At 41.1% G+C, this 72,089-nt stretch overlaps 6 protein-coding genes and 1 pseudogene across 6 annotated transcripts; 5 read left to right on the top strand and 2 right to left on the bottom strand.

Moving 5' to 3' along the window:
* Nucleotides 1-4,134: 4,134 nt before the first annotated feature.
* On the top strand, nt 4,135-8,000 carry LOC143390008 (olfactory receptor 4X2-like). The gene is made up of 2 exons (XM_076842675.2): nt 4,135-5,035; nt 7,972-8,000. The coding sequence occupies exons 1-2, from the start codon at nt 4,135-4,137 to the stop codon at nt 7,998-8,000; spliced, it is 930 nt and encodes a 309-aa protein (XP_076698790.2).
* On the bottom strand, nt 7,001-7,928 carry LOC143390003 (olfactory receptor 4B1-like; annotated as a pseudogene).
* A 12,054-nt stretch (nt 8,001-20,054) lies between the features above and the next one.
* On the top strand, nt 20,055-20,990 carry LOC143389992 (olfactory receptor 4X2-like). The gene has a single exon (XM_076842660.1). It carries the CDS (start codon nt 20,055-20,057, stop codon nt 20,988-20,990), a length of 936 nt encoding a protein of 311 aa, XP_076698775.1.
* A 7,801-nt stretch (nt 20,991-28,791) lies between these two features.
* LOC143389981 (olfactory receptor 4X2-like) lies at nt 28,792-29,727 on the top strand. Its single transcript, XM_076842659.1, has one exon. It carries the CDS (start codon nt 28,792-28,794, stop codon nt 29,725-29,727), a length of 936 nt encoding a protein of 311 aa, XP_076698774.1.
* Nucleotides 29,728-41,342: 11,615 nt separating this feature from the next.
* Nucleotides 41,343-42,197, top strand: LOC143389969 (olfactory receptor 4X2-like). Its single transcript, XM_076842657.2, has one exon. It carries the CDS (start codon nt 41,343-41,345, stop codon nt 42,195-42,197), a length of 855 nt encoding a protein of 284 aa, XP_076698772.2.
* Nucleotides 42,198-46,756: 4,559 nt separating this feature from the next.
* LOC143389959 (olfactory receptor 4X2-like) lies at nt 46,757-52,923 on the top strand. Its single transcript, XM_076842653.2, has 2 exons — nt 46,757-47,658; nt 52,896-52,923. The coding sequence occupies exons 1-2, from the start codon at nt 46,757-46,759 to the stop codon at nt 52,921-52,923; spliced, it is 930 nt and encodes a 309-aa protein (XP_076698768.2).
* A 6,907-nt stretch (nt 52,924-59,830) lies between these two features.
* LOC143392905 (olfactory receptor 4B1-like) lies at nt 59,831-71,077 on the bottom strand. The gene is made up of 3 exons (XM_076847239.2): nt 71,053-71,077; nt 64,385-64,645; nt 59,831-60,857 (listed from the first exon to the last, which is right to left on the bottom strand). Exon 3 carries the CDS (start codon nt 60,831-60,833, stop codon nt 59,892-59,894), a length of 942 nt encoding a protein of 313 aa, XP_076703354.2. The 5' UTR covers nt 60,834-60,857; nt 64,385-64,645; nt 71,053-71,077; the 3' UTR covers nt 59,831-59,891.
* Between the last annotated feature and the right edge of the window lie 1,012 nt (nt 71,078-72,089).

Here is a 72,089-nt window from a genome sequence, read left to right as displayed (position 1 = left end):
GACTCCTCCCAGGTAATCTCTAACCCTGGCTGGCCAACTGGCACCTGCTCATCTAATTTCTATCATCATGGAATTCTTTAGCTTCTTCCTAGTCTCCTATGAATGCAAGCATGAAGCACATACACTCTTCTATCTGGCTCCATTCTCTCAATGTAATGTTTTGGAGAGTCATCTGTGTTGTGGCCTCCAAGAGGTTGTTCTTTGTATTTAATAAGTAGTTTTCCAATTCATAAATGGAAAACACACCACAATAAAAAAAGAGATTCTCTTATAGGAAGACATGGCATTGATTTCAGTAACTGACTGTAGTAAATAAGCTCTGCTACAATGGGTTCTTAACATTTCCATTTGTTAAGAGAAAAGCATGAATTGATAGCCATTCATTTATGGAACCTGATAACTTTTCACAAAGAAGGTTGTGAATAAATATATTCCTACTTCTGAAAGGAAAAGGATTGGGATCTAATTGAAATGAAAAAAAAAATAAGGTCACACTCAATGGGTTAATAATCTTTACCAGAATAGGAAATAAAATCAACCTCTGAAGTCAAAAACTATAATTTTAAGTAAGCAGGCACAGTCCAACAACACAAATAAGTTTAACAATGTAGTTTCCCTCTAACACTCAAAGATTCATATTAAAATAAATCTAACTCGGGTTTATTAAAAAGCCTAAACTTCCAATATGACAATACTTTCACAGATTTGACAGAAATTCAATTTCATGAGGATATATTGTGGAATACATAGAGGTTTTGCATGAATATTTCAGGCTTTGATGTAAGTACCTGCTAACCTCCTTTCCTAGGTTTCTTTCTCTGTGGAGGACAATGGTTAACTCAGTTATCACAGGTGGAAAAGAAATCTTGTCAAACATTGTCCTGAATCATAAAATGTCTCTTCATAGTTTTCTCCTTGGTCATTAGTTTACACTTGAGACACTTTGATTTCAGGCTGAGTTGACATTAGTGAATGCGGCTTGAAGAAATCCTGTTCTTATTACAAAGTTCTCTCATGGCATCTCTAAGACATCCCACCACACTAAATTTACAACACAAACAGGTGAGGTTACAGCACTGTAAGGAATCCCCATGTTCTCCACACCTCGTTTCAATGCTTATTAATTCAGAGCAAATCTCCTTCAGCTATAGCAGGGCATCTCCAGGACAGTCCTATGGACACTGGGCTGGGTACTCTTCTATATGGACAGTCCTGGCCTGTAGGATGTGTCACAGCTTCCCTGGGCTCTCCCTGCTTCCTGTCAGCAGCCCCTCCCTCACCAGCCAGCTTGGACAACAGCCAATGGCTCCACACATTACCCAGTGTCCTCTGGGGTAATAACACCCCTGGCTGGGAATCACCCATCTATTCCTCTTCCACACCACAGGCTTTGAGATGTGCTATGTCAGTTTCCCTAAGCCTTGGACCCACACTGTTGAGTATTGTTATTTTATATCAAGCTCCTGATGAGCAGGAGAGGGATCATTGCCTTGTGAACAGTGTGATGCGGGGGGAGTGCTCTGTGAATTCTGGGTGAATTTAATTTGTTCACATTTCCCAATTATTTTTTTCCTACTTGGCTTGTGCAGGTCCTGCTTCCCCTGAGACCTTCTGCCTGATTAGGAAGGGGAAAGGGTACAGATCCCTGGAGACCTCCTCTCACCTGATCATGCCTCCCCCCACCCAGGTGTCCCATAAGCAGCTGACTTAAGGCTGAGCTGCCAGGGTTCTTAGTTCTGTGTGGAGCACCTGGGAGGTGAGTCTACCTGGCTCTTGTTTTTAAATTCAGGTACCTATGGGACCCTGTGCCTCAGTCTCCCACTTTCCTAAGTCTAAAGCTACAAGTGGAGCAGATCCCCCGTCTTAAGATTCCTGAAAAGCAGGAGTTCTGGTCCTAGATTGGCCTAAGGCTTCTCCACTGGCTAACTGGCAGCTTCCCAGAGCCCGAGCTGTGCCCAAGGAGGAATTTGCATCCCTGGCTTCAGAACGGAAAAGGTCACTGTGGTGAGCTCAGCAAAGGCACAGAAACATGGGTGTCACTTTTGTTTTGTGAACATGGGCTTCTTTGGTATGTGATGATTGCTTTCCCCCTTAAAGCATAGGAATGGGGCCATGAGGCACGTGGGGTTTCACAAAGTTTTCTTGTGTGGGTGTTGGGGGCAATTCTATACCAGGCTCTGGGATTGAGGAATGAAGAAGATATTCTCTTGGTTCTTGAGGACCTTTGTTCTTTCAAATTTACTGGAAACCTATGATATCGCAAATACTGTGCTTAGAAGGCCAGGGAAGACATACACCCACAGTCACTCAACTGAGTGCTATTAGTTGGTGGCCACAGAAGTAAGCATGTGGTAGAGATGGCGTGGTGAGAAGATGCAGTCTCTCCCTTAGGAGACCCATGCAGCAGGAGGTAGGTGGCCACATAAAACAATATAATCCAGTGTGAAGCCCTGTGATTCCAAAATATCCAAGGGAAAGGGGGCCACTGGCTGTGAGAGACTCTGGCCTGACAATACGGATTTCCTAACTGAGAAATATCCTAGGCAGCACAGAGGACAGGAACAGAACTTACCCTGGGACAGACCTGGGAGTGGGAGTCATGGCGTCTATCTCTGAGGTATCTATGATCAGCATGTTAGTTGGGCCCTGAGTGAGGAAGAGGTTAAATTACTCTCTAGGTAGACACAGTGGTGCTAGCCTGAATATGAACCAGAAGAATCCCAAGTTGGAGGTCTCGCTAGGAAATATAGGGAGATCCTGTCTAAAAATAAAAAATAAAAGCCTGAGTGTGTAGGTCAGTGTTAGAATGCTTAGCTAGCATCTGCCGGGCCCTGAGTTCAATCCCTAGTACAGGAAAGAGAGAAATAATTTGCAATATCACATAGATACTATCTGAAAAACACATGCATATGACCCCAGGAGACCAGACTGTTAGCAGACATAAGCTGTCTTCCATGAATGGCTTGGTAGAATATCCCAGGGATCTAAGAACTTACTATGAACCTTGACTTCTCTTTGTATGTATAACTACAAGTTCTCTCTATGAGTTTCCTCTGGGTCCTGATGGTGCTTAACCACCTCAGGCTGTCTCCATCACTGGAGAAAGGAAGCTTTGTGGTAGGAGGGTTAGTCGTCTGGCTCCGGTATCAGGTGCTCTAGAGTCTCATGATGTGAGACCACGGCTCATGCACATTGACCTCAGCTAGCTCAGACACAGTCCAGAATGGAGCAGGACTACCTGCATATCAACCAGTGGAGAATCTTGGTGATGACAAGGTGTTGAGAGACTAGGAGGTAGAGAGGGATGGGTCAGAGGTTGAGTGGGCCCTGGGGAAATGAAAAGTGCCCATGAGGAGAATCATGCAAGAATTGAATAGATCCTTAGAAAGCAATAAGGTCACACAGAGACCATGTTTAGAGGACAAGAAATAGGAGGAGAAGTAGAAATAAAGACTCAGACAAAACTTTGTGGTCTTCTTGGGGGTGCTGAGTGCAGGTGCACCACAGGACATCTCTTCTGAAGACTCAGAAGGGCATGTGGACAGGGTGAAAACACTGTTTTGGAAAACAGATTTAGACAACAAGCAAACGTAAGTGAAATACAGGAAAGCTGCAGTGAAAGAGAGTTCAGAATATTCAAAGGCAAGAGACATATTGCATAGACAGAGAAACACTGTCCTATCTGCCCCACATTGTCCAATGAGGGGACTTGTTGAGTTTTTAATAGGTTGCCCCTCCTCTGCTCTGTTTCCACGAGTCCAACCTCTGCATACAAAATTATTTCCCTTTCCAGTTTGCAAACATTCTTGATGACTTTTTCTACATTTGACATTTTCTGTAGAACAAACCTCAAAATCTGTAACAGTCCTTCTTACACTGGTTCTAGACTCTCTAAACTGCTTTATTTGTTGTTATAGTCACCTTGATCCAGCAACCCACTATACATCTGCAGTTGCTGTCTCCATTCTTGGAAATGTTCTTCCCTTCTTCTGTAAAGAAGACTTATCTTCCAATATCTAGTTCCAAGCATCTCAGGCAAGTGTCTCTATGTAGCTGATACAGTATGAAAAAATCTTTTGTTTTCTATCATTTCAGGTCACACCACCCAAATAGCTGCCTCTTGGTGGTGATCTCATGGCCAATACACACAATGTGACTGAATTCATTTTCCTGGGACTATCTCCCAACCCGGAGGTGCAGAGGATTTGCTTTGTAATATTTCTGCTTTTGTACGTGGCTATTGTCCTGGGGAATTCCCTCATTGTGCTCACTGTCGTGACCAGCAGAAGTCTGGGATCCCCCATGTACTTCTTCCTCAGCTACCTGTCCTTTGTGGAGATCTGCTACTCCTCTACTACAGTCCCCAAACTCATCTCAGATCTGCTGGCTGAGAGGAAAACCATACCTCTGTGGGGCTGCTTGGTACAATTTTTCTTCATGCACTTCTTTGCAAGCACTGAGATTTTCCTGCTCACAGTGATGGCCTATGACCGCTATGTGGCCATCTGCAAGCCCCTCAACTACACCACCATCATGAACCAGCAGGTGTGCATGGTCCTGGTGGGAATGACATGGGTGGGAGCTTTTGTGCATTCCCTTTCCCAGATCCTTCTCATCTTCCAACTGCCCTTCTGTGGCCCCAATGTGATTGACCACTATTTCTGTGATGTGCTCCCCTTGCTCCAACTGGCCTGCTCAGACACTCTCCTCATTGGTCTGCTGATTGTTGCTAATGGGGGGACCCTGTCTGTGATCAGCTTTGTGCTCCTCTTGGTGTCCTATGTGGTCATCCTGCTTCATCTGAGGACTCGGAGCTCTGAGGGGAGGCGCAAAGCCCTCTCCACCTGTGGGTCCCACATCACCGTGGTCATGCTGTTCTTTGTACCCTGTGTCTTCATCTATCTGAGGCCTTCGACCACTCTGCCTGCAGACAAGATAGTAGCCGTGTTCTACACAGTGGTGACCCCACTCCTCAACCCTGTCATCTACTCCCTGAGAAATGCTGAGGTGAAGAAGGCCATGAGGAGGCTGTGGACCAGGACAATGAAACTAGATGGGACTTAGAGGCTGAGCCTTGGTACTGGTCCTGGTTTTGGAACGATGCTGGGTTCAAACACAGGGGCACAATGGATAGAAGGAGGTTAATTCTAGAGTTACTGTATCTGGAGTTTTTATTTAAAAATGTCCTTTTAATCACTTATAAAATATTTCATCTTATGGATATACTGAATATACCTGGCCATTTTCAGATGTGCTTCTAATTTTTAGTACAATAAGTTAGTCTTTTAAATATTCTTGAATAGAAATCTTTAACTAACTTTTGATTTTTGGACTCATTTCCTATGATGAGTTTACTCTCTTAAAAGAGAGTTTACTCAGACTATTCAAAAATATTGAAAACAAGGGAACTTTTTAAAATTCTTTCTACTAGGCCAGCATCACCCTTATATCAAATCCAGACAAGGAGTCAATAGAAAAGTAAAACTAGAAACCAATATTCCTAACAAACACATTCAAAAAATTTTCCAAAAAGGCTTGAGATATAGCTCAGAGGTAAAGTTAGTTCTTGCCTAGCCTACATGAGGCCTTAGTTTTGGCCCTTACTACTAAAAAAAAAGTGGGGGGGGAGAGAGAGAGACAGAGAGAGAGAGAGAGAGAGAGAGAGAGAGAGAGAGAGAGAGAGACTTCAACACAGTTTTTCTTTTATTGTTTTGTGGTTTTTATAGTTATATATAACATTAGGATTCATTTGACATGATTATGGAAGCATGGAATATAATTTGCTCTAATTCAGTCCCCAGAACACCCACTCCTTTCCCTCTCCCCTCCCTCTATTTCCTTTCCTCTACACTACTGATCTTTTTGCTACTTACACTTTTGTCTTGTGGATGTACATTATGGTGAGATTCACTGTGACAATTCATATATATGCACATGGGAAAGTTAGATCGGATTTATTCCACTGTTCTTCCTTATCCCCAGTAAGTTTTTGATTGACTCATTTGTGAGCCATACAAGAAAAAAAATTTAAAGGTGATGAGGTAAATAACCTAAATTTAAGGGTTGAAGATATAGCTCAGTGGCAGAGAACTTGCTTAACATATGGAAGGCCCTGGGTTCAATCTCCAGTATTGCAAAAAAAAAAAAAAAAAAAAAATTCGACAAAGTAATAGCAAACTGAATTCAACAACACATCAAAATATTATATAGGGAAATAAGAAAGAAAGAAAATGAGTAAGGAAGGTTAAGGTATTTCAATCTACAAAACATTTATCAAAATGTTCTCTGTAGTGGTTGGGGCTGTGGCTCAGCAGTAGCACACTTGCCTGGCATGAATGAGGCACTATTCATTCAATTCTCAGCACCACATATAAATGAAGGATACTCAACAACTTAAAAAATATTTTTAAAAAATCTCTTCTGTAAAAGGATAGAAGTAAACAGAATTTAGGATAGCATAGTGAAAAAAAACTATCAGTGAAGTAATATTTTATAATTATTGGTGGAGAAAATTTTGAATGTTCCCAACACAAAGACATGATAATTGTATTAGGTGATAGATATCTGATCTGATCTGATCATTACACATTTCCCACATGTATTGAAACATCACATTGTACCCCTGTAAACATATAAATTACTACAGAGGGAGGAAGAAAGTGAGGAAATGATTTTAACTGACAAAACATTTATAAAATTCTCCACTTTGCATTTGCACTTGGTGACAAAGGAAATATAGCCATAAGGACATGAGCCTTCCAATTACCCAAACCAAATATATTGTTGCATTTCATGAAGCCTATCATGTTCCATAAGATTCAGGGAGAATACCTCACCTCTATCCCTCAAACATCACAGCAGGGTATTCAGGTTACACAGGAGAATTATGGCAGCAGTAACATTAAGTCCTATATTTGTGGCTGCCATTCTGAAATACTCCACTAAAAATTCATTTCATAAAAGTCCATTTCAAACACACAATAATCAGACGTACATCTTTCTATTGTATTCCCATCCCTGGGTTCTCCTTTTGGCCCCACAGCTTCCTTATGGCAGTTTACACCTCTGCGTTTCTGAGTGTGTAGATGATGGGGTTCAGCATGGGGGTGATGACCGTGTAGAACACAGCCACCAGTTTGTCCAGAGTGAAGGTGGACGAGGGCCGCATGTAGATGAAGATGGCAGGTCCAAAAAACAAGATGACCACTGTGATGTAAGAGGCACAGGTGGACAGGGCTTTGCGCCTCCCCTCTGCAGAGCGGTTCCTCGGGGTGAACAGGATGACGATGTAGGAGGACACCAAGATGGTGAGGGAGAAGATGGAGATTAATCCACTGTTGGCCAACACAATAACCCCCTCCACCATGGTGTCCTTGCAGGCTAGCTTGAATAAGGGACGGAGGAGTAATGGTCCATCACATTGGGACCACAGAAGGGCAGTGGGATGGTGATGAGAACCTGAATCATGGAGTGGATGAAGCCCCCCAGCCAGGAACCAGCCACCAGCATGTGACACAGTTGACGACTCATAATGTTCATGTAATGAAGAGGCTTGCAGATGGCCACGTAGCGGTCATAAGCCATCACCACAAGCAGGAGGATCTCAGTGACCCCAAAGAAGTGGAAGAAGAAGATCTGGGCCAGACAGCCCTTCAGGGAGATGGTTTTGACCTTGGCAAGTAAGTCAGTGATGAATTTAGGGACCACAGTAGAGGAGTAGCAGATCTCCACCAGGGACAGGTAGCCAAGGAAGAAGTACATGGGGGAGCGCAGACTCTTACTGACACTGACCGTCACAACAATGAGGCCATTGCCCACCACGGTGGCCAGGTACACGGGAGAAACAACACAAAGCACATTCTCTGCACCTCTGGATCCTGGAAAAGGCCAGTAATGATTAACTCAGTCACGTTGTTTGAATTTGTCATGAATTGGATTTGGAGAAGATTGATCTCAAAGAAGAGCCCTGTGACAAAGAAAATATAGGCGTAAGGACATAAGCCTCTGAATTCAATCAAGCCCTATGGTTTTGCCCAATTCAACAGCTTCATGAAATTGTAATATATTTGAAAATTTTGTCACCTGAGCACTAAGTAGACAATAAGATATGGTTCACTATCAAACAGCAGTTCAAATATAATATATGAGCATTCACTACTTTGAATGTGTCCAAGTTTGACCCCCTGATACACTTTCTTGTGAACAGCAGGTGAGGATTTTTTTTTAGTACAATTTCTCTGAACTAAAGGTTGTGTTAAGTAACTGTCATGTACCTAGAAAACTCAGGACATAGGAAAAGAGAAGGAAATGAGGCTCCACCCTCGGGAAACTTGCAACTTCATGTGATTAAAAGGCATATTGATACAACGAAGCGGAGAAAATCCTTAAGATTTTCTCTGCTCTTAAAACTGCTTTGATTACAGATATAATGAGAATGTGATATATATATATATATGATATATATAAAGAAAAAAAATATATATATATGGTATTAATTATGGCATTTGCTAGTAGGATTGAATTGGAGAACATCATGCTAAATGAAATAATCCAGATTCAGAAAGTCAAAGGTTGAAAGTTTTCTCTGATAGGCAGAAGCTAGTCCAAAATAAAGGAGGAAAGAGAAAGAAAGAGAAAATCCATCCAAATAGAAGAAAGACCAGTGGAACAGATGCAGGGAATCCAGTGGCGAGAGAAGGGAGGGTCAGGATAAGAGAAAAAAATGTGAGCCTAACTTTCCTATGTACATGTGAGTATACCACTGTGAATCTCACATCATGCAAATCCACAGATATTAACTAACAAATTTTTTAAAAGTAAATAGCAGAAAGATGAGTAGCAGATGGAAGGGAACAGGGGGAGGTAGGAGGGGAGGTAAGGATAAATATTGGGAACTGAATGACAGCAAATTGTATTCAATGCATTTATAGTTATATGAAAATGAATCCTAACATTACAAAACTCTAAAAATAACTAGTAACATTATTAAAAATTTTTGAAACATTTTAAAAAACTACTTTGAGGTATCTTACTGCCCTGAATTTTTGTTCTTACATGTGCTTCCATCCTAAAAACATATTACATATGCACCCACTCAGTTTCTCCCATAGTGAAAATCTGAAGAAGAGCCCTTCTGAGAGGGCTGTGGCTGTGGCTCAGTGGTAGAGCACTTGCCTAGCACTCATGAGGCACAGGGTTTGATCCTCAGAAACACATTATTTAAAAATAAATAAAATAAAGGTATTGTGTCCATCTAAACCTAAGAAAAAGAAAAACCACTGAGCAAAGCCTTAATATGCTTTCTGGCTAGAACTAGAGAAGACACAAGGATTCCTCAGAATAAAAGGAGGGGACCCAGGAAGAACAACGACATGGGAGACGGGGCAAGATGGCGCTTGTGGACCGAACCAGAGGGACGGGAATAACAAGGCACAGAATAGCCCCAGAAGGCTGCAATGCAGTCTGGTGGCCTGAAGGAAACTAGGACATCTGTGTGCCTGATGGTCACCATTTTCATTGTCACCCCATCACCCACAGACGACCACTAGGGCCCAGGGTCTACTGTGCACTGTACTGTAAGCACTTCCCCACCACCTCCGCACTTCATTCCTCCTTATCCCTTTGAGGTAGCTAATTGACCAGTGGGGATAGTGAGACTCACACAGGTGTACATCTTGCCCAAAGAAACATACCTGGTGAGTGAGTGAGCCCAGGCCAGACCCAGGCTATCTAGAAGAAAAGGAAGGAACCACCACACCTCAGATACAGGACACAGGGGTGAGCCACTCCAGTGTCTTAGAAAATGGCACCAAGACCCATGGCCAATGCAAAGCTTTCCCAAATCCACTTATTAGTCCCTCCCTGGGACTAGTACAAGCATTGTAAAACCTCCAAGTTATTAGTAATGTTTCAGTTCCACCTTCTCTGGTCATCAGAGACCAGGAAGCTCTGTGGGTTCTTCAACACAGTGTGAGATTCAGGGATCTGCCTTCCTTCCTCCAGCCCATGGTCAGCACTGGGACAGGGGACCCAGCTGCAGCTGGCAGACTAAGCCATGGAATCTGTTGCTCCTCCCAGCAGAGGTGACCAGATAGAACCCCTCCTGCACTGGGTCTCATAGCAGCACCTTGTTCTCTCAGGCCCTCCCACCAGCAGCCCCAAGGTCACCTCCACCTCATGCCCACCTCCCCCTCTATATTTACACAGTGCCACATCCAATGATCTCACCAGTCCCTGTGTCTGTCTTCCTGCAGCCATCTCCCAGCAGGACAGGAGCCCGTGTGACGATGACTGCAGACCATCACATGCTCCATCTGTCCCCAGTTGTCCATGGTGTTCACCTCCAATCTGCTCCTTATACTGAAGTTAGAAAATCTCCCTGAGTCTCCCTCTGCTCACATCGCTCAGCAATGCTCACTGTCTCCCTGTTGCCTGGCACTCAGCTCCAATTTCCTCCACCTGGCTTTTGAAATCCTCTCCAGTAGTTTACCAGCACACTCCACTTCTCTCTCGAAGGGCCAAAACTCTTACAAACACACATGTCATTTCCGAGTCTTCATGGAGACCAGGTTGCCATAATGGACCACCTGATGAGAATTTCAGCTAATGCATTAGAGGGGTTTAATACAATACATCATATGGTTCCCTGGGATCATGTGAGAGTCCAGAGCAGATGACTTCAAGAGGTAAGTGACCTGTATTTCGTGGAACGGAAAGTTCCATGTTCCTAGGTCTCTGAAGCACTGAGGAATGTGAATACCTTTCACATTCCTCAGAACTGGTCTAAGGAGGCCCAGGGTGTGAGTGGTGCAGTTGACAATGTATTCAACTCTGCCAACCACCTGCCTCTTATCTGAGTCTGAACTCAAACTGTTTTGATTCATAAGAGAGATACAGGTAAACATGAAAAACCAATCTCCTAATCACTCAGAGATAAGAGTATAATCACGTAGTGTCTGTTTTTCCAGGCTTTCTCACCAACACAGGATTACTGTTAAGCTTCCTCCTTGAAAACTACCCTTTCCTTTTCTGTTGCCTGTCTTCTCTATTGATTCCCCCCTCTGCTACCTGTAACCACCATATCTCCACTTACCTGGTGAGAAATGCCTCCCCTTCCCCAACAATACTGCCTCACCTAGAAGCAAGAAACTAAAGGTGGCTAGCATATAAAGCTCAAATCATCAGGGAGTGTCAACTCTGCACCAAGCAATTGGCCAGTCTTAGGAGCAGAGCACAATAATACGCCACAGGCTATGGCAACAGAAAATGTAAGGGAGAGCTGGGTCTGCCAGAGTGATGCTGGAGTGAACTAAGAGACTCTCCACCCCAGCACAGGTTTCCACCTGGTGATAGCCAAATGGTACTTAGAGAAATTCCAAAATTATAAATGACTTTAAAAGCCATCAAAATTTATCCTGTGTGTATTTAAAGCCATTAAAAAAAAAAAAAAGATTAACTGAATTCATTCCTCAGCCGCCCCCTCCATGATTTATCAAATCCAACCACCTCATTGTACAAATGAACACACACATGACTCTAAGAGGATAATTAAGTTGCTCCACATCCTTTGGTGGCTTAGAAATTTTGTGCCTTATTTCTAATCACATCACCTACCTTTGGGTCAGAAGAGCTGGTGTGGTTCTGCCTTGGAACAAGAAATTGGACCACATGGATCTCAGATCCTCTCAGAAGTCTCCAATTCAGCATGAAGCTAGCCACTCCACTGAGATAGAAGATTACTCAAGGAGGTGTTCTTGTCTGAGAGGACAAGGATAGCCAGGGGTGTTAGTTCCCTGCAAATTCTGGTCCTTAAGCAAAAGTGTGCCCTGGGCTATGTCACCACAGCAAATTTCTCATTCAACACCCCTGGTGAACAAAGTCCCAGATCACACTCAGCTGAGACACTCTGAGAATAGTGACGAAAGAATTTTCACAAATTTTTTACTCTAATCCCCTCTGATCGTAAAAGAAGTAACAGATACATTCACTGGCTGCCAATTTCATACACTAATTATTTGCCAAGTTTCTGACTCAGAAGTCAGTGCTGTTTCCTCAGCATTAGGCTGTCTTCTAATGGAGTAGGTGGCAGGTGCTACTGCAATTCAAAGATCTCCCTTTCTCACAAAGGAAAATGGACAATGTTCATGGGAACTGTTAGAAAACAAAGGAGATTAAGTCTAAGGTAAACCACAAAGCAAAATTCAGAGGATCTGTATCAAGATTAAGATTTGGATTTATAACATTTTAGAAATAAACAAGAGGCATACAAATTAGCAAAACTAGAGATTTTAAGGTCCTTTTTTCATGAGAACATCTACACACTACTTCTTAGTGCAAGGTTTGTGACTAAATTCTAAGATCCTTGGACTATTTATTACACCAACACTGCAATCAAGGGACCAATTTCCCCATGTTTTTTTTTTTTCTCTAGAGTGAAACTTTGCAAATAAACTAAGACTTGAAGGAAAGTCAAGATCAATTTCATTGCTTTAACGACATTAACCGAACCTTTTTTTTTTTTTTTTTTCTCTCACCCCAAAGCAAGGAAGTCAATGAAACAAGTTGAAAGTAAGACATGGAAATATTTCATTTCCAGACTGGTAAACTGAAAATAAATACAAGCACCAACAGTGAACAAACACAGGAGAGGTCATGGCAGGCGACTAACTCTCCAGTTTTGCCCAAGCCCTTTCACCTGTCCTCTTGTCACTCTCCTGTCTGTCCATTTCCATATGAGATGACAGAGTTCACCTGGATCATCACTCACCTTTCTACTCTAGCAGTCATGCGGTCATATGTAAAACCCATGTTTAACTTCACTTAATCTCCCTGTGCCTGCCCCTCCCTCTCTCTCTCTCTCTCTCTCTCTCTCTCTCAATGATGATAGTGGTCATTGTTAGGTGCAGGACAGGCTGAGTAAGCTATCTGCAGGGCATGCTAAACAAAGTTAGCTGCAGGATGACCTGGCCACTCAAACCCTCTGTCTGGTTCTTTATCACCTGTTTGCTTCAAGCCCAAATGCCCAAGCCCGTGCTCAAGGCCGAACACTTAACCCCCTTGTGCCAATAAGGCAGCTTGCAGACCCAGAGACCCCATTAGCTTTGGGCTATAAAAACTCTCTCCTGCCGGGCCCCTCTCTCTCTTGCTCTCTCTGTCTCCTTTGCGCACGTGTTCTCTTCTCCTCTTCTTCTTCTTCTTCTTCTTCTTCTTCTTCTTCTTCTTCTTCTTCTTCTTCTTCTTCTTCTTCTTCTTCTCCTCCTCTCTCTCTCTCTCTCTCTCTCTCTCTCTCTCTCTCTCTCTCTCTCTCTTTTTCTTTCTCTTTCTCTCTTTTCTCCTCTGTTACATTGCTGCAATAAAGATCTTTTGGTTGCTCCGAGTGTTGTGGTCATGATCTTGGAATATGGTAAGAATTTTCTTCCAAAGGTATGTCATTCATTCACACATTCATTCATTCATTCATTCATCCAGCCATTTATTCAACAAAGAGTAACGTGTCCTATGAAGTACCAAGCCCTGTTCTAAGTACTGGGTCTTGCCATTTGGGGAAAAAAATTCCCTAGATTCCTGGAAGGTAAAACCTTCATATACCCTCCAAGACTTCATGGAGGAAGAAATAGACATCAAATAAACCAAATTGACATGCATGTCAGGTAGTAATTAGTCCTATCAGGAAAAAAATAAAACAAATTAAGGATGATAGGGAAATCTGGTAGATACAATTTTCAATAAGATAATAAGAAAGGGCCTCTTGTGCCAGGATCAATCATCATTTTCTGTGTGATCTTGGGCAAATAACCATTTCTCTGAGCCTTATTTTCTTTTTTTTTTAATTTTCTAATAATAAAAGTAAATATCTGAATCATTTGAACTTTAGATTGCCAATAGTGAGCACTAATTTAGAACATGTTCACTGAATGTTTGAGTAATAAGTGTTTGGAAATGGGACTGCCCTCTCTAATGTGCTATAAATAAGGTGAGGTGGCACTTCGGTCACTGTTTCACTACATGCTTCTCAAAGCCTGGTGTCTAGAACACCTGAATTAAATCCACAACCAACACAAATGTGACAGAGGTAATGATCGCTGTCTGATTCCAGGATCCAGAGGGCACAAAATGTGTTTAGCAGTACTTCTTCCCACGCATCTGACCACAGTGTGGACAATGACCTCCTAATTCTGATAGTGACCTGGCTGGTTCAGACATTCTTCTTCAACTTCTTGTAGGTGCTGAGTTCCTCCTGCTCACAGTGATGAATTATGACCACTAGAATATTTGCAAAGTTCTTTAATATATAACAGCATAATCCTACCTGTCTGTCACCTTTTGGTGAATGACTTGCCAACAGGGCACAATTCCTTCTATGGTTCAGATCCTTCCTCTGTCCAGTTGCATACCCTAATCCCTATGTCACTGCCCAGTGCTTCTGTGGTGTCCATCCTTTCCTCAAGATTGCCTGGGCTGAGAGCTTTTCCTACAAGGTGACTGTGCTCACCAACACTGAATTGATCTCTCTTTCCTCCGTCCTCACCCTGCTGTCTTGTGTACTGTCATCCTGGACATCTTGGGAAGCCTTCTGAAGAGGAGGGATGAACACTTCTCCCCACCTGTGCCTGTCCATCACAGTGGTCATGGCTAAAGTTTAGAGCAGAAACGTGGCCCAAAGACCTATGTGTGAAAGGGTTGGCCCATGGTCTTTGGCACTATGGAAAGATATGGAATCTTCAGGAAGTCAGGCCTCACGGTTGGAAGTTGGATCACTGAGTCAAACCTTCAAAGTGGCCATTGGGACCCTGGCCACTTCCTGTCTTTCTTTGTTTCTCGGTTGCCGTAGGGTGAGCAGGCTTCCTCCATCATGCACACCTGCCATGATGTACCATGATACCACAGGCCCAGAGCAACATGGCCTACAGCTATGGACTAAAACCTCTGAAACCATGAGCCAAAATGAACTTTGCTCCCTAGAAGCTGTTCACATTAGGAGTTTCTTCAGAGCAGTGGAAAGGTAACTAACACAGTCATCTTGGTTTTTTGTCCTATTTTGTTTGTGATCCTGAGGGTTGAACTCACTGCCTCTCTCATGCTAGACAAGCACGCCACCTCTGAGCTACATGCCCAGCAGACTTCTGAGCCTGCCATCTTCCACTAATGACAGCTGTCCTCTACCTTCACTAAGGACAAACTGGTGGCTTTGCTCTTCATGGTCATCACTCCTAAACTGAATGCCATCATCTGCACATGGAGAAATGTGAGGGTGAAAACTGCCGTGAGGAGCTCCAGGGGCTAGAGGTGAACTCGAGGATGGAGTGAAAATGAAAACATGAGCCAGGAACACCTGGAGCAGGTGACTCAAAGTGCAATCTGAGATCAGTCAACTGTGAAGGAGCAGAGTTCACCTGCCTCTGTTTTCCTGCAGGTTAAATGGGCCACTTTAACCTCATGCTAGGACTTCACGTCCTGTCCTAGTTGTCAGTAGTTTCCAGTGTGGTCACATTGGGACACCTTCTCCCTCTTCTGCAGTAATCAGCACTGCACAGTGTTTAGAATGGAGGATGGATCCCATGAAATGCAATTCCACCCAGTCACCTCCCAGCAGTGTGACCTTGGCTGTACTCACTGCACCTCTTGGGGTAGCATGTAGTGATAGTGAAGGATCATGGCATTTGGAGACAAAGATCCATGCTGTGGCCAGTTCTCCTTACCAGTGCAATCTTGGGAGAGTCTAGGACAGATTCTCTTCTTCCTTGGGTGCCTTCCTCCCATTAGCCTGGTTCTCATGCCTGAAATTTAGTAGTAGAAGCTTTATTTAGAAGGCACATATCTCAGGGGCAGGGGTGACAAAATACAAGATAGCCATTATTAACCATTATCATCTCTCATATGAACAATTTCCAAAGACCCTTCTCTTTCTATACAGTGGCTATCTGGGGTCTCAGGGAAGGAAGTGATGTAGCTAGGACTGTGTTTGCTTCAACCTGGTGAAGAGTGGCTTCATTCAAATCAATCTCACTGCTTGTTCCTATGTGCACTATGACCTAAGAAAGGCTCTTCCATTTTTTAATGGTTGAGAAAAAAAATCAAAAGAAGATTTTTGTGACACACACAAATTGGGATGAAATTCAAATTTTCATGGTACACTTTTATTGGATGATGGCCTTGCTTGTATTTTGCATGTTCTCTGTGTTTGTTTCCATGCCACATGGGCAGAATCCAGCAGCTGCGACAGAGACTGAATAGTCTGCAAGGCCCAAAATATTTACTCTCTAATTTTATAGGAAAAGATCATCCAGACAATAGGTTTTTAACATTCCCTCTTGTTAAAGAAAGGATGAACTGATAGCTGTCCACTTATTATATTCCCAATAACATTTCACAAAGAAGGGTGTGAATAAATATATTCCTATTTCTGAAAGGAGAAAGACTGGGATCTATTGGAAATAATAAATCTAAGGTCACAGTCAATGGGTTAGTAATCTTTACCAGAATAGAATATAAATTCCACCTCTAAAGCTAAAAACAATTTATAATTTTAAGTAAGCAGGCACAGTCTAACAACACAAATAAGTTTTAAAATGTAGTTTTTCTCTAACAAACATTCAAAGATTCGTACTAAAATTGATCTAATTTGGTTTTATTAAGCCAAATTTTTCAATAAGACAATACTCTGGTTCACAGATTTTGACAGAAACTCAATCTCATGAGGACATATTGTGGAATACATAGAGGTTTTGCATGAATACTTCAGGCTTTGATGTAATCACTGATAATTTTCTTCCCTAGGGTTCTTCCTCTGTTAAGGACAACGGTTAACTCAGTTATTACAGGTAGAAAAGTAATTCTGTCAAACATTGTCCTAAATCATAAATATCACTTCATAGTTTTCTCCTTAGTCACTAGTTTACACTTGAAACACTTTGATTTAAGGCTGAGTTGACATTAATGAATGAGGCTTGAAGAAATACTGTTCATATTACAAAGTTCTCCTATGGCATCTCTGAGACATCCCACCACACTAAATTTACAACACACACAGGTGGTCAAGGCACTGTAAGGAATCCCCAGGTTCTCCACACCTCATTTCAATGCTTATGAATCCAGAGCAAATCTGCTTCAGCTATAGCAGGGCATCTCCAGGGAAGTCCTATGGACACTGGGCTGGTAATTCTCTGCAGTCCTGCAGACAGTCCTGGGCCTTGTAGGATGTGTCACAGCCTCCTGGGCTCTCCCTGCTTCATGTCACCAGCACCTCCCTCACCAGGCCGCTTGGACAACAGCCAATGACTTCACACATTACCCAGTGTCCTCTGGGGTAAATCACCCCTGGATAGGAAACACTCATCTATTCCTCTTCCACACCACAGGCTTTGAGATGTGCTATGTCAGCTTCCCTAAGTCTCAGTACTGTCATTTTATATCAAGCTCTGATGAGCAGGAGAGGGATCATTGCCTGTGAACAGCACCATGCAAGTGAGTGCTCTGTGAATTCTCGGTGAATTTAATTTGTTCACATTTCACAATTTTTTTCCTACTAGGCTTGTGCAGGTCCTGCTTCCCCTGAGATATTCTGCCTGATTAGGAAGGGGAAAGGGTACTGATCCCTGGAGACCTCCTCTCACCTGATCATGCCATCCCCTATGTGTCCCTTTTAAGCAGCTTGATTTAAGGCTGATTTGCTAGGTTTTTAGTTCTCTGTGGAACACCATGTAAGTCTACATGGCTCTTGTTTTTAAGTTCAGATGGATCTGAGAAACTGGTACCTCAGTCTCCCATGTTCTCAAGTCTAAAGCTGTAAATAGAACAGATCCCTCATCTTGAGACACCAGGCGAACAAAAATTCTGGTCCTGGATTGGCCTAAAGCTTCTCTGCTGGCTAACTGGCAGCATGCCTGCGTCCAGGGCTGTTCTCAGGGAGGAATTTACATCTCTTATCTTCAGAACAGAAAGATCACTGTGGTGAGTTCAGCAAAAGCATAGAAACACTGGTGTCAGCTTTGTTTTATGAACATGGGCTTCTTTGGTATGTGATGATTGATTCACTCTTAAAGCACAGGGAATGGGTCCCTAAGGCGTATGGTGTTTTACAAAGTTTTCTTGTGTGAGTGTGGAGGGCAGCAATGTGCCAGCATCTGGAATTCAGGAATGGAGAAGATATGGTCTTGGTCCCTGGGGACCTTTGTTCTTTCAAGATTTACTGAACACCTATAGTATAGCAAATACTGTGCTTAGAAGGCCAGGGAAGACACACATACCCAGGGTCATTAAAACCCTGACACTCACTGAGTGCAATCAGGTGGTGGTCACAGGAGTAAGCAGTGGAGATGGCGTGGTGAGAAGATGCAGTCTCTCCCTTAGGAGGCCCATGCGGCAGTAGGTAGGTGGCCACATAAAACAATATAATCCAGTGTGAAGCCCTGTGATTCCAAAATATCCAAGGGAAAGGGGGCCACCAGCTGTGAGGGACTCTGGTCTGACAAAACGGATTTCCTAACAGAAATATCTAAGGCAGCACAGAGGACAGGAACAGAACTTAGCCTGGGATGGACCTGGGAGTGGGAGTCATGCATCTCTGAGGTAGGTAAGACCTGCGTATTACTTGAGCTGTGAGTGGGGAAGAGGTTAAATAATTCTCTAGGTGGATGCAATGGTGTTAGCCTGAATCTCAATCAGAAGATGCAGGTCTCCCTCTCGAATGTAGGGAGATCCTGTCTCAAAATAAAAAATAAATGATTCAGGGTGCAGGTCAGTGTTAGAATGCTTAACTAGTGGGGTTGGGGGAGAAATAGCTTTCAATATTACATAGATACAATCTGAAAACATGCATTTTAATCTAGGAAACCAGACTATTGGCACACTTAAGCCTTCTTCCATGAATGGCTTGGTAGATTTGCCCAGGGATCTAAGAACTTACTATGAACCTTGCCTTCTCTTTGTTTCTGTAACAGTAAGTTCTCTCTGTGAGTTACCTCTGGGTCCTGATGGTGCTCAACCACCTCAGCCTGTCTCCATCACTGGAGAAAGGAAGCTTTGTGGTATGAGGGTAAGTCGTCTGACTCCAGTATCAGGTGCTCTAGAGTCTCATGATGTGAGACCACGGCTCATGCACATTGACCTCAGCTAGCTCAGACACAGTCCAGAATGGAGCAGGACTACCTGCATATCAACCAGTGGATAATCTTGGTGATGACAAGGTGTTGAGAGACTAGGAGGTAGAGAGGGATGGGTCAGAGATTGAGTGGGCCCTGGGGAGGGGGTGGGGGAACTTTGTTGGCACTGGATGCATAATGCTTGGAGGAAATGAAAAGTGCCCATGAACATTGTGCATGGATTGAATGGATCTTTAGAAAGCAATAAGGCCACAAGGAGACCAAGTTTAGAGGACAAGAAATAGGAGGGGAAGTAGAAATAAGGACTCAGACAAAGCTTGTGGCCCCTTGGGGGTTCTGAGTCCAGGGAGGTGAACCACAGGACATCTCTTCTAAGACTCTGAAGTGCTGTGGACAGGATGAGGACACTGTTTTTGAAACCAATTTTAGGAAACAAGCAAAATATAAGTGTAATGCAAGAAAGCTGCAGTGAAAGGTAAAACAATTAGCCAAAGCAATAGAAAGATGTACCTGTCTGCCCACATTGTCCAATGAGAGGACGTGCTATCATTTATCTGGTTGCCCTCTGCTCTGTTTCCACTACTCCAACTTCTCCATACAATATCATTTCACTTTCCAAATGACAAACATTTTTGATGACTTTCCATTTTCTACAGAATAAACCCCAAAATCTGTAAGAGTACTTCCATACACAGGTACCAAACTCTCTGGACAACCTTATTTGTTGTTATTGTCACCTTACTCCAGCCACACACAACGTGTCCCTAGTTGCTGTCTCCATTCATGCAATGCTCTTCCCTTCTTCTATAAAAAAGACTTATCTTTCAATATCTAGCTCACAAGCACCTCAGACAGGCACGTTTGTGTGTATCTCATCCCAGTTCATGAAGAAGTCGTTATTTTCTATCATTTCAGATCACACCATTCAAATAGCTGCCTGTTAGTGATGACCTCATGGCCAATACATACAACGTGACTGAATTCATTTTCCTGGGATTGTCTCCCAATCAGGAGGTGCAGAAAGTTTGCTTTGTGATTTTTCTGCTCTTGTACTTGGCGATTTTCCTGGGGAATTCCCTCATTGTGCTCACTGTCCTGACCAGCAGAAGTCTGGGATCCCCCATGTACTTCTTCCTCAGCTACCTGTCCTTTGTGGAGATCTGCTACTCCTCCACTATAGCCCCCAAACTCATCTCAGATCTGCTGGCTGAGAGAAAAACCATATCCTGGTGGGGCTGCATGACACAGATTTTCTTCCTGCACTTCTTTGGGGGCATCGAAATGTTCATTCTCACAGTGATGGCCTATGACCGCTATGTGGCCATCTGCAAGCCCCTCAACTACACCACCATCATGAACCAGCAGGTGTGCATGGTCCTGGTGGGAATGGCATGGGTGGGGGGCTTTGTGCATTCCCTTTCCCAGATCCTTCTTGTGTTCCAACTGCCCTTCTGTGGCCCCAATGTGATTGACCACTATTTCTGTGATGTGCTCCCCTTGCTCCAACTGGCCTGCTCAGACACTCTCCTCATTGGTCTGCTGATTGTTGCTAATGGGGGGACCCTGTCTGTGATCAGCTTTGTGGTCCTCTTGGTGTCCTATGCGGTCATCCTGCTTCATCTGAGGACTCAGAGCTCTGAGGGGAGGCGCAAAGCCCTCTCCACCTGTGGGTCCCACATCACCGTGGTCATGCTGTTCTTTGTACCCTGTGTCTTCATCTATCTGAGGCCTTCGACCACTCTGCCTGCAGACAAGATGGTAGCCATGTTCTACACAGTGGTGACCCCACTCCTCAACCCTGTCATCTACTCCCTGAGAAATGCTGAGGTGAAGAAGGCCATGAGGAGGCTGTGGACCAGGACAATGAAACTAGATGGACATAGAGGCTGAGTCTTGGTACTGGTCCTTGGGTTTGGAATGATGCTGGATTCAAACACAGGGGCACAATGGGTGAAAGGAGGTTAATTCTAGAGTTACTGTATTTGGTGTTTATATTGAAAAATGTCCTTTTAATCACTTGTAAAATATTTCCTCTTGTGGAGGTATTGAATATACCTAGCCATTTTCTGTTACTTCTAATTTTTAGTACTATAAATAACACTCTTTTAAATATCCTTGAATAGAAATCTTTAACAAACGTTTTGATTTTGAACTCATTGCTATGGTGAGTTTAACTCTCTTTAAGAGTAAATTTGCTCAGACTATTCAAAAATATTGAAAAGAAGGGAACTCTTTAAAATTCTTTCTATAAGGTTAACATGACCCTTATATCAAGCGTATACAAAGAGTCAACAGAAAAGGAAAACTGCAGACCAATATTCTTTATTAAAAAAAAACATTCAAAATATTTTTAAGTAGGCTAGAGATGTAGCTCAGGGGTAGAGTTTGTTCTTGCCTGGCCTACATGAGACCTTGGGTTTGGTCCTCAGTACTGAAAAGAAAAAAGAAAGATAGAAAGAAAAGAAAAAGAGACAGAGACAGAGATAGGGGGAGAGAGAAAAACTTCCACAGAGTAAGTTTGCTTTTACAGTTCTTTTTAGTTGTATATAACATTAGGATTTTGACATAATTATGAAAGCATAGAATATAATTTGCTCTAATTCAGACCCCAGAACACCAATATCCCTCCCCTCTTCCCTCCCCCTATTTCCTTTCTTCTACTCTACTGATCTTTTTGCTACTTACAGTATTTTTCTTGTGGATGTACATGATAGTGAGATTCTCTGTGGTATAATCAATCATATATGCACATAGGAAAGTTAGGTCAGATTCATTCCACTGTTCTTCCTTATCCCCAGTAGGTTTTTGATTGCCTCATTTGTTAGCCATATAAGAAAAAATAAAACATGAAGAGGTAAATAAACTACACTTAATTTAGGGTTGGGGATGTAGCTTAGTGGCAGAGCCCTTGCTTAACATATGGAAGGCCCTGGGCTCACACTCCAGTATTGCAAAAAAAATTCAATAAAATAATAGCAAACTGAATTCAACAACCCATCAAAATATACCGGGAAGGAAGGAAGAAAAGGAGGAGGAAGGAAGGTAAATTGATTCAATCTACAAAACATCTATTAAATCATCCTCTGTCCAGGGATGCAAGTAGACAGTACTTTGGGATAGCATAGTGGAATAACCATGGGTGACAGTAATTAATTAATATTTCATACTAATTGGTGGAGAGAATTTTTAATGTTCCAAACATGAAGATATAATAACTGTGTTAGGTGATAGATGTGTGATCTGATCTGATCTGATCATTACACATTTCACACATGTATTGAAACATCACATTGTATCCCATAAATATATAAATTACTACAAAGTGAAGAAGAAAGCAAGGAAGTGACTTTTTTTTAATTGTTATACTTAGTGATAAATGATAGCAGAATGCATTCCAATTCCTCGTACACAATAAAGCACAACATTTCAATTCTCTGGTTGTACATGATGTAGAGTCACACCATTTATGCAATCATATATGTACCTACTGTAATGATGTCCATCTCATTCCACCATCTCTCCCACCCCATGCTTCCTTCCTTCCCCACCCTCCCCTTTGCCCATTCCAAAGTTCCTCCATTATTCCCATGCCCCCCTCCCCCCATTATGGATCAGCATCCACTAATCAGAGAAAACATTTAGCCTTTGTTTTGCAGGGATTGGCTTCCTTCACATAGCATGATACTCTCCAACTCCATCCATTTACCAGCAAGTGCCATAATTTTGTTCTTTTTTAATGCTAAGTAATATTCATTGTGTGTGTATGTATGTATTATCATAGTTTCTTTATCCATTCATCTATTTATAGGCACCTGAGGTTGTTTCCACAGTTTGACTATTATGAATTGAGCTGCTATTGATGTGACTGTGTCACAATAATATGCTGATTTTACGTCCTTTGGGTATAGACTGAGGAGTGGGATAGCTGAATCAAATGGTGGTTCCATTCCAGGTTTTCTAAGGAATCTCCTCAAAAGTGTTGTACCAATTTGCAGTCCCACCAGCAATGTATGAGTGTACCTTTTCCCCCACATCCTTGCCCACACTTATTATTGCTGAATTCTTGATGACTGCCTTTCTTAACTGGAGTGAGATGAAATCTTAAAGTAATTTTGATTTGCATTTTTCTAATTCCTAGAGATGTTGAACAGTTTTTCATATGTATGCTGATCACTTGTATGTCTTCTTCTGAGAAGTGTCTGTTCAGTTCTTTGGCTCATTTATTGATTGAGTTGTTTGGGTTTTGGTGGTGTGAATTGCAATGCACTCTCTAAAGTGCTATAAGTGAGGTCAGGTGGTGTTTCAATCACTATTTTACAACATGCTTCTCAATGCCTGGCTTTTAACGTTTGAACTAAATCTGAGACCAACACTAATGTGACAGAGGTAATCATCACTGGCCTTTCCTGGACCCAGATGGGTGGAGAGTGTGTTTGTGGTGCTCCCTCCCATGTACCTGGCCACAGTGTGGACAATGGCCTCCTAATTCTGATAGTGACCTGGCTATTTCAGACATTCTTCTTCAATTTCTTGAGGGTGAGGAGTTCCTCCTGTTCACAGTGATGAATTATGACCACTGGGATATTTGCAAGTCTCTTTAATATATGACACCATAATCCTACCTGTCTGTTGCCTTTTGATGGATGACTTCTCAACAGGGCATAATTCCTTCTATGGTTCAGATCCTTTCTCTGTCCTGTTACCCTGCTGTGTTCCCAACATCACTGCCCAGTGCTTCTGTGGTGTCCATCCTTTCCTCAAGATTGCCTGGGCTGAGAGCTTTCCCTACGAGGTGACTGTGTTCACCAACACTGAATTGATCTCTCTTTCCTCCATCCTCATCCTGCTGTCTTGCTATACTGTCATCCTGGACATCTTGGGAAGCCTTCTGAAGAGGAGGAATGAACACCTCTCCCCACCTGTGCCTGTCCATCACAGTGGTCATGGCTAAAGTTTAGAGCAGAAAAGTGACCCAAAGACCTATGTGTGAAAGGATTGGCCCATGGTCTTTGGCAATATTGAAAGATAATGGAATCTTCAGGAAGTCAAACCTCAGGGTTGGAAGTTAAATCACTGAGTCAAACCCACAAAGTGGGCATTGGGATCCTGGACCCTTTCTGTCTCTCTTTGTTTCTCTATTACCATGGGGTGAGCAGGCTTCCTCCATCATGCACACCTGCCATGATGTACCGTGATACCATAGACCCAAAGCAACATGGCCTAGCAACTATGAACTGAAACCATGAGTGAAAATAAACTTGGCTCCCTAGAAACATTAGGAACTAATTCAGAGCGATGGATGCCTCCTACTGAATAGTATCTAAATCTACACTTAACCTCCCTGAAAACTCATAAACAACTGATTGTAAAATCTTGAGTCCAATAATATTTCACAGTTCAATAAATCCAATAATCTTTGACAAATTCACGCACTATGTAACCAATATTCCAAACAAAAAGGGAACTATTTCTATCATTCCAAAAACTTCTAATGATTCCTCCCAGGTAATCTCCAACCCCAACTGGCAACATTCATCTAATCTCTATCAGGATAGATTAGGTAAGGTCTTTCTAGACTCCTATGAATGCAAGCATGAGGCATGTACATTCTCCTAACTAACTTCATTCTCTCAATGTAATGTCTTTGAGATTCATCTTTATTTTGGCTTCCAAGAGATTATTCTTTGTATTTAGTAAATAGTATTGCATTTCATGAATACATAATAATAAAAAATTTTCTTGTTGTAGACCTTACATTTATTTCAGCATTTGACTGTGGTAAATAAAAATTGGTTCGATCTTTTTTTTTCTATTTTACTTTTCCATTTGTTTAAATAAAAGCATTAACTGATAGCCATTGATTTATTACAGATACTAAATAACTTTTCCCAAGAAGTGGTATGAATTTCTTCCATGACCGCCAAGAAGAAAAGAATTGGTGGAGTATAATTGGAACTGAAAAAAAAAAAAAATAGTCTTAGTCAATGGGTTAAATCAATCCCAGAATAGAAAATAAAATCAACTGCAAAACTCATTTTTCACACTTTTTTTTTAAAGAAAGAGTGAGAGAGAGAGAGAGAATTTTAATATTTTTATTTTTTAGTTCTCGGCGGACACAACATCTTTGTTTGTATGTGGTGCTGAGGCTTGAACCCGGGCCGCACACATGCCAGACAAGCGTGCTACCGCTTGAGCCACATCCCCAGCCCCCATTTTTCACACTTTTAAGTGTGAAAAACAAGTACAATTATATACCAAAATTATTTTTAAAAGGTAGTTTCCCTATAACAAATACTTACGTACACATATTAAAATTAATCTTCCTTATATTTATTAAGCCAAATTTTCAAAGTAGACAATACTTCGGCTGATAGATTATCACAGAAACTTGACTTCTTCAGGAGATATCGCAGAATACATAGAGGTTTTGCATAAATACTTGAGGCTTGGGCTGGGGCTAGGGCTCAGCAGTAATACACTTGCCTGGGATGTATGAGGCACTGGGTTCGATACTCAGCACCACAAATAAGTAAATAAATAAACAAATAAAGGTCTATCAACAACTTAAAAAAATACTTGAGACCTTGATGCTAGATTTTGTTCCTATGTTTCTTTATCTGTAAAAGAAAATAGATAGCTCAATTATTAAAGGTAGAAAAGCAATTCTGTCAAACATTGACCTACATCATAAAATGTCTCTTCATAGTTTTCCCCTTAGTCACTATTTGACACTAGGGATTCTTAGTTTTCAGGGGTGGGTTGACATTTGGAATTATGCTTGCATACAGTTCATACATTTTAAAAAGTTATCTCATGGCATCTCTAAGACATTCCACCACACTAAATTTACAACACACACAGGTGTGGTCAAAGCACTGTAAGGAATCCCCATGTTCTCCACACCTCATTTCAATGCTTATGAATTCAGAGCAATTCTGCTTTGGCTATACCAGACAATCTACAGAGCAGTCCTATGGACACTGGGCTGGGTACTCCTCTGCTATGTGGACAGTTCTGGCCTGTAGGATGTGTCACAGCCTCCCTGGACTCTCCTTGCGTCATGTGAGCAGCCCCTCCCTCAGCAGCCAGCTTGGACTGGCTCCACACATTACCCAGTGTCCTCTGGGGTAAATCACCCCTGGCTGGGAACCACCCATCTATACCTCTTCCATACCACAGGCTTTGAGATGTGCTATGTCAGTTTCCCCAAGCCTTTTCCAAGGGTTAGGGAAACTGAAATAGTACCCACCTTCTTGAGTACTGTCATTTTATATCAACCCCAGGATCAAGCTCCTGATGAGCAGGAGAGGGATCATTGCCTTGTGAACAGCACCATGCAGATGAGTGGTCGTGAATTCTGGGTGAATTTATTTTGTTCACATTTCCCAATTATTTCTTTTTTCCTACTAGGTTTGTGTAAGTCCTGCTTCCCCTGAGATATTCTGTCTGATTAGGAAGGGGAAGGGTACTGATCCCTGGAGATCCCTCTCACCAGATCATGCCATCCCCCTAGGTGCCCCTTTTAAACAGCGAGAACTTAATGCTGAGCTAACAGGGTTTTTAGTTCTCTGTGGAACACCTGGGAGGCAAGTCTACTTGGCTCTTGTTTTTAAGATGCTGCTACCTCAGTCCCTCACGTTCCCAAGTCTAACGCTATAAGTACAACAGATCCCTCATCTTGAGACTCTAGGCAAGCAGGAGTTCTGGTACTAGATTGACTTAATTCTTTTCCATTGGTTAACTGCAACTTGCAGGAACCCAGAGCTGATCTCAGGGAGGAATTTGCATCTCTACCTAAGAACAGAAAAGGTCCCTGTGGTAAGCTCAGCAAAGTCACAGAAACACTGGGGTCAGTTTTGTTTTCTGAACATGAACATCTTTGGTATGAGCATCTTGGATTTTTCTTTTGAAGCAAATGGAATGGGACTCTGAGGCTCTTTTTCTTTTCGAAAGTTCTCTTATGTGAGTCTAGAGCTGGTTGAAATTTTATGCCAGGATCTGGGATTCAGGAATGGAGACGGTGTGGTTTGGTCCTTGGGGACTTTTATTCTTTCGGTACTGACTAAAAAGCTATGTTCAAGCAAATATTCTGCTTCAAAGGAAGGGAAAATCACACCCACTGTCACTCACCCCAGGGACACACACTGAGTGCTATTAGTGGCTGTGACTGGAGTCAACAGAGGAGATGGAGTGGTGAGAAGACACAGTCTTTCCACAGGAGGCTCAGAGTGCAGTGGGCAGGTGGCAGGTAAAACAAAATAATCCAGCGTGAAGTCCTGGGATTCCAAAACATCCTGAGAGAAAGGGTCCCCTGGTTGGAGGGCCTTGGTCTGGGACATGAACTCCCTGGGTCTGAGAGACATCAACGCAAGCACAGAGGACGGGAAGTCAACCTGTCATCATGACATCTACCTCTGAGGTAGGAATGGTTTGCATGTGAGTTTGGACCTTGAGTGTGGAAAAGATAATGACATCTCAGTAACTCAGGAGGCTGAGTTGGAAGGATCCCAAGTTCAAGGTCACCTTGAGCCACTTAGGGAGACCCTATCTCAAAATTTAAAATAAAAGAACTGAAGATATATTTCAGTGGTAGAGTACTTACCTAGCATGGTCAGACTTGAGTTCAATCCCCAATCCTGACAAAAAAAAAGAAGTTTCTAGGTACCACATGGTTACTCTCTTCCATGAATGTATGGAAGAATTCCCCAATAATCTAAGAATTTAGGGAAGGACCTTGCCTTCTCTTTGTTTCTGTCATTGTAAGCTCTCTCAGTGATTTCCCTCTGACTTCTGGTGGACTTCAACTACCTTCTCCATCAATTAAGAGGGGAAGCTTTGTGGCATGAGTATAAGTCATCAGGCTGCCAGGCTCAGGTACTCTGGAGTCTTAGTGTATGAGACCACATTGGCCTCAACTAGCTCAGACAAAGTCCACCATTGACTGGAACAATCTGCATATCAGTCACTGGACAGCCATGGTGATGACAAGTGGACAAGAAATAGGAGGGGAAGAGAAATAAGGATTCAGAAGAAGCCTTGTGGTTCTCTTGGGGGTGCTGAGTCCAGGGAGGTGCACCACATGACATCACTTTTAAGACTCTGAAGGGCATGTGGACAGGTTGAGGACACTGACTTAGAACCAATTTTAGGAAACAAGCAAATGAAAGTGTAATGCAGTAAAGCTGCAGTGAAAGGTAGTTCAGAATATACAAAGACACAAGAAGGATATATTGTATAGACAGAGTAACACTGTCCTTGGCTGCCCAACCGGTTCCAATGAGGGAACTTAGTGACTTTTTAATATGTCGCCCCTCCTCTGCTCTGTTCCCACTATTCTGAATGCAAGATTATTTCTTTCCAATTGACAGAGATTCTTGATGACTTTACATTTTCTGCAGAATAAACCCCAAAATTCATAATAGTTCTTCATACACTGATACTAGTCTCTCTGAATAATTTGTTGTTTTTGTCACCTTAATCAAGAGAAAATGCATCTACAGTTCCTGTATTCATTCTTGGAAAGCTCTTCCCATCTACACATCACTAACTCCTCCACATCTTTCAAAACCTAGCTCACAAGCATCTCGGATTGGCAAGTGTCTCTATGTAACTCACCCAGTTCATGAAGAAGTCTTTTGTTTCCTATCATTTCAAGTCACCACCCTAATTGCTGACCCTTGCTGGTGACCTCATGGCTAATACATACAATGTGACTGAATTCATTTTCCTGGGACTGTCTCCTAATCAGGAGGTGCAGTGGGTTTGCTTTGTGATTTTTCTGCTCTTGTACTTGGCGATTGTGCTGGGGAATTCCCTCATTGTGCTCACTGTCGTGACCAGCAGAAGTATGGGATCCCCCATATACTTCTTCCTCAGCTACCTGTCCTTCGTGGAGATCTGCTACTCCTCTACTACAGCCCCCAAACTCATCTCAGATCTGCTGGCTGAGAGGAAAACCATACCTTGGTGGGGCTGCATGACACAGCTTTTCTTCGTGCACTTCTTTGGGGGCACTGAGATTTTCCTGCTCACAGTGATGGCCTATGACCGCTATGTGGCCATCTGCAAGCCCCTCAACTACACCACCATCATGAACCAGCAGGTGTGTATGGTCCTGGTGGGAATGGCATGGGTGGGAGGCTTTGTGCATTCCCTTTCCCAGATCCTTCTCGTCTCCCACCTGCCCTTCTGTGGCCCCAATGTGATTGACCACTATTTCTGTGATGTGCTCCCCTTGCTCCAACTGGCCTGCTCAGACACTCTCCTCATTGGTCTGCTGATTGTTGCTGATGCGGGAACCTTGTCTGTGATCAGCTTTGTGGTCCTCTTGGTGTCCTATGTGGTCATCCTGCTTCATCTGAAGACTCGGAGCTCTGAGGGGAGGCGCAAAGCCCTCTCCACCTGTGGGTCCCACATCACCGTGGTCATGCTGTTCTTTGTACCCTGTGTCTTCATCTATCTGAGGCCTTCGACCACTCTGCCTGCAGACAAGATGGTGGCCGTGTTCTACACAGTGGTGACCCCACTCCTCAACCCTGTCATCTACTCCCTGAGAAATGCTGAGGTGAAGAAGGCCATGAGGAGGCTGTGGACCAGGACAATGAAACTAGATGGACTTAGAGGCTGAGTCTTGGTACTGGTCCTTGGGTTTGGAATGATGCTGGATTCAAACATAGAGGCACAATGGGTGAAAGCAGGTTAATTCTAGAGTTACTCTATCTGGCGTCCATCTTTAAATTTTCCTTTAAATCACCTATAATGTATTTCCTCTTCTGGATGTTCCTACTAAACCATTTTCAGTTGCTTCTAATTTTTACCACTATAATTTACTTCTAATTTTTAACACTCCAAGTATCCTTGAATAAAGATCTGTAACTAACTTCTGATTTGGGGACACATTTCCTAGGATGAGTTACTCTCTTAAAGAACATGAAGCCTTTTGATGCATGTTAAAGTGAATCACATGCCTTATGAAAGGGCTCTCAACAAAATCAGTTATTCATTATTGGCTTTTTGAGAAATAATACTTTCTATCATCTATAAGTACCCCCTAACAATACATTTGGGATGATACAACTTGATTGGCCTCTCTTACACAATTGCCCAAAGTTAATACCACCAGGAAGGAGATGAATTGATGTACTGTTCCTCCAGTCCTGGTGCACTGAGGAGGCACACAGCATCAGCACTATGGCATTCCTACCTAAACTGTCCATCCTTAGTCAAATATGAAAACTCATCAGGGAAACCCAAACTAAGAACATTCTACTTCAAAAATGTGAAGACAAAAAAAGATTGAAGGATTCAGCCACATGAAAGACTAGAGACTATGAAATACAAAATGGGATCCTCGATCACATCCTATATTAGGTAAAGGCCATGAGTAGACAAAACTCCTGAGATAATCTAATTGTATGAATGGTAATCTGTTGATTTTGAAAATTACGCTATGTTTATCCCAGACAATGTCCTTGGATTTAGAAATCATTCATTGAGGTTTCTGAAGATTAAAAAAAAAATTTACCGTATTAGCTGCTTTCAACATTACAGAAAAAAATATACTATTTTATTGTAAATATTTATTATGAACAACACACTGTTTAGATATACACGTACATAGTGAAATTATTAATTCAGCAAAACAAATTAATATGCCCATGATCTTCCACTGTTAGCTTTTTCTGTAGTAAGAATACTTAACATCTAAGCTCTTAGCACATTTTCAGTGTATTATAAATCTTCTTAACTATAATTCTTATGCTACACTTTAGATCTTAGACTTACTCATGGTACATAACTGCAAGTTTGTATCCTTTGGCATACATCTCCCTATTTTCATTGTTTGTGAAAAAAAAAACTCTATTCACTTTTTGTCTACTTGTCTATCTACTTATTGAGAGAACGATAAATAAAATGTGGGAAAATACTAACACTTCAGAATTGGATTCAGGAATAACAGAAATTATTCTTTGAACTTTAACAAGTTTTTAAAAGTTAAATTATTTTACAATAAAATATTTTAAATTATTTGCAAATTATACACACATATTTGCATTTCTCTGATTTTTTTGAGGATGGTTGTTTTCTTTTTTAATTGGCTTTGACTCTTATTTTTATATTATTAATCTGATCTCCAGAACTACAATAAAAAAAGCCCAGTAAAATATTCTCAATATTTGAAAATTTTAAATTTCTATGCAGTAAAATGATCCATTTTTGTATCAATTTCTTCCATTTTGTTTGAGTTTAAATTATTTTAAACAATTCATTATTTTTCTTTGAATGTTGTTGGATTTAGAAATCATATTGGTTTTCATTTAATTTTGTGCAAAAGTAATGTACTCACAAGGTTTAAAAAATACAATATCAAGCCACCCATATGAAAAGTTGTATTTTTCTAATATTTCTTCTTTGCCCTTTTTCTCTTTTGCTTTTCCTGGTGTCATATGTTTCTTGCAGAGTCTATTTAAGTAAATACATACACTACTATATCTGTTCTCATTTTTCTTCACTTTTACAAACCACCATTTTCTCTGACAAACAAAAGCTGAGCAAACATGTCTCCACCAGAACGGTCCTACAGGAAATGTAACAGAAGTTCTTCACACTGAAAGAAAGACATGTCGCTGCCTAAGAAGAAAAGATGAGAAGATACTAAACTTGCAACAGTAAACATACAAATTTAGAATGCCTTCATATTATAGATATAAATCATTCACATTTTAATGTGAAGGCTAAAAAATAAAACAACTAAAAATAAAAACTGCTTTAATATGTTAAGAGACACTATAGAAAGATGAAAAATGAGATATTAAAAATTTAAAATATGGAGAGGAATGCTATGCAGGTGAGGAGTTTACTTCTTAGTGTATCTCCTTTTTTCCCTCTTTTATCTTTACAATCATGTTAAGTTGCTATCATTTCAAAATAGCTTTCTATAATCAAATATTTTTCCATCAACAACAAGTTAACCACAATGCAAAAATCTATAAAAGACAAACCAAAATTAGTAAGCAATAATCACAACACACTATAGAGACAATGAAAACCAGGAGAGAAGGAGGAAAAAGAAAGACACTACAATAAAATTAGAAAATAATTTATAAAATGGTATAGCAATACCTTACCTATCAATAATTACCTTGAGTAGAAATGGATTCAAAACTCCTATTAAATCACATTGACGAAATGGATTAAAAAGAAGCAAAACACAACTACATGTTCCTTACAAGAAAGTCACTTCACCTCCAAGAACACACACAGACTGAGAGTGAAGGGATGAAATAAGATATGTATACAAATGGAATCCAGAAGAAAGCAGCATTAGCCACTTGTATCAGATTAATTGGTTTCAAGTGAAAAGCAGTAAAAAATGGAGAAGTAATGTCATTATATAATTATTACATGGTAAATTCATCAAGAGGAACTGATAATTTTAAATATATACACACTCAAAATCAGAGCACCCAAATATATAAGCAAATATTAATAGCTCTAAAGGGAGAAATAGACCAATACAATAATAGAAGTTAATATACTTTATCACTCCTTTTTCAATAATAGAAATTAATATACTTTATCACTCCTTTTTCAGTAATGGAAAACAACAAGGAAACAGCAGAGGTAAACTGCACCCTAAACCAAATAGAACAGAAACCTACAGAACCTTCCATTCAACACCTACAGAATACACCCTCTTCTCAGGAACACAGGGAACCTGCTCCAGGATAGATCATATCACAAGCCACAAAACAAGTCCCAACAAAACATTAAGGAAGCACATTGCATACAAATATGTATCAGTAAATCCCATTATTATGTACACCTATAATTCAAAAATAAAAATGTGGGAAAAAATAATATCAAGTATCCTTTTTGACCACAGTGCAATAAAACTAAAAATCAATAAGAAAATATTAGGAAACTATGTGCATATTAAACAACTTATTATAGAACAACCAATGGAGATATTAATTTAAAATTTTCTTGAAACAAAAATGGAGGTAAAAGATACCAAAGTATGCCCCCAATGACCTACCTCCTGCAGCCATACTCTACATACCTACAGTTACCACCCAGTTAATCTACATCCCTAGATTAATCCAATCATTAGTTAACAACTCTCATAAAGTAATCATTTCATCTCCAAAAATTCTTGCACTATCTCCTACATGAGCTTTGGGGGGATACCTCATATCTAAACCGTAACATGTACGTTATCTTACAAAATATTCAGAATAATCTTCTGGAGCTCATACTACTGAGCAACAACAGTTGATCATAAAAGTTAAGTGATCAGGATCTTGGGTTGTGGCTGGCTGGCTATTGGAACAACCTAATAAAATTTGTAGAATGAGCTCTTACAATTTTAACAGGAAAGATTATACTGCCCACCATGATGGTGTTCCTGAAGAATTTGTGAGAGTTGACTTAGGTTTGGACATGAGCTTCAAAGTTTGCTTATTCAACAAGTACTTTTGAAGCATCAACTATGTGTAAGATTCTTAGAGCTGCCAAGAAGAGGAACAGCACATAGTGCTACCCTTGACAGCTTACAGTCCATGAGAGAGAAACACATGGAAAATAATCACAATCAAATTGATGGGGTAATGATGACATATACCTGTAAACTGACTTTGGGAACAAACTGCAATTCTACCCAAAAAAGATGGCGGTCAGAGAAGGCCTTGTAAGTGGAGAAATTTTTTTTAATATTTATTTTTTAGTTTTCGGTGGACATAATATCTTTATTTTATTTTTATGTGGTGCTGAGAATAGAACCCAGTGCCTCACGCATGCTAGGTGAGCATGCTACCATCTGAGCCACATCCCCAGCCCAGTGGAGAAATTTTAACCAAGATCTTAAATACATACAGAATTTTGCAGTTAGAAAAGGAAGGCAATGTATTCCAGGCAGAAGCAGTAGCATTTTCTGTGGAATTAATGGTGGGCCTCCATAGACATGATCAATAGGGATTACTCCAAGGGAAATGAGAAAATTTTCCTGGAGCACTTACAGCAACTACTTACCTGCATACTGAATTCGTGTCTACAGGAGAAAAGGAAAAGTCTTCAGGACCTATAACATACCCAGAATGCCCCATCACTCCACTTGGCAGTTGCCTGTATGATTTCAACTGATCCTCAAAGAAAAGGAGATGGAGTAAGTGCAAACTCAGCTCTCCCCACCTGTGCCTGTCCATCACAGTGCTCATGGCTAAAGTTTAGAGCAGAAATGTGGCCCAAAGACTTATGTGTGAAAGGTTTGGCTCTATTTGGCACTATTGAAAGATTATGGAATCTAGAGAAAGTGAGGCCTAGTGAATGGAAGTTAGATCACTGAAGTCAAAGGTTCAAAGTGGACATTGGGATCCAGGCCCCTTCCTGTCTCTGTTTCTCAGCTACCATGTGGTGAGCAGGCTTCCTCCATCATGTTCACCTGCCATGATGAACCATGCTACCACAGACCCAGAGCAACATGTCCAAATGACCATGGACTGAAACCTCTGAAACCATGAACCAAAATATACTTTTGCTCCCTAGAAGCTATTCACACTAGGAATATTTTCCCAGAGAATTAGAAAGGTAACTAACACATATATCTTGGTGGTATTTTATTTTCATTTTGTTTGTGGTCCTGAGGGTTGAACTCAGTGCCTCTCTCATGCTAGGCAAGCACGCCACCTCTGAGCTACATGCCCAGAAGATTTCTGAGCCTGCCATCTTCCTCTAATGACAGCTGACCTCCGCAGTCACTGAGGACAAACTGGTGAATGTGCTCTTCATGGTCATAACTCCCAAGGAGAATCCCATCATCTGCACATGGAGAAACGTGAGGGTAAAAACCGCCATGAGGAGCTCCAAGGGCTAGAGGTGAACTCGAGGATGGAGTGAAAACATGAGCCAGGAACACCAGGAGCAGGTGACTCAAAGTGCGATCTGAGATCAGTCAACTGTGAAGGAGCAGAGTTCACCTGCCTCTGTTTTCCTGCAGGCTAAATGGGCCACTTTAACCTCATGCTAGGACTTCAAGTACTGTCCTAGATGTCAGTAGTTTCCAGTGTGGTCACATTGGGACACCTTCTCCCTCTTCTGCAGTAATCAGCACTGCACAGTGTTTAGAATGGAGGATGGATCCCATGAAACGTAATTCCACCCAGTCACCTCTCAGCAGTGTGACCTTGGCTGAACTCACTGCACCTCTGGGGTTAGCATGTAGTGATAGATAGAAGGATCGTGGCACTTGCAGACAAGGTCCATGCTGTGGCCAGTTCTCCTTACCAGAATGATCCTGGGAGACCCCAGGACAGATTCTCTCCTTCCTTGAGTGCTTTCCTCCCATTAGCCTGGTTCTCATGCATGAAATTCCATGATAGAAGGTTTATTTCAGGAGCAAGAAGGGAATTCTTAAAGGCAAATATCTGGAATGGGGTAGAAGATAGCCATTAATAACCATAATCATCTATATCTGAACAATTTCAATGGACTCTCGTCTCTCTAAACAGTGGTTATCTGGGGTCTCAGGGAAGAAAGTGATGTAGCTAGGACTGTGTTTGCTTCAACCTGGTGAAGAGTGGCTTCATTCAAACCAATCTCACTGCTTGTTCCTGCGTGCACTGTGACCTAAGAAAAACTCTTACATTTTTTAATGGTTGAGAAAAAATAATCAAATGAAGATTTTTGTGACACACACAAGTTAGCATGAAGTTTAAATTTTAATTTTCATGGTACACTTTTATTGGATGATGGCCTTGCTTGTATTTTTGCATGTTCTCTGTGCCTGTTTCCATGCAACATGGGCAGAATCCAGCAGCTGAGACAGAGACTGAATAGTCTGCAAGGCCCAAAATATTTATTCTCTAACTTTATAGGAAAAGTCAAGAAGTTTGGAGGTCAGTGGTTCAGGACGATTTTTAATCCTGTGATGATGGCAGACTGGGTTGGTACCTGCTTGGCTCCCTAGGCTGTCGTCATGGTTGCAAGACGCAGTACAGCAGCTGCTCCAAGCATCATATCTTCATATGTACGATGGTGAAGTCCCAGCTCACATTTTGAGAAATAATTATGGGAAATATCTATCAGGATTTCTCTCTTTTTCTTTTTTTGTTGTTATTTGCCAGAACTAAGTCAGGGATCTACTTCTATATGCAAAGACAGCTGGGAAAGTGAGCATTGGCAAAAGGGAATGGGATTAAGTGAGATGCTTAAGATGTGAACAGGGAGAGTTCACCACAGGGGGTTTGGTGAGATGGTTTCATGGAGGGTGGTGCACCCGGGCACAATGAGGTAGGTGAGCATTTGACTTTGATGCCCCACTGACTGAAAAAAATCCAAATCTACCACTTAATGTTGGTGGAACCTCATGAACAACTGAAATTCTGTGATTCAATGGAATGTCAAGACCTTCAGTCCAATAGATTTCCAATAATTGTTGACAAATTTATACACTGTGGCGCCAACATCCCAAACTAAAAGGAAATATTTCTATCACCCCAGGAACTACTCATGACTCCTCCCAGGTAATCTCTAACCCTGGCTGGCCAACTGGCACCTGCTCATCTAATTTCTATCATCATGGAATTCTTTAGCTTCTTCCTAGCCTCCTATGAATGCAAGCGTGAAGCACGTGCACTCTTGTATCTGGCTCCATTCTCTCAACATAATGTTTTGGAGAGTCATCTGTGTTGTGGATTCCAGGAATTTGTTCTTTGCATTTAGTAAGTAATATTCCATTTCATGAAAACACCACAATAAAAAAAATTCTCTTGTTGGAAGACATGGCATTGATTTCATTAACTAACTATGGTAAATAAACTCTGCTACAAGGTTTTTTTTTTTTTTACATTTCTATTTGTTAAAGAAAAGCACGAACTGATAGCAATTCATTTATTATATGTGCCAAATAACTTTCCACAAAGAGTGTGAATAAATATATTCCTGTTTCTGAAAGAAGAACTGGAATCTATTGAAAATTTTTTTTAAAAAAACTAATGTCACAGTCAATGGGTATAGATCTATAACTTCCTAATCTTTACCAGAATAAGAAATAAAATCAACCTCTGAAGCCAAAAACAGTTTATAATTTTAAGAGAGTAGCCAGAGACTAACAACACAAGTAAGTCTTAAAATGTAGTTTCCCTATAACAAACACTCAAAGATTCATATTAAAATGATCTAACTTATTTTTATTAAGCCAAATCTTTCAATAAGACAATACTTTGGCTGACAGACTGTCACAGAAACTCAATTTCATGAGGACAGATTGCAGAACACATAGAGGTTTTGCATGAATACCTCAGACTTGGATGTAATTACCTGATAATCTTCTTCCCTGGGTTTCTTTCTCTGTGCAGAAAAACTGTTAACTCAGTTATTACAGGTAGAAAAGTGATCCTGTCAAACACTGTACTAAATCATAAGACCTCTCATCATGGTTTTCTCCTTTATTCTCTGAGGGGAATAAATAAGGGGATGCTTATGTCTAGGCTGAGTTGACATTAGTGAGTGATGCTTACATAGACATAGAGCCAACTGATTTTACAAAGATGTCCTATGGCATCTCTAAAACATTCCATCACACTACATTTACAGCACACACAGGCGTGGTCAAAGCACGGTAAGGAATTCCCATGTTCTCCACACCTCATTTCAATGCTTACGAATTCAGAGCAAATCTGCTTCAGCCATAACAGGGCATCTCCAGGGCAGTACAGAGGTGTAGGGGTTCTGTGTTTGGGATTGGGGTCCCTGATGACATCATGGCCATGGCATGCTTGGTGCCTGGGAATGTTTCTGTGAAAAGGCACAGGATGCCCGGTTGCTATGGTAACGCCCTCCATGCTAGAGTCTTATCAGCTTCGACCTTAAACTTAGGCATATAACTCGTGGGAATAAAGGATCTTGCTGGCTTTGTAACTACAATGCTTCACCAAGCTCCAGTGCTCCAGGAGCTGCCCACCTAACAGTAACTTCAGACAATGGACCTTCTTGAGGACTGCACAAGACTCCTATCATTGCATGTTATAACTATGAAATGTAACTGCAGAATAAGCAACCTTACTGGTGCTCTGAACAATAATGTGGTTATGGTACTAATGACCTAATGTGACCCATTGTTACAAATAAACATGGCCACTTGGACAGAGAGCCACTCTGCCACCTTCCCTGCCTCTGCACCTTGTCTGTGTCTCTCTTTATTCTTATTCTTTACAATGTGGACAGTCCTGTGCCTTGCAGGATGTGTCACAGCCTCCCTGGACTCTCCTTGCTTCATGTCAGCAGCCCCTCCCTGGACAACCAGCTTGGACAACAGCCAATGGCTCCACACATTATTACCCAGTGTCCTCTGGGGTAAATCACCCCTGGCTGGGAACCACCTATCTGTATCTCTTCCACACCACAGGCTTTGGGATATGATATCTCAGTTTCCCTAAGCCTCAGACCAAACTCTCGAGTACTGTCATTTTATATCAAGCCCCAGGATCAAGCTCCTGATGAGCAGGAGAGGGATCACTGCCTTGTGAACAGTGGGCTACAGGTGAGGGCTCATGAATTCTGGGTGAATTTAATTTGTTCACTTTTCACAGTTTTTTTCCCTACCAGGTTTGAACAGGTCCTGCTTCCCCTGAGATATTCTGCCTGATTCAGAAGGGGAAAGGGTACAGATCCGTGGAAACTTCCTCTCACCTGATCAAGCCTTCCCTCCAGATGTCCTGTGTAAGCAGGGTGAACTTACGGCTGAGCTGCCAGAGTTCTTAGTTCTGTGTGGGACACCCAGGAAGAGAGTCTACTTGGCTCTTGTTTTTAAGCGTCAGATGAATCTGAGAACCTGGTGCCTCGGTCTCCCATACTCCCAAGTCTAAGGCTGTAAGTAGAACAGGTCCCTCATCTTGACACTCCAGGTGAGCAGGAATTCCGGACCTGGATTGGCCTAATGCTTCTCCGCTGGCGAACTGGCAGCATGCCTGAGCCCAGGGCTGTTCTCAGGGAGGAACTTGCATCTCGGTCTTGTGAACAGAAAAGGTCCCTGTGGTAAACTCAGCAAAGACACAGAAACACTGGTGTCAGTTTTGTTTTGTGAACATGGGCTTCTTTGGTCTGTGATGATTGATTCACTCTTAAAGCACAGGGAATGGGTGGGAGGGGGGGGCCCTGAGGCAAATGATGTTTTACAAAGTTTTCTTGTGTGAGTGTTGGGGGCAGCAATGTGCCAGCATCTGGGATTCAGGAATAAAAAAGATATCGTCTTGATCCTTGGGGACCTCTGTTCTTTCAAGATTTACTGGAAACCTATGTTATAGCAACTACTATGCGCACTCACGGAGTGCGTTCAGGTGGTGGTCACAGGAGTAAGCAGTGGAGATGGTGTGGTGAGCAGATGCAGTCTCTCCCTTAGGAGGCCCACCCTGCAGTAGGTAGGTGGCCACATAAAATAATATGATCCAGTGTGAAACCTGGGATTGATTCTAAAATATCCAAGGGAAAGGGGGCCACCAGCTGTGAGGGACTCCAGTCCAACAATACAGATTCTCTAACTCAGAGAAATCCAAGACAGCACAGAGGAAGGGAACAGAACTTAGCCTGAGATGGACCTGGGAGTGGGGGTCATGACGTCTATCTCTGAGGTAGGTAAGATCTGCACATTAAATGGTCCTTGAGTGTGACACAGGTCAAATAAATCCTAGGTGGATGCAGCGGTGCTGGCCTGAATCTCACACAGGAGAATGCCACGTTGGGGGTCTCCTTAGGAGATGTAGGGAGATCCTATCTCAAAATTAACAATAAAAGTCAGTGTTAGAATCCTTAGCTAGCATGTCCAGCCCCTGAGTTCAATCCCCAGTACAGAAGGGGGAGAGAGAGAGACAGAGACAGAGAGAGAGAGAGAGAGAGAGAGAGAGAGAGGGAGGAAGGAAGGTAGGCATTGAGGGAGAGAGAAAGGAAGGAAAGAGGAAAGAGGGACACCTTTCAAGATATCACATAAATACTATCTGAAAAAAAAAAACATAAATATGACCCCAGGAGATCAGACTGTTAGCAGACATAAGCTGTCTCCCATGAATGGCTTGGTAGAATAGCCCAGGGATCTAAGAACTTACTATGAACCTTGCCTTCTCTTTGTTTCTGTAACAGTAGGTTCTCTCTGTGAGTTTCCTCTGGGTCCTGATGGTGCTCAACCACCTCAGGCTGTCTCCATCACTGGAGAAAGGAAGCTTTGTGGTATGAGGGTAAGTCGTCTGGCTCCGGTATCAGGTGCTCTAGAGTCTCAGGATGTGAGACCACGGCTCATGCACATTGACCTCAGCTAGCTCAGACACAGTCCAGAATGGAGCAGGACTACCTGCATATCAGCCAGTGGAGAATCTTGGTGATGACAAGGTGTTGAGAGACTAGGAGGTAGAAAGGGATGAGTCAGAGATTGAGTAGGCCCTGGGGAGGGTGTAAAAACTGTGCTGGCCCTGGATGCATAAAGCTTGGAGGAAATGAAAAGTGCCCATGATGAGAATTGTGCATGGATTGAATGGATCCTTAGGACGCAATAAGGTCACACAGAACCATGCTTAGAGGACAAGAAGTAGGATGTGAAATCAAAACAAAGATCAAAGCTTTATGGTCCTCTTTTGGGTACTGAGTCCAGGGAGGTGCACCATAGATAGACATCTCTTCTGAAGACTCTGAAGGGCATGTGGAAACCACATATAGACAACAAGCAAATATAATGCAGAAAAGCTGCAGTGAGAGATAATACAATAAGCCAAGGCAATAGAAAGATGTACTACAGAGACCCAGTAACACTATCCTGTCTGCCCTCATTGTCCAATGAGGGGAGGTGCTAACTCTACTAGGTTGCCCCTCCTCTGCTCTGTTCCACTAGTCCAACATCTCCGTACAAAATGATTTTACTGTCCAGTTGAGGAACATTCTTGGTGACTTTCCACCTTCTGCAGAATAAACCCCAAATCACTAACAGTCCTTCATACACTGGGACTAGTCTCTCTGTACAGTCTAATTTGTTGTATTGTTGCCTTACTCCAAGCACATGCAAGGCAACTATACTTGCTGTCTCCATTCTTCGAAAGCTCTTCCATTCTTCTGTAAAAAAGAATCATCTTTCAATATTTAGCTCACAATCATCTCAGACAGGCAAGTGTATGTATGTTACTGACCCAGTTCATGAAGAAGTCTTTTGTTTTTGTATCATTTCAGGTCACAAGACCCAAATAGCTGCATCTTAATGGTGACCTCATGGTCAATACACACAATGTGACTGAATTCATTTTCCTGGGACTGTCTCCCAACCGGGAGGTGCAGAGGATTTGCTTTGTAATATTTCTGCTCTTGTACGTGGCGATTGTGCTGGGGAATTCCCTCATTGTGCTCACTGTCATGACCAGCAGAAGTATGGGATCCCCCATGTACTTCTTCCTCAGCTACCTGTCCTTCGTGGAGATCTGCTACTCCTTTACTACAGCCCTCAAACTCATCTCAGATCTGCTGGCTGAGAGGAAAACCATACCTTGGTGGGGCTGCATGACACAGCTTTTCTTCGTGCACTTCTTTGGGGGCGCTGAGGTTTTCCTGCTCACAGTGATGGCCTATGACCGCTATGTGGCCATCTGCAAGCCCCTCAACTACACCACCATCATGAACCAGCAGGTGTGTATGGTCCTGGTGGGAATGGCATGGGTGGGAGGCTTTGTGCATTCCCTTTCCCAGATCCTTCTCGTCTCCCACCTGCCCTTCTGTGGCCCCAATGTGATTGACCACTATTTCTGTGATGTGCTCCCCTTGCTCCAACTGGCCTGCTCAGACACTCTCCTCATTGGTCTGCTGATTGTTGCTAATGGGGGGACCCTGTCTGTGATCAGCTTTGTGGTCATTCCACAGGACCCTGTTCCCCTTATGGGAAAGGACATTCTCACAAAGTCGGGGATTATGCTTTCCTTCTCCCCTCATATACGCTTCCATCCAGACTCACCTGCCACTCCCCTGATCCTCACCCTGACCTTGGGAGCCCTGGCATTTCCATATCCCTTGCCATCCCCAGTCCTCTGGAAAGGTGGAACATACCACCCAGACCTTGAAGAACATTCTCACTAACTATCCCTTGAATTACATTTAGATTGGACTAAACTCCTTCCTTTGGCTTTTCTTAGGTTATTGGCTTTTCCAAAGAAGCCACTCAACATCTCCCCATTTGAGCTTCTCTATGGATGGTCCATCTCCCAGCTCAACCCACCACCCTCTGATTCTCCACTACCCCTTGCTCCTTATCTTTTCTGGCCCCTTCTTGCAGGCATTAGGAACTTTCTTTGGCAATACAGTGATGCTATTCTGGTAAAGCCTAGTTCTGCCTCTTCCCCTTCTCCCACTCTGTCTCCTGGTGACCTGGTACTTTTTAGCCCCTCCCCCAACAGGACCCCCTCCTCCTCTCCACAAAATGGACTAGGCCCTATGAGGTCATTCTTACCACTCCCTCGGCGGCCCACCTTGAGGGCATCCCATATTGGGTTCATAACTCTTATTTTCTCCACCCTTTTATACAGTGACACCCACAGGACCTCTTGAACTGCATTCCTCCAAGGCCGGAACCCCAACCTTCCTTTGGTCTCTGAGGACCAGGAGGACACTGAAGAACCATGAGCACCATCCTTCCCTTTTTCATTTTTGCCCTCCTCCCTCATTCGGCACTCACCACCCAGGGGTGCTATTACCAGGAATCATCATCCCAATTTCTAGGAGACTCATAGCAACCTGCTCAAATCACACTAACCATACAATCCCAGCTTGATTCTTTAGCTGCTGTGATTCTGCAGAATTGAAGGGGGCCTTGACCTTCTTACAGCCCAAAAAGGCAGACTTTGTCTGTACCTACAGGAGAAATGCTATTTTCATGTCAATCAATCTGGTATAGAAAAGGACAAGATAAAACATCTACAACAGGACCATGAATGTTGGAAACAACCATTCTCCCCTGCTGAGGGATGGCAGCTAATTAACCTCCTTCTCCAGTGGGCACTTCCTTTCCTGACCCCTCTCCTTGTCATAGGCCTTCTGTTAATGCTTGTCCCCTGCACCGTTAGATTTGTTAAAGATGAGATCAAAAAAAAATCTCTAACCAAACTCTAAACCAGCTTTTGTTATAGGAATACCAATCCTTCATCGAAATTGGGCCACCTGGGACAGACTTCCACCATTACTCAACCTTGGTCGTCATTCCAAGACATCTTGAGCCCCTAATGAGGGATTCAAATGCTGCACCTTCCCAGCAGGAAGCAGTTACAGAAGATTGACTTGCTCCCTGTTTCCCTAAAGGGCCCAATAAAAAACAAAAAAGGGGGGAATAAAAGGTCCTTGCTTAGCATCTGGACAGGGCCATCTTAAGTGAAGGCCCTTTTTAAGGAAAAGGTTTCACTTTCCCACCCCAGGGAATTTCTTGGAAAGGCTCACCACTCCCTCATCCCAACCCAACCCCTAACTGCATGCATTAGGACTCTCTGGGCTCTGATTCCTGAGTCTACCCCATAAAAGTCCCAGAACCCAAGCCTGTTTTGCCTGTCTTGGCTATAGAGAGGTGGCCTTTGTTTGTCAGCTCTGACAAATAAACTCTCTTGTGCATCTCTGCCTGTTCTCCGTCTTTCACCGTGGGGTGAGCAGGCTTCCTCCATCATGTACAGCTGTCATGATGTACCATGTGACCACCGACCCAACAACAAAGCCAGAATTAGACAGGCAGTCAGTGTAGATAGGTAAATCGAGTCAGATCCAAGGAACTTGGAAACTGTCCCACGAGGGATTGAAATGTTGATTCCTTCAGAGCTCTTCCTCCACTCTTATCAAGAACCTGCCCCTGCTCCAACCTGCAGCTAAGGTAGCCTGTCCCAGGAATTGCCCGTCCCTAAAGGGAGCTAGAAAGTTGTTAATTAATGTGTCCTGGGCTGCTCCATCCTGCCCTTCCCCCTTCAGCCCACCTGGTTCCCACCTTTCAGCCATCTCACCCAGTGGGTTAATCAATCCCAGAAGAGAAAATAAAATCAACTTCAAAATCAAACACATTTCACACTTTTAAGCAAACAACCACAGTTTTTATGTCACAATTTTTAAAGGGTAGTTTCCTTAAAACAAACACTTATATACACATATTAAAATTAATCTTCCTTATATTTTTTAAGCCAAAATTTTCAAGGTAGACAATATTTCGGCTGACAGATTATCACAGAAACTTGACTTCTTGACCACATATCACAGAGGTTTTGCATAAATACTTGAGTCTTTCATGTAATTATGTGATAATTTTTGTTTCTGTGTTTATTTCTCTATAAAGAAAAATAGCTACAGGTGGGAAATAATCCTGTCAAACATTGTCCTAAATCTTGAAATGTCTCCTCATAGTTTTCTCCTTAGTCATTAGTGGACACTTTGTTCCAAGGCTGGGTTGACATTTGGGAATAGCACTTGCATAGAGCCCATTCATTTTACAAAGTTCTCGTGGCATCTCTAAAACATGCCACCACACTAAACTTTAAACACACACAGGTGTGGCCAAAGCACTGTAAGGAATCCCCATGTTCTCCACACCGCATTTCAATGCTTATGAATTCAGAGTAAATATGCTTTAGCTATAGCAGGGCATCTCCAGGGCAGTCCTATGGACACTGGGCTGGGTAATCCTTTGCTATGTGGACAGTCCTGGTCTGTAGGATGTGTCACAGCCTCCACGGGCTCTCCCTGCTTCATGTCACCAGCCCCTCCCTCACCAGCCAGCTTGGACAACAGCCAATGGCTCCACAATGGCTCACAATGGCTACCCAGTGACCTCTGGGGTAATAACACCCCTTGATGGGAACCACCCATCTATTCCTCTTCCACACCACAGGCTTTGAGATGTGCTATGTCAGTTTCCCTAAGCCTCAGATCAAACTCTTGAGTACTGTCATTTTATATCAAGCCCCAGGATCAAGCTCCTGATGAGCAGGAGAGGAATCATTGCCTGTGAACAGCACCATACAGGTGAGCGCTCATGAATTCTGGGTGAGTTTAATTTGTTCACATTCCCAATTATTTCATTTTTCCTACTAGATTTATGCAGGTCCACTTCCCCTGAGATATTCTGTCTGATTAGGAAGGGGAAAAGGTACTGATCCCTGGAGATGCCCTCTCACCAGATCCTGCATGCCATCCCCCTAGGTGCCCCTTTAAAACAGCGAGAACTTAAGGCTGAGCTAACAGGGTTCTTTGTTCTCTGTGGAACACCTGGGAGGCAAGTCTACTTGGCTCTTGTTTTGAAGTGTCAGGTGGACCTGGGATGCTGCTACCTCAGTATCTCACATTCTCAAGTCTAAGGCTGTAAGTAGAACAGATCCCTCATCTTGAGACTCTAGGCAAGCAGGAGTTCTGGTACTAGATTGACTCAGTTCTTTTCCATTGGTTAACTGCAACTTGCAGGAACCCAGAGCTGATCTCAGGGAGGAATTTGCATCTGTATCCTAAGAACAGAAAAGGTCCCTGTGGTAAGCTCAGCAAAGTCACAGAAACACTGGGGTCAGTTTTGTTTTCTGAACATGAGTCTTAGATATGTGATGATTGATTTCACTTTTGAAGCAAAGAGAATGGGACCCTGAGGCTCATTGTGTTTTACAAGTTCTCTTGTGTGAGTCCAGAGCTGGTGGCAGTTCTACGCCAGGCTCTGGGATTCAGGAATGGAGACGGTGTGGTTTGGTCCTTGAGGAACTTTGTTCTTTCAATACTGACTGAAAACCTATAAGTCAAGCAAATACTCTGCTTAGAAGGCAGGAAAAAACGTACCCACTGTCACTCACCCCAGGGACACTCACTGAGTGCTACTAGGTGGTGGGGACTGGAGTCAACAGAGGAGATGGAGTGGTGAGAATATACAAAGGCACAAGAAGGATATAGACAGAGTAACACTGTGCTTGGCTGCCCAACATGTTCCAATGAGGGAACTTAGTGACTTTTTAATGTGTCGGCCCTCCTCTGCTCTGTTTCCATTATTACAACCTCAGCACACAAAATGATTTCATTTTCAATTGATAGATATTCTTGATGACTTTACATTTTCTGCAGAATAAACCCCAAAATCCCTAACAGTTCTTTATACACTGGTACTAGTCTCTCTTAATAGGGTGTGGTTCTTGTTGCCTTAACCCTGCCACAAAGCATCTAGAGTTTCTGTCTCCATTCTTTTTTAAAAAAATATTTTAGTTGTAGATGGAAACAATATCTTTATTTTATTTACTTATTTTTATGTGGTGATGAGGACTGAATCCACTGCCTCACCTGTGCTAGATGAGTGCTCTACCAATGAGCTACAACACCAGTCCTCTTCTTTTTTAAATATTTTTTAGCTGTAGAGGGACACAATGTCTTCATTTTATTTATTTACTTTAATGTGGTGCTGAGGATTGAACGTAGTGCTTCACACATGCAAGACAAGAGCTACAACCCCAGACTGTTGTCCCCATTCTTGGAAAGCTCTTCCCATCTACACATCACTAACTCCTCCACATCTTTCAAACCTAGCTCATAAGCATCTTGGATTGGCAAATGTCTGTATGTAACTCACCCAGTTCATGAAGAAGTCTTTTGTTTTCTATCATTTCAAGTCACCACCTAAATTGCTGACTCTTGCTGGTGACCTCATGGCCAATACACACAATGTGACTGAATTCATTCTCTTGGGACTATCTCCCAATCAGGAGGTGCAGAGGATTTGCTTTGTGATTTTTCTGCTCTTGTACATGGCGATTGTCCTGGGGAATTCCCTCATTGTGCTCACTGTCATGACCAGCAGAAGTCTGGGATCCCCCATGTACTTCTTCCTCAGCTACCTGTCCTTCGTGGAGATCTGCTACTCCTCTACTACAGCCCCCAAACTCATCTCAGATCTGCTGGCTGAGAAGAAAACTATACCTTGGTGGGGCTGCATGACACAGCTTTTCTTCATGCACTTCTTTGGGGGTGCTGAGATTTTCCTGCTCACAGTGATGGCCTATGACCGCTATGTGGCCATCTGCAAGCCCCTCAACTACACCACCATCATGAACCAGCAGGTGTGTATGGTCCTGGTGGGAATGGCATGGGTGGGAGGCTTTGTGCATTCCCTTTCCCAGATCCTTCTCGTCTCCCACCTGCCCTTCTGTGGCCCCAATGTGATTGACCACTATTTCTGTGATGTGCTCCCCTTGCTCCAACTGGCCTGCTCAGACACTCTCCTCATTGGTCTGCTGATTGTTGCTAATGGGGGGACCCTGTCTGTGATCAGCTTTGTGGTCCTCTTGGTGTCCTATGCAGTCATCCTGCTTCATCTGAGGACTCGGAGCTCTGAGGGGAGGCGCAAAGCCCTCTCCACCTGTGGGTCCCACATCACCGTGGTCATGTTGTTCTTTGTACCCTGTGTCTTCATCTATCTGAGGCCTTCGACCACTCTGCCTGCAGACAAGATGGTAGCCGTGTTCTACACAGTGGTGACCCCACTCCTCAACCCTGTCATCTACTCCCTGAGAAATGCTGAGGTGAAGAAGGCCATGAGGAGGCTGTGGACCAGGACAATGAAACCAGATGGGACATAGAGGCTGAGTCTTGGTACTGGTCCTTGGCTTTGGAATGATATTGAGTTGCAACTTAAGGGACACAAAGGATGGAAAAGGGTAAATTCTAGAATTACCCAATCTGGTGTCCATCTTCAAATAATGTCCTTATAATCACTTGTAAAATATTTCCTCTTATGGATGTACTGTCTATACCTAGCCATTTTCAGCTGGTTCCAACTTTTAGTACTGCAAGTAACACTCTGTTAAGTATCCTTGAATAGAAATATTTAACCAACTTCTGATTTGGGGACACATTTCTTGGGATGAGTTTACTCTCTTAAAGAGCTTGAAGTGCTTTTGATGCACAGTGTTAAAATGAATTACATGCCTTGTGGAAGGGCTCTCAACAGAATCAAACAGTTATTTGCCGCAGTCCGGCTGCAGCAAACTAACCCGGGGGTGACGAACAACTTGTGTAGATTGATACAGCAGGAGTAGGAGCCGTTTATTGTAAGACAACAGAGGTATTTATACATTCCACACAGCTTATCTTAATTAGCATAAACTAGATACAGCAGTCAAGCAATAAGAAATCTCCACACTTAATGGCTCGCTAGCGTTACTTCACAAACCACTCCCTCTGGCATTTTGCCAGGTGCCATCCAGACTTGTTTACAGACCTTAACATTAACCACTCCCCCTGGCAAAATACCAGGCACCATCCTGACTTGTTTACAGACTATAACAGTTATTAATTATTAGCTTGTTGAGGAATAAGATTTTCTACCATCTCAAAGTACCCCCTAACAATACATTTGGGATGATGCAACTTTATAGGCCCCCCTTACACCATTGCCCGAAGTTAACTCTGCCAGAAAGGAGATGAACTGATGTACTGTTCCTCCGGTCCTGGTGCACTGAGGAGACACACAACATCAGTACTGTGGTATTCCTCCCCAAACTGTCCATCCTTAGTCAAATATGAAAACTCATCGGGGAAACCCAAACTAAGAACAGTCTGCCAAATGACCGCCCCTCATGCTTCAAAAATGGGAGGACAAAGAAAGATTGAAGGATTCTGCCACATGAAAGGCTGGAGACAAAGGAATACAACATGAGATCCTCGATCACATCCTGTATTAGGTAAAGGCCATGAGTAGACAAAACTCCTTAGATAATCTAATTGTATTAATGCTAATCTGTTGATTTTGAAAATTATGCTGCGTTTATCCCAGACAATGTCCTTGGATTTAGAAATCATTCATGGAGGTTTCTGAAGATAAAGAATTACCATATTAGCAATTTTCAAACATTATAGAAAAATATTTTTTGTATGTATCTACTCTGTACAATACACTGCTTAGCTATGCACATACACAGTGAAATTATTAATACTGTAAAACAAAGTAATATGCCCATGACCTTCCGTAGTTAGCTTTTTCTGTAGTAAGAATACTTAACATCTAAGCTCTTAGCACATAAATCTTCTTAACTATAGTTTTCATGCTTTAAGTAGATCCTAGACTTACTCATGGTACATAAATGCAGGTTTGTATCCTTTGGCATACATCTCCTTATTTGCATTCTATGAGAAAAAAATGTATCTGTCTTTTGTCTATATGTCTATCTACTTATTGAGAGAATGATAAACAAAATGTGTAAAAATCCTAATACTGGAGAATTGCATTAAGGAATAACAAATTATTCTTTGTAACTTAACAAGTTTTTAAAAGTTAAATTATTTTACAATAAAATATTTTAAATGTTTTTCAAATTATACACACATTGTTGCCTAATTTGCATTTCTCTGATTTTTTGTGAAGATAGTTGTTTTCTTTTTAATTGGCTTTGACTCTTATTTTTATATTATTCAACTTATTCCCAGATCTGCAATACAAAAAGCCCAGTAAAATATTCTCAATGTTTAAAATTTTACATTTCTATTCATTTTTCTATTTATTCCATTCTGTTTGAATATTATTTTACACCATTAGTGTATTATATATTTTCATTGAAAAATTACTTTCATTTTTATTTAATTTTGTGCAAAAGTAATATATTCATAAAGTTTAAAATATAAAAGCTACATGTACAAAAAATTTTATTCTTTATTTAATATTTCTTCTTTGCCCTTATTCTCTTTTCTTTTTCTAGTGTCCTATATTTCTTGCAGAGTCTATTTAAGTAAATACCTATACTACTATATATGTTTTTATTTATCTCTACTGGAGAAGGCAAGACATTAATACAAAATTTTCTTGAAACAAACAAAAATAGAGGTAAAAGATAGCAAAATATATGAAACACAGAAAAAGCAGTACCTAGAGGGAGGTTTGTAGCACTAAATGTGCACATGAACAAATACAAAGATTTCCAGTAACCAACCTAACAATGCACCTCAGGACTTAGAAAAACAAGAATGAAACAAACTCAAAATTGGTGGAAGGAAATAAAAAACAGCGGAGCAGAAATAAATGAAATCAAGACTAAAAAATACAAGACATCAAAATGAATAGTTGGTTTTCTGAGATCAAATGAGCAAACCTAATTAAAGATGAAAAAGGAAACATTACAACTGATAGTACAGAAAAACAAAGGATCCTAGAACTTACTATAAATAATTATACTCTAGAAAATTATTAAAATGATTACATGTATAATATACTATTCAGATGTCCCAGATTGTTTGTGACCAGTAATTTATTCCTTTCTTCCTGTTTAATAATTCTCTAGAGTATAATTACTTATGAGGGGTGGGAGGGAAAGGGAGGGGCAGGGGGTTAGCAATGATGGTGGAATGTGATAGACATCATTATCCAAAGCACATGTATGAAGACACGAATTGGTGTCAACATACTTTATATACAACCAGAGATATGAAAAACCGTGCTGTATATGTGTAATAATAATTATAATGCATTCTGCTGTCATTTATTTTTTAAAAAATCAATAAAAATAAATTAAAATAAATAAAAATAAATTAAAATAAAATAAAAATAAATGAATAGTATTTTAAACTGGTGTTGTATATATACGTTTTTTTCTTCTTTTTCCTCCAATTTTTACTATTTTAACATCCTTTATTTTTCATAATACATACGTGTGTTTGTTTTACGTACTCTGCTGTCTTCCCATGTACTTATCTACCCAAAATTACTTCCTGTCTATTCTCCTGCTACAAACACTCTTCATTAGATTTCTCTTTCATACTTCCTAAGATCTACTAACTCTATATCCTCACATCCTGCCTCCTCAGCTTATCATCCTATGCCTCACTACGTTCACTGTCCACCATCAGAAACTGTAAAACTTTTTACAAACCAACCTATTTTATTATAGATAATAATAAAATTCAATATTTTTGTACATTGTGACCAAACTGTAAACATCTTAATAATAATGAATTTTTTATAGGTGGTACGTTGTTTATAGTGGGATCTATTAACATTGTACTTCCCCACAAAGGAGAGGTGTTAAAACCCTACAGGAGCACTATTAACCTATAGGTAAAAATGATCATGCCTCAGACCCACAGCACTAGAAGGGAAGACACACAAGCAACATGAAAAGATAAGGGAAGAAAGTGCCCCAAACAAATCAAGATATCACATTATTAGAATCCATGGCTAGCACAGCAGAAGAAATTACAGAGAAGGAGTTCAGGATGTACATGATTTACATGAATTAAGGGATGATATAAGAGAGCAAATACAAGCAGCAAAAGATCACTTCACCAAAGAGCTACATAAACAAATACAGGAAGTAAAAGTTTCCTTCAATAAGGAGATAGAGGTTCTTTAAAAAAAAAAAAAAAAAAAACAGAAATCCTTGAAATGAAAGAAACAATAAACCAGATTAAAAGTTCAATTTAAAGCATCACAAACAGATTAGATCACTTGGAAGACAGGACCTCAGACAATGAAGACAAAATATATAATCTTGAAAAGAATGGAGACCACACAGTGAAAATGGTAGGAAACTTAACAGGACACCCATAGCCCAAGAGTTAATAACAAGAATCAACAAATGGGACTTACTTAAACTAAAAAGTTTTTTCTCAGCAAGAGAGACAATAAGAGAGGTAAATAGGGAGCCTACATCATGGGAACAAATTTTTACTCCTCACACTTCAGATAGAGCCCTAATATCCAGAGTATACAAAGAACTCAAAAATTAGACAATAAGATAACAAATAACCCAATCAACAAATGGGCCAAGGACCTGAATAGACACTTCTCAGAGGAGGACATACAATCAATCAACAAGTACATGAAAAAATGATCACCATCTCTAGCAGTCAGAGAAATGCAAATCAAAACCACCCTAAGATACCATCTCACTCCAGTAAGATTGGCAGCCATTCTGAAGTCAAACAACAAGTGCTGGCGAGGATTTGGGGAAAAGGGTACTCTTGTACATTGCTGGTGGGACTGCAAATTGGTGAGGCCAATTTGGAAAACAGTATGGAGATTCCTGGGAAAGCTGGGAATGGAACCAACATTTGACCCAGCTATTGCCCTTCTCGGACTATTCCCTGAAGACCTTAAAAGAGCGTACTACAGGGATACTGCCACATCGATGTTCATAACATTACAATTCACAATAGCTAGACTGTAGAACCAACCCAGATGCCCTTCAATAGATGAATGGATAAAAAAAAAAGGTGGTATTTATACACCATGGAGTATTACGCAGCACTAAAAAATGACAAAATCATGGAATTTGCAGGGAAATGGATGGCACTAGAGCACATTATGCTAAGTGAAGCTAGCCAATCCCTAAAAAACAAATGCCAAATGACTTCTTTGATATAATGAGAGCAACTAAGAACAGAGCAGGGAGGAAGAGCAGGAGGTAAAGATTAACATTAAACAGAGACATGAGGTGGGAGGGAAAGGGAGAGAAAAGGGAAATTGCATGGAAATGGAAGGAGACCCTCATTGTTATACAAAATTACATATAAGAGGTTGTGAGGGGAATGGGAAAATAAACAAGGAGAGAAATGAATTACAGTAGATGGGGTAGAGAGAGAAGATGGGAGGGGAGGGGAGGGGGGATAGTAGAGGATAGGAAAGGTAGCAGAATACAACAGTTACTAATATGGCATTATGTAAAAATGTGGATGTGTAACCGATGTGATTCTGCAATCTGTATTTGGGATAAAATTGGGAGTTCATAACCCACTTGAATCTAATGTATGAAATATGATATGTCCAGAGCTTTGTAATGTTTTGAACAACCAATAAAAAAAGAAAGAAAATGGTAGGAAACCATGAGCAGAACATTCAAGAAATATGGGATAGCATTTAAAAAAAAACAAAGTTAGGAGTTATTGGGATAGAGAAAAGCATAGAGTTCCAAACCAAAGGAATGAACAATCTATTCAATGAAATAAAATCAGAAAACTTCCCAAACATGAAGAATGAATTAGAAATCCAAATTCAAAAAGCCTACAGGACACCAAATATATAAAATCACAACAGATCCACACCAGCACATTATAATGAAAATGCCCAACATACAGAATAAGGAGAGAATATTAAAAGCCATTAGAGAACAGAATCAGATTACATATAGAGGGAAACCAATTAGAATAACTGCAGATTTTCCAATCCATGCCCTGAAAGCTAGAAGATCCTGGAACAACATTATCAATCTCTGAAATAAAATGGATGCCAACCAAGAATCTTGTATCCAGCAAAATTAAGCTTTAGATTTGATGATGAAATAAAAACTTCCCATGATAAACAAAAGTTAAAGGAATTTACAGCTAGAAAACCGGCACTGCAAAACATCTTCGGCAAAATATTCCATGAAGAATAATTAAAAAGCAACAATAAAAATCAGCAGAGGGAGGTATTCCACTACAGGAAAAACCAATAAAAGGAGAAACCAAGTCAACTTAAATACCAAAACAAACAAAAAGTGCTGGGAATACAAACTATGTCTCAATAATAACCCTGAATGTTAGTGGCCTAACATTCAATCAAAAGACATAGGATACCAGATTGGATTTAAAAAGACCCAACAATATGCTGCCCCCAGGAGACTCATCTGATAGGAAAAGACATACACAGGTGAAAGGTTGAGAAAAATCATACCACTCATATGGAGTGTGGAAGCAAGCAGGGGCTTCCATCCTCGTGTCAAAGTAGACTTCAAGCCAAAGTTAATCAAAAGGGATAAAGAAAGACATTTCATACTGCTCAAGAGAACCATACACCAACAAGGCATAACAATTACAAACATATATGCCCCAAACAATGGACCATCTTAGTTCATCAAACAAACTCTTCTCAAGTTCAAGAGTCAAATAGACCACAACACAATAATTCTGGGTGACTTTAACACACCTCTCTCACCACTGGATAGATTTTCCCAACAAAAACTGAACAAAGAAACTATAGAACTCAATAATACAATCAATAATTTTGACTTAACTGACATGTATAGAACATTTCATCCCTCAACAAGTGAATGCACTTTCTTCTCAGCAGCACATGGATCCTTCTCTAAAACAGACCATATAATATGCCACAAAGCAACTCTTAGCAAATACAAAAAAAGTAGAGATACTACCCTGCATTTTACCAGATCATAATGGAGTGAAATTAGAGATCAATGACAAAATAAAAGATAAAATTTACTCCAACACCTGGAGACTAAAAAATATGCTACTGAATAAACAATGGGTTGCAAAAGACATCAAGGAGGAGATATAAAAATTCTTAGAGGTAAATGAGAACAATGATACAACATATAGAAATCTCTAGGACACTATGACGGCAGTACTAGGAGGAAAGTTCATTGCATGGAGTTCATTCCTTAAAAGAAGAAAAAGTCAACAAATAAATGACCTAACAGTACATCTCAAAGCCCTAGAAAAAGAACAAATCCACACCAAAAGCAGTAGAAGAGGGGAAATAATTAAAATCAGACCTGAAATCAATGAAATTGGGGGAAAAAAGAAAGAAAGAAACCTGTTGAAAAAAACCGACAAAATAAAAATCTGGTTCTTTGAAAAAATAAATAAAATTGACAAACCCTTAGCTATGCTAACAAAGAGAAGAAGAGGGGAAAACTCAAATTACTAACATACGTGATAAAAAGGTAATATCACAACAGATACTACAGAAATACAGAAGATAATTAGAAATTATTTTGAAAACTTGTACTCCAATAAAGTAGAAAATACTGAAGCCATCCACAACTTCTTAAGTCATATTATTTGCCCAAATTGAATCAGGATAATATACACAATTTAAACATACCAATATCAAGCAATGAAATTGAAGACATCATCTGAAAGGGAAATAAGGAAAACTACCCCATTTACAATAGACTCAAAAAAAAATAAAATACTGGGAAATCAACTTAATGAAAGAGGTGAAAGACCTATACAATGAAAACTACAGACCCATATCTTTAGGTACAGAACCCTAAAGAAAGAAATCAAAGAAGACCTTAGAAGATGGAAATATCTACCTTGTTCTTGGATAAGCAGAATTAATATTATCAAAATGATCTTACTACCAAAAGCACTATACAGATTTAATGCAATTCCAATCAAAATTCCATTGGCATTCCTCATAGAAATAGAAAAGGCAGTCATGAAATTCATCTGGAAAAATAAGAGACCCAGAATAGCTAAAGCAATCCTTAGCAAGCAGAGTGAAGCAGGTGGCATCACTATACCAGACCTTAAACTATAGTACAGAGCAATAGTAACAAAAACAGCATGGTATTGGCACCAAAATAGACTCGTAGATCAATGGTACTGAATAAAGAACACAGACACCCACAAAATTACAATTATATTAGACAAAGACGCCAAAAACATACATTGGAGAAAAGAGCCTATTCAACAAATGGTGCTGGAAAAACTGGAAATCCATATGCAACAAAATGCAAGTTAGCACATCCACTTTGGAAAACAGTATGGAGAAAAAAACTAAGAAAAAAAAAACAAAATAGAATCATACTAACAGGTGTGCAGCTGCTTGTTGAAGTGGGTGATGTGGCGGAGTATGGGATACAACAGAGGAAGAGACCTAGAGAGACCCAGCTCTTTTGGATAATGGAATAGTGGGTGAAAGAGAGTGACCAGCACCAGCTAAACAGCATCATGGCAGGAGGAAGGGAATGTCCCCTCAGTGAGGACACAGGTGCCTACATTTGCCCTGCCTCACTGTGCACAGCCTAGAAAGCTCCGGAGAGGATCTTTGCTTAGGGAGCTCTGTGTTCCTAAACAAAGACTGTTAATAAGCTGCAGCACCAGGCTCTGCCCCATCCTTGGAGTGCACAGCTCAAAAAGATTCTAAATGAATCTGCCTGGCGAATTCCATATTCCACACTAGCTCATTCCAACACAGAGAGAGGATAAGTGACAAATCCCTGTCACTTATCACCTGGCAAGCACCACAGTGGAATGAATCAGGGGGTAAATGGCCCCTAACACTCACTCTGTCCATGAGATGCACAGCCTGAGACCCAGAGGAAAGCTTTTCTCAGAATAGGTTGGGAAAATCTGCCCCCCAACCCCACTTCAGTATCTCAACAGGGAGACAGAGTTACCTTAGATTACCTTAGATTAGGTAGAGGGAAATGAGGGGAGGTGGGGACCGGAGGGGATGTGGGGATGGGAAGGACAGTAGAATGAAGCAGACATCATTACTTTATGTGTATGACCGATATGATTCCACAACATGTACACTCAGAAAAATTGGAAATTATATCCTGCCTATGTATTATATATCAAAGTGCATAAATGCATTCTACTGTCATATATAACTAAGTAAAACAAATTTAAAAATTAAAAAGTTTAAAAAAAAAGATATTGGCACAAACAATGATTTCCTGGATATGATTCCAATTTCTCAAGAAACAAAGCAAGAATTGACCAATGGATACCATCAAGTTAAGAAGCTTCTGCACAGCAAAGAAAACAGTGAACAAAGTATAGAGAAACCCAACACAATGGGAAAAAAAAAATCTTTGCTAGATATTCACCTGACAGGATTAATACCCAGAATATAGGAAGAAATCAAAAAATTTAACAAGAAAAAACAAGCAACCCAATCAAAATTGGGCCTTGAGTAGACACTTCTCAAAAGAAGGTTCCATCTGTCTTTCTCACCGGGGAAACCAAATCTGCACATGAGTAAGGAACTATCATCACAGCCTGCATCCTAAAGTCTTAGCCTGCTTTAATGCAGGCAGGGAACCAAAGAAGAGAACAGAGACTACTTTTATTCTGCTTAGTTTGAGACCAAATGTTTTAAAATATGCATTATCAGAATTTAAAAGCATAAGACATAGAAGAGAGGTTACATTACAGTAAACATCTACTTTTTAAAACATTAAATTCCTGTTTTGTACCACATAGTATGCAAGGCACTCAAAGTCAGTTAAGTAACAGAAAGGAAACAAATGTTTACCCAAAACAAAGGAATGAATTGCCAAGAAGTGCTTGAAAGCTTTCAAGGTGGAACCAAGGTCTATTCTGAATAGCACTACAGAACAGAAAGACCAGTGGGTGGACAGAGAGTCAATAAGAGACAAAATTAAGGACCCACATTAATGTTGATCAGACTGATAGCTAATGTTTATTGAGCACCATGTTCTCTGGACCGTGGTTTTTTACTGTTCTTTTTAGTTACACATGACAATAGAATTCATTTTGAAATAATTATACAAGCATGGAATATAATTTGTTCTCATTCACTTCCCAGGTCTTTCCCTTTCCCTCCCCTCTTCCCTCTCCCTGTTCCCTTCCTTCTGTTCTACTGATCTTTCTGCTATTTATTGTTTGTTTGTTTGTTTTTAATCAGTGTCTTATGGAGGTACATGATGGTGAGACTCACTGTGGTATACTCACATAGGCACATAGGAATGTGAGATCCGGTTCATTCCACTGTCTTTCCCTATCCCAGGCTCCCTTCCGTTCATTCCCCCTTTTCTACTCCATTGTACCATGTCCTTTTCTAAAAGCATCACATGTATTATTTTAATCAGGCTTTTTATTGCTGTGACCTAACTACCTGAAAAGAACAATTAGAGAAGGAAAAACTTATTTTGTCTCATGGTTTCAGAGGTCTCAGTTCACAGTCAGCTGACTCCAGAGCTCTGGGCCCAAGCTGAGACAGCATATCATGGTGGAAGAGCATGGCAGAGGAAAGCAGCTCAGGACACGGCAACAAGAAGCAGAAAGAGAGCTTCACTCACCAGGAACAAAATATAAACCTGAAAGTCGTGTCCTCGATGACCTACCTCCTCCAGCCCTACCCTACCTATCTACAGTCACCACCCAGCTAATCCACATCCCTGGATTAATTCATTCATTAGGTTGCAACTCTCATAATATAATAATTTTACCTCCAAAACTTCTTGCATCATCTCATACATGAGCTTTTGGGGGATACCTCATATCTAAACCATAACATGTATGTCATATAATATTCAGAATAATCTTCTGGAGATTTTTTATTGCTACTGAGCAACAATATAGTCGATCATAAAAGTTAAGTGGCTAGGATCTTGGGTTGTGACTGACAGGCAATTGGAACCACCTAATAAAATTTTGGAGCCTGAGCTCTTACAATTTTAACAAGAGAGAAATGCTGCCCCACCATGATGGTGTTCCTGAAGAATTCCTGAGGGTTGACTTAGCAAGGATTGGACATGAGCCTCAAAGTTTGCTTATTCAGCAAGTACTTTTGAAGCATCAACTAACTATGTGCGAGATTCATAGAGCTGCCAAGAAGAGGAACAGCACATAGTGCTACCCTTGACAGCTTACAGTCTCATGAGAGAGAAACCATGGAAAATAATCACAGTCAAAGTGATGGGGTAATGATGACATATAAATGTAAAATGGCCTTGGAAACAACCGCAATTCTACCCAAGAAAGATGGAGGTCAAACAAGGCCTTATAAGTGGGGAAATTTTAACCTAGGTTTTAAAATCGTGCAGGATTTTTGCATTTAGAAAAGGAAGGCAATGGATTCCAGGCAGAAGCAGTAGCATTTTCTCTGGGGTTAATGGTGGCTACCCATAGACATGATCAATGGGGACTACTCCAGGGAAATTCGAAAAATTTCCTGGAGCACTTACATCTACTCACCTGCATACTGAATTGGTACCTTCAGGAGAAAGGGGGAAATCTTCAAGACCTATAACACCCCCAGGATGCTCCAACACTCTGCTTGGCAATTGCCTATATGATTTCAACTGATCCTCAAGGAAAAGTGGATGGAGTGAGTGCAAACTCCCCACAACTGTGTGTGATTCCAAGTCAACAGGGGCCACTCCACAATATTGGACACTGTGAAAGGGCCCAATGCTATCTTTTGTGCCAACATGTCAAAAGAAGAAAAAATGCTTCAGGGACTTTTCTGATGACTATGATCACACAGTCTATGGTACTAGATGCCAAGAGCCCGCTAGAAGAATAGAAAGTTCAAAGAAACTCTTTTTCACATTGTAAGAGAAAAACAGATTGCTGTTCTCGTCTTCAAATTCCCTGATAATTCCTCTGCTTGGTTTCCTTTCCTTAAAATACAAGTCAATATCATGAGCAATGTTGAACAAAGAAGGGAAAAGGAAAGAAGGAAGGGAGGGAGGAAAAAGGAAGGGATGATATTACGGGGAAGGAAGGTGAAGTGATTTCAACCTACAAAACATTTCCAAAATGTCCTCTGTACAGGGATGCAAGTAGATAGAACATTAGGATAGCACAAGGGGGACCACCATGGGTGAAAATAATTAACGAATACTTTATACTAGCTAGTGGAGAGGACATTTAATATTCCCGGTACAAAGACATGATAAATGCATCAGGTGATAGCTATGCTAATTTTCCTGATGTGATCATTACACATTTCATACATGTATTGAAATATCACACTGTGCCCCATAAATATGTAAGATTACTACAGAGGGAAGCAGAAAGAAAGCAAGGAAGTGGTTTTAACTTATAAAACGTGTCAAAATCCGCCATTTTGCATTTGCACTTGGTTTGAGCCTTCCAATTCCCCAAATCTTCATACTATTGGATATCATGCATCTGATAAGATTCAGGGAGAATTCCTCACCTCTATCCCTCAAATATTACACCAGGGTGTCGTGGTTACCAAGGAGAACCACAGCAGAAGTAACACGAAGTCCTTTATTTGTTGCTGCCATACTAAAATATCCCACTGAAAATCCATTTCAAACACACAATAATCAGACGTACAACTTTCTATCATGTTCCCATCCCTGGGTTCTCCTTTTGGCCCCACAGCTTCCTCATGGCAGTTTTTACCTCTGCGTTTCTGAGTGTGTAGATGATGGGGTTCAGCATGGGGGTGATGACCGTGTAGACCACAGCCACCAGTTTGTCCCCAGTGAAGGTGGACGAGGGCCTCATGTAGATGAAGATGGCAGGTCCAAAAAACAAGATGACGACCATGATGTGAGAGGCACAGGTGGACAGGGCTTTGCGCCTCCCCTCTGCAGAGCGTTTCCTCAGGTTGAACAGGATGATGGCATAGGACGACACCAAGATGGTTACGGAGAAGATAGAGATTAATCCACTGTTGGCCAACACAATGATCCCCTCTACAAAGGTGTCCTTGCAGGCTAGCTTGAATAAGGGACGGAGGTCACAGAAGTAGTGGTCCATCACATTGGGACCACAGAAGGGCAGATTAATGGTGTTGAGAACCTGAATTATGGAGTGAATGAAGCCCCCCAGCCAGGAACCAGCCACCAGCATGTGACACAGTTGACGACTCATAATGTTCATGTAATGAAGAGGCTTGCAGATGGCCACGTAGCGGTCATAAGCCATCACCACAAGCAGGAGGATCTCAGTGACCACAAAGAAGTGGAAGAAGAAGATCTGGGCCAGACAGCCCCTCAGGGAGATGGTTTTGACCTTGGCAAGTAAGTCAGTGATGAATTTAGGGACCACAGTAGAGGAGTAGCAGATCTCCACCAGGGACAGGGAGCCAAGGAAGAAGTACATGGGGGAGCGCAGACTCTTACTGACACTGACCGTCACAACAATGAGGCCATTGCCCACCACAGTGGCCAGGTACACGGGGAGAAACAACACAAAGCACACTCTCTGCACCTCTGGATCCCGGAAAAGGCCAGTAATGATTAACTCAGTCACGTTGTTTGTACTTGCTCTGATTTCCATTTAGAAAAGATGGATCTCAGACTCCTATAACAAAGGATATACAGTCATAAGGACATAAACCTCTGAATTCTATCCGACTCTATGGTTTTGGCCCACCCCACATTCAGGAATTTTTAAACATATTTTAAATTTTGCCACCTGAGAGCTAAGTGGACGGCTGGAAGTAGATCAGAATATAGCTCACTATCAAACCACAGTTCCGACATAACATTTGGTCATTCACTACTTCATTATTTTTGTTCCAAATTTGCCCATCACTGGCAAACTCTTATCAGCAGCAGGTTAGGATTTTTTTCTTTATTTTTTTATTGGTTATTTTTCTTTATACATAACATTAGGACTCATTTTGACATGATTATAGAAGCATGGAATATAATTTGTTTTAATCCAGTCCCTCTCTTCTCTCCCCCAGTTCCCTTCTCTCTATTCTACTGATCTTTCTGCTAGTTACTTATTGTTTATTTTCTTAATTAGTGTCTTGTGGATATATATGATGGTGAGATTCACTGTGATATATTCACTGTGATATATGTGTACATAGGAAAGTTAGGTCAGATTAATTCCACTTTTCTTCCCGTATCCCATTTCTTCTCCCTCCCCCTCAATCTCCTTCACCTACTCCACTGATCTTTCTTCTATTTTTATGGAATGCATCCCCCTTTTTTTTCCTTCCTCCTCCCACCCCCTCTCTCTATTTCAGTCTCTCAGGATTTCTTTTATATAATTCTCTGAACCAAAGACAGTGTTAAGGGCTGGGGTTGTGGCTCAGTGGTAGAGCCCATGTGAGGCACTGGGTTCAATTCTCAGCACCACATAAAAAATAACTGAATAAAATAAAGATATTGTGTTCATCTATAACTAATAAAAATATTTTTAAAAAAAGATTGTGATAAGCAACTCAGGACTTAGGAGAAGACAATGGAAGATGGCTCCACCTTCAGGAAACTTGCAACTCCATGTGATTAAAGAGCACATTTATGAGCTGAGGGAAAGAAATTCTCAAGATTTTTTCTGCTTTTAAAATTACTTTGAATTATCTCTTACTGTCCTGAATTTTCCTTCTTCCATATGCTTCCATCTTAATATATATACAGAAATTTGGGGTATACTATATCATAGTGAAATATGAAGATTAATACGAGGTGAAAATCTGCTGAGAGAACCCTCAATATGGTTTCTGGCTAGAGCTAGAGAAGACACAAGGGTTGCTCAGGTAAGAACAGGGGACCCAGGGAGCTGGAGCTGGAGCTCAGTGGTAGAGCACTTGCCTAGCACGTGTGAGGCACTGAGTTCAATCCTTAGTACTGCAAAAAAATGAACAAATAAAATAAAGGCACGCAGTCCATCTACAACTACAAAAATAATTTTTTAAATAAAAATAAATTTTAAAAAATAGAAGGGGACCAGGAAGAACAACTTCATGGGAGACAGGGGGCAAGATGGTGCTTGCCTACTGTACCAGAGGAATGGAAATAGCAAAGCATCAGAATAGCCCCAGAAGGCTGCAATGCAGTCTGGTGGCCTGAAGGAAACTAGGACATCTGTGTGCCTGATGGTCACCATTTTCATTGTCACCCCATCACCCACAGACGACCACTAGGGCCCAGGGTCTACTGTGCACTGTACTGTAAGCACTTCCCCACCACCTCCGCACTTCATTCCTCCTTATCCCTTTGAGGTAGCTAATTGACCAGTGGGGAATAGTGAGACTCACACAGGTGTACATCTTGCCCAAAGAAACATACCTGGTGAGTGAGTGAGCCCAGGCCAGACCCAGGCTATCTAGAAGAAAAGGAAGGAACCACCACACCTCAGATACAGGACACAGGGGTGAGCCACTCCAGTGCCTTAGAAAATGGCACCAAGACCCATGGCCAATGCAAAGCTTTCCCAAATCCACTTATTAGTCCCTCCCTGGGACTAGTACAAGCATTGTGAACCCTCCAAGTTATTGGTAATGTTTCAGTTCCACCTTCTCTGGTCATCAGAGACCAGGAAGCTCTATGGGTTCTTCAAAACAGTGTGAGATTCAGGGATCTGCCTTCCTTCCTCCAGCCCATGGTCAGCACTGGGACAGGGGACCCAGCTGCAGCTGGCAGACTAAGCCATGGAATCTGTTGCTCCTCCCAGCAGAGGTGACCAGATAGAACCCCTCCTGCACTGGGTCTCATAGCAGCACCTTGTTCTCTCAGGCCCTCCCACCAGCAGCCCCAAGGTCACCTCCACCTCATGCCCACCTCCCCCTCTATATTTACACAGTGCCACATCCAATGATCCCACCAGTCCCTGTGTCTGTCTTCCTGCAGCCATCTCCCAGCAGGACAGGAGCCCGTGTGACGATGACTGCAGATCATCACATGCTCCATCTGTCCCCAGTTGTCCACGGTGTTCGCCCGCAATCTGCTCTTTATACTGAAGTTAGAAAGTCTCCCTGAGTCTCCTCTGCTCACATCGCTCAGCAATGCTCTCTGTCTCCCTGTTGCCTGGCACTCAGCTCCAATTTCCTCCACCTGGCTTTTGGAATCCTCTCCAGTACTTTACCTGCCCCTTCCACTTCTCTCTTGAAAGGCCAAAACTCTTACAAACACACATGTCATTTCCGAGTATTCATGTAAACTAGGTTGCCATAATGGACCAGGTGATGAGAATTCCAGTGAATGCATTAGAGGGGCTTGATACAATACATCCTATGGTTCCCTGGGGTCATTGTGAGAGTCCAGAGCGGATGACTTCGACAGGTAAGTAAGTGACCTGTCTTTTAGTGGAGGGCAGAGTTCTAAGTTGCTGGATCGCTGAAGGACTGAGGAAAACAAAGCAAGTACCTAGCGGAATACCTTGCCCTTTCCTCGGGACTGGTCTAACGTGGCCCCAGGGGGGAGTGGAGCAGCTGGCTGCCTTTTCAACTCTGCCAACCACATTTCACATCCTGGTGAACGGGATTCTTTAAAATAAGGAAACAATTCATATTTGATGCCGTTGTTGCAAGAATTAGGTCTGAGATGAAATATATAAAGCACTTAACGGCCTTGTCTAACTAATAGGAATCTCTCCATAAATAGTAGCTATCATTAGCTCAGACTTCCTGGTGTTCATTGCATTTCTACTTTCTCATCTCCCTTGCCAAGGAGAAAGACAGTTGATAGCAAGTTACCTCCTCTTCCCTCCAGAGCTTCCCCAGGTAAAAACCCTCAACCTAGGATCATGAAGTACAAGGTGAGCCATGGATTACATATAAAGCCTAGGTAGAGAAATGTTGGGGAGACACTAACTAGGTCAAACGTTATTCACTAACATAAATGGACAAAGTCATAAGTGAGTCTGAAAGACCCACTGCCGTGCATTCCAAGCAGGTAGGCCTCCTCCCCACGTGGTCCTGCATGGAACCCCAGAAAGAGGACACCAAGGAGGAACTTTCTGTCCAGAACTTTTATTTTTACAGTCGGCAACTGAGCCTAAGGGACAAAAAGTGACTCACCCCAGATCACACAGCGATTTGAAGCCTCTTACCCACTCATTGCACCTGAGAAACCTCGTGGTCGGGCATTACTTACCTTCCTTGGGTAAATATTCCATCTCAGAACAGAGTTGAACATGGAGTTTCCGCTCCTTAGGTTCTGAATAACAGCCTCCCTCTGTGCAAGGCCTCATCACCCAGATGGATGGCCAGGCCTGAGGATACCGAAGGGCTGTGGCTGGAACAAGACTGAGCAAGACTCCTCCAGCCGGTTCCAGGATCTGCACTGAAGACGCCCAGGGGACTAAACCACTTCATCTGAGCCAAGGCACCAAGTGAAGTCAAAGACATTTTAGAGCTGAAAGGAATATGTAGACCGTTAATCTAATCTCTTTAGTTCCCAGACGATACGACTAATGAACAGAGAGTTTAACAGACTTCTCAAAGTCACACAGCTAGTTATTGATCAGGATTCTAACATACAAATAAATGCTGTTCCCAGGTTTTTATTTTGTGGTTGTTATCACCAATCAACAAATAAATCTTACTTTTTTTGGTAACAAAATTCCCTAAGTCCTAAATTCCTTTCATAAAATGAACAGCTTATGGTGACGTAGACAAATCACAAAAGGAAGGATTTAGGAAATCAGTCCCATGGCCAATCTTTGGATCAATTATTTAAAAATAGAAAAACAACTAAAGGGAGCAGCCAACCAATTGTTTTTAGACTCTGGGGATTGTTTTTGTTTTTGTTTTGTTTAGAAAACCCATTCTCAGTGGGTCCACTTCCCACTTACAAGATCTTAGGCAAGTTAAGCACAGTCTATGAGACTCGGTTTCTTGATACAAAGTGATGTTACTTACAGTCTTTATCCTCTGGGATTTCTGTGAGAATTCAATGATGGAAGTAAAACAGTTAGAACAATATCTGTACTCAGTAAATGTTCCCTATTTTGGAAGTAGCCAATTTGCATTGTTGAAGAATCTAATTGTATAAGCCATTTGCCCAGAAATGTAAAAGAAGATCCTTTTATATCTTACTTTCAAAATCATACCATATTTAAAAGAAAAAAAAAAAAACTTTTTTAATCCAGAGAAGTATAAAACCCAATAACTGGTAAATAGTAAGATTTTCTCCTTGCTTTTTGGCTTCCATTTATCAAAATCTCTTGCAGAATCCATCAGTGTGTCCTTTGAAATCCTTACTACTTTGATATAATAAAGGTGCATAATTTTCTGAACTGAATTGAATCTCTCCAGACTCTAAATCCCCTGGAATTTCCTCCTGTGACCTCCCACTAGTCCAGTATGTGAGCCCTGTGACCGCCTAGCCGAGCTTCAGTGCTATCTATGGTGATCCTTCTCTAGCATGCTTAGGAGGGATTCTGCACATCAAACCTTGAAAAAAAGGAATCAGTCACCAGATATTTTGCTTATACAGTCATGTGTTCATTCAGTAACAGCAGTTTGCCTTCTTTAAATGGTTTAAAATTCATTATTTCAGAACATCACTGCATAACAATTGAGTCTTTAATGCTAATATTAATGAAGTTACATTCCATCTTACAAGGCAACAACAAATTTATAATTAAATGCATGAAGTGGACATTTGAATAGGAAGGAAGCCCACTCACTCACTCACTAGAAGATCAAGGATTGTTTTCCAATACTGAGATCCTTGAACACTTTCAAATAAATTGGGCTCACTTTGTGGATCAGGAAACCAAATTCCTCTTGGAATTTCTTGTCTCCAGTGTGAAACTTGGCCAAGCAATTGAGATAGAAAAATTTTCAAAATGTGCTTCAATTAATTCAGTTTCAAAGCATCCGTGAGCATGCTCATGAGAAGGGACATTGGGAGAGATTTTATGCTATTGAGTTTCTATGTCACCATGGGAAGATGAGACCAAAGGGAGAAGAAAAAAGAGGGCTGGTCTGGGAGTATAGACTGCCAACTGGGTGCCAACTGGGTGCCAACTACTCTACCTTTAATTACACATTGAAGAATAGAGACCAATTCTTGGAGAAGTATTGCAGATGCCATATGGGACAGCTTTTGTCCCCATGAGGAAAGGGGACTTTTGGAACCAATTAATAACAATGCACAATAGGAAGAGATAATGTCTAGTCTAAAAATGTTCTTCAAAAAAATGTTTAGTTCAAGAGAAAAAAATATCATAATGGAAAGTATGCTTCAGGGAAAAGACAGCTACAGATTGTCTCTACCATTTAGTAACTTGAGAAAATTTAGTGAACAGCTGGAAGCCTCTGCTTTCTCATCTATTAAATGGGGATAATAATATATACCTTCAATGTTGTTAAAATGAGAAATCAAAATGACCTGGGTTGAAATATTTATCCAACATGATACTTGATGTATAGTAGGTGTTCCATGAATGTGCATTAGGATTTTTAATTATGTGGAATTTCTTGTCTCCAGGGTGAAACTTGGTTGAATTATTACTCAGTTTAATGTGAGGTGGTTTGTACTGAATTTTATAGGGGAAGGGACACTTAATTAAGAGTAAATTCGGGCTGGGGTTGTGGCTCAGTGGCAGAGCGCTTGCCTCGCACGTGTGAGGCACTGGGTTCTATCCTCAGCACCACATAAAAATGAATAAACAAAATAAAGATATTGCATCCGTCTATAACTAAAAGATATTTTTTTTAAAAAAAAGAGCAAGTTCAGCAGCATCCAAAAGAACTAATAATATTTCTTTCTTGCAACCAATTGGATAAAGATATCTCTTCTTCTATGGCAGTTACTGCCCCGTCCTCTGTTACCTTTACTCCTTTCTAGTCCTCAGAATAAAACAGTCACACTCTCAGACTCCCTTGCAGCTAGACACGATCTTATGACCCAAGTCTGGCTGAAGAAATGTAAGCAAGTCACTGGGTGGAACTTTTTAAAAATATTAAAGGGTTCAAACCTAGTTGGTATGCCCAGAAACACACCTGCTCCTCTTTCCTCTCCTCCTTTCCCTCTTTTTTCTGTCAACCAGGTGCCAACTGGGTGCCAACTACTCTAATTTTAATTATACATTGAAAAATAGAGGCCAATTCTTGAAGAAGAGTTGCAGATGCCATATGGGACAACTTTTGTCCCATATAGTACAAAGATGAGGAACAGGATCTGTATCAAGCTTTCAAAGAATTAAATAAATTGAATTAAAACCACACCCATAAGTATAGAAAAAAATTCCTCCAAACAAATGTCCTATGAAAAAATTCTGAAAATGTGAACAACAGCACATCAGTTGATGAAAATGATGTAAATTCTTCCTAAAAACACAAACACAAAGCTGAAGAACTGTGTAACACCATAATCACAACTGAATTACACATACACAAACACAAATTTATAGATAAAATTAAAACTTTGAATTAGAAATACAAAAAAAAAATAAGACAGAAATAGATTTTAATAATCAGGATGAATGAAGTGAGAGGAAAAAATAGAATAAAAAAGAAACCATATGGATAATGAAGATTAAAATACCAAAGGGAGAATATTTAAATTAAAATATAATAAAAAGAATGAAAGTAAACCAAATAATCAAAGTAAAATGAAATGTAAAAGAAGTAAAAAATGTCAAATAAGAAAAAGATAGAAATGACTAAACTGAGACTGTCTGGCATCTATATAATTGATGTCCTGAAAAAAAGAAAACCAGGCCAATGAAATGGAGCCAATATTAAAACTGCAATCCAAAATATGTTCCAGAAATTTTAAAAATATCTGAATCTATTCAGAGGCACCAGGTTTGATCCTCAGCACCACATAAAAATAAAAATAAATTAAACAAAGGTATTGTATACATCTACACATAAAATATATATATATATATATATATATATATATATATATTTTAAAATATCTGAATCTACACAGTGAAAGGATCCACTGGATGTCAGAAAAAAAGTAACAAAAACAAACAACAGGGGCTGGAGTTGTAACTCAACAGGAGAGTGCTTGCCTTGCACCTGTGAGGCACTGGGTTCAATTCTCAGCACCCCATATAAACTAAAAAATATATTTTTTAAACTATATATAAACTATATATAAACTAAAAATATATATATTTAAAAAAAACAACATTAAGACGTATTCTAGTAAAACTATTATAGATTTAAAATAAAGGAAAAAATCCCCAAGCACTCTCAGGAGAATAATAAAATAACTTACAGAAGTAAGAGAATTCTAGTGCAACTGATTTTTTAAAAACAGTATACAAAGCAAAGCAACAGTGTAGCAGCACTTTTAAGGAAATTAAGAAAATACAAAACAAAATCTTTTAACCAGCTAAGATTTTCTCTGATAACCGAAACTATAGCACAATAGTTTTGCTTGTGTTGAGTTTATTTTTAATTATTAATTCTACCTTTTAAGACTTCACATTGGTAAAGTATTTCATTCCTTTTTTTTTAATGCATAACAATACAAAAAATGCTGCACATAAGCACCCTTCTGAGGAATCTACCACATGATGAAGTTCATCCAATCTGTTATGGTTTCGATATTAGGTGTTCCCCAAAAGCTCATGTGTGAGACAATACTAGAATGTTCAGAGGTGAAATGTTTGGATTATGAGAGCTTTAACCTAATCAGTTTGTTAGTTCACTGGTAGGGATTTGGTGGTAACAGTAGGTAGATAGGGTGTGGCTGGAGGAGGTGGGTCACTGGGGATGTGCCTTTGGGATTTATGCTTTGTCCCTAGTGAGAAATGCTTCCTGATTGTCATGTCCTGAGATGCTTTTATCCTTCGTGCCCTTCTGCCCTGATTTTCTGCCTCATCTCCAGCACAGAGCAATGGAACCAGCCATTTATGGACTGAGATCTCTGAAACTGTGAACCCCAAATAGACCTTTCCTCCTCTACCTTGTTCTCATCAGTTCTTTTGGTCACAGCAGTGAAAAAGCTGACTTAAAACACAATCAGAAGTTGATTGGGAAAACTTTGGTAAAAGAACCATCAGCTCTATACATTTAGTCATGCATTTTCTGACTCTTTTGTCAGGTGCATAAGCATTTAGTATTATCATGTTTTCTTGGAGAGTTGGACCAGTCATCATTATGCAATGTCCCTCATTACCTCTGGTAATATCCCTTGTACCAAAGTCTACTTTTCCTGATACCAGCATAACTGCTCCAACTCTCTTCTGATTTGTGCTTCTGTGGTATAATCTTTTTTTATAATTTTACTCTTAACATATGTATGTATTTATATTTAAAGTGGTTTTCTTAATGGACAGAACTTGAGAATATTGTGTTTAAGTGAAATAAGCCAAACTCAGAAGGGCAATTGTCATGTTTTCTCTCACGTGTAGAAGCTAGGGAGGAAAAGGGAAAAGAAAGGTGGTGGGTAGAATCTCATGGATCTCTAAAGAGATCAGTAGAGTAACAGGACCAAGAGGAGAGAGGAGAAGAGAGAAAGCAGAAATACTGGGAATGATATTGGCGACATTATATTATTATATTGTGTGCACACACAATTATATCAATGAATCCCATTATACACCATTATGGACAACTATAATGGACCAATAAAAAGCATGGAAGAAATAAATAAAGTTGGTTTCTGGCCTGGGGTTTTGGCTCAGTGATAGAGTACTTGCCTAGCACATGTGAGGCACTGGATTCCATCTTGAGAACCACATTAAAAAAATAAATAAATAAACAAATAAAAAAGTCATTAAAATTTTAAAAATTCAAAAAAATAAAATGGGTTTCTTGTGAGCAGAATAAACTTGGGCTTGCTACTTTATACAATTTGAATTTCAAATCTGTATGTTTAGACTATTGACATTTAGTACAATTATTGGTTGGTTTGATTTCAATCCAATCTTAATCCTGTGTTCCATTTGTTCTGTCTGGCTTTCATTTCTTTTTTCCTTATTTCCTGCTTAACTTTGGATTAATTGTACTTTGTACCTCACCATTGGTTTATTATTTATACCTCTTTAAAAAAAAAAAACATTTTAGTAGTTTCTTTCGGAAACATAGTATGTATCTTTGATTGTTCAAATCTATCATTAAATATTTTATACCTCCCCACATCCGTGTCAGAACCATGCAGCAGCCAAGTTCTAATGCCCTGCCCCACATTTGTGCTGTGCTCCTATCGCTCACTTTTACATTAGCTAAATTCTGCAATATATTGCCTACTACTTTTGCCTTAGATAATCAATTATCTTTAAGAGCAACTTTTCCAAAAAGTATTCCTCTATGTTCACCTTTATTTTAACCATTTGGGAGCTCTCCATTTCTTTGTGTACATCCAGATTTTTATCAGGTGTTACATTCTTTCTTCCTGAAGAACTTTAATATTTCATATAGTGTGGAAATTTTTGTGCAAATACTCCAAAAAATTTTTGAATTTTGCCCAAAATATCATCATTAGGCTTTATTTAAAAAAAAAAAAAACTTTTACAATGGTATAAAACTAGAAGTTAGCTGGGCCATGGAGAGTGGACGGTTCCCAATACTTTAAAGCCATGGCTCCTTTATCTTCTAACTTGTATAATTTCTGATGAGAAGCCTGCTCTGATCTGTTTCCTATTTTTTATATAATGTGCATTCTTCCCTGGATGCCTTTGTCCCTTTTCTCATTGCCTTTGGGTGAATCAGATTCACCATGTACTATGTCAATACCAACATTTCAGCAATGCTGGGCACGGGTATCAGCCCCCTTGCATGAACCCGGGTGAGAGAGAACACTCCCACAATGAGTTAAACAAAACAACTTCACTACTCATAGATACACACCAAGAGACAACAGCAGCCTGGGATTCACAATGAGCCAGTCCTCCAAGGCTCAGGAAAACTGTCCCGGGTGGATGGAATCTCATCTGCACCCAAGTCACACTATGGCTGATGAACAGCTAAAGCACGCTGGGGCTGGCACCTTGGAGCTACTTGATCCTCTGGGCTAAGCCCTATAAAACGAGTGTCCAGGAGAGATGTTGCTGAGCCCAGGCTATTCAGGACCTTTCCTCTTTGCCTCAGGATGATGTATTCTTGACCCCATTTTACAGCGTTTCTTGAGAACTATAGCAAGAGAGTGAGAAGAGCTGGGTACACTGAGGCCACCTGGGGACTTGTCCTGTACTTCAATTTTCAGCAGGTAGGACCACATTCCTTTTGTCATTGTCTTTCCTGTTGGGAGTTCTCTTGGATCCCTGGCTCTGTGGTTCTATGTATTTCATTATTCTTTGGAACTCCTCGGTCAGGTTTCAGGGGGTTGAGTCTAGCTTCATGATATCCACTGTCAGCAGGTTGACTGACACCTAGGAAGGCCACATCCAAGGGCATAGTAAGATAAGAGGACACACAAAAGGTGTTTCCATGGAACATTCTATCCCAAACAGGGCAGGGGGTAATATTACAAAGGAACAGGTGAGTGTAGCTCCACCCATTGGGCTGCAGAGAGGTAGGCAGGAACCCAAGAAGGGTGGGGCATCTAGCAGCATCTGCCTGAAGCCTCAATCACCCAGGCAGGAAGTGACTCAGTCACGTACAAGGTTGGTCTCCCACATCAAATAAAACACAGACACACAACTTACCTGTAACTCAAGCCCCAGGATGACTCCTCTGCCCTTGGCCTCAAGTTTCCCAAATGGGAGAATGAGGAATGTCACGAGAGGCTGGCTGGTGAGAGAGAGAGAGAGAGAGAGAGAGAGAGAGAGAGAGAGAGCACGTTCGGGAGTGGTCTTTAATTGGGGGGACTCTCATTCTTTAGAAATTTTCATCCAATAAAGATCAAGAGGGGCGGGGTTACAAGGAAAGGTAAGATAACCCCACCC

This window comes from Callospermophilus lateralis, chromosome 2, assembly GCF_048772815.1.
Source record: "Callospermophilus lateralis isolate mCalLat2 chromosome 2, mCalLat2.hap1, whole genome shotgun sequence".
In the NCBI taxonomy this organism is placed as follows: Eukaryota; Metazoa; Chordata; class Mammalia; order Rodentia; family Sciuridae; genus Callospermophilus; species Callospermophilus lateralis.
The sequence above is the reverse complement of the archived record's forward strand: the minus strand, read 5'-3'. Positions and strand labels throughout refer to the sequence as shown.

Coding starts and splice junctions, on each gene's coding strand:
- LOC143390008 (XM_076842675.2), top strand. CDS start 4,135: ATGGCCAATACACACAATGTGACTGAATTCATTTTCCTGGGACTATCT. Junction 5,036..7,971: donor GGCCATGAGGAGGCTGTGGA/CCAGGACAATGA, acceptor AAGAGCCCTGTG/ACAAAGAAAATATAGGCGTA.
- LOC143389992 (XM_076842660.1), top strand. CDS start 20,055: ATGGCCAATACATACAACGTGACTGAATTCATTTTCCTGGGATTGTCT.
- LOC143389981 (XM_076842659.1), top strand. CDS start 28,792: ATGGCTAATACATACAATGTGACTGAATTCATTTTCCTGGGACTGTCT.
- LOC143389969 (XM_076842657.2), top strand. CDS start 41,343: ATGGTCAATACACACAATGTGACTGAATTCATTTTCCTGGGACTGTCT.
- LOC143389959 (XM_076842653.2), top strand. CDS start 46,757: ATGGCCAATACACACAATGTGACTGAATTCATTCTCTTGGGACTATCT. Junction 47,659..52,895: donor GCCATGAGGAGGCTGTGGAC/CAGGACAATGAA, acceptor CAACCAATAAAA/AAAGAAAGAAAATGGTAGGA.
- LOC143392905 (XM_076847239.2), bottom strand. CDS start 60,833: ATGGAAATCAGAGCAAGTACAAACAACGTGACTGAGTTAATCATTACT.